Here is a 70,577-nt window from a genome sequence, read left to right as displayed (position 1 = left end):
ATTACTCATCCAGCGAATATATCTATTAGCAATTTGCATTAGGACTGTGCAGCTGTTATTTTTCCACTTGTTTAAGGTACTAATGCCCTAATGCTTTTTTGACAGTTACCTGTAGGAAGGTGTAAAGTTTTCAAAACATAGTTGCCTATATTTTCACGGACAAATATAAGAGTTTTAGGAACATGGTGGAAATAAACATATGTGAGATCAGGCTTTCCAAGTTTTTGAATACGTTGACAATGTAATGTTATACAACTGTCCTATTCACCAAACTTTAAAGAATCCATCACCAGCTTTGCAGACCTTTGGCATACTAGCTGTTTTGGCAGTGAGTGGGTCATAGGGTGGCGAGGGGAAGCAGGGAAAGAAAGAGTCCCTCTCAGTCCAACAGTGCTGTCACTGACAAGGTTTTGTCTGGGACCACTGACTACTCATACTGGGGCACATACATGCATACCACTCCAGGACACTCCGGAGATAGGTAAATACCCCACTATGTGCAGAAGTATTGCCCATGCCAGAACATGTGTGACACTAGTGAGATATTCCCATGTGCAATCATAATAGTCTTTTTATCATGCTGTGTAAAAAGTGTAGTGAAACATTACCGGTGATGTTGCTCATATCAACCAATCAGATCTTTGCTTTTGCTTTCTTTAGCTGGTCATACAAGGGCTGATAAAAGTTGTCGACAGACCTAGTCATCAGTTTATTGGCCGTGTGTAGGGCCCTCCGACGGGCTTCCCCTATTGATATCTGGCTGAAAGTAGGATCGCGGCCGCATCTATTCGTTAATCAGACTGATATCTCCCACTTCAATGTGAGCATATCAGGGAGAGATCCGCTCGTTTGGTGAAATCGCTAAACGAGCAGATCTCTACGTGTATGGCCATCTTAACTGTTATAATCTAATTGCTGATTGGTTGCTCTGGGCAAAATCACAGCAATGCATTACTCCCCCTAGTACTGCAAGGTGTATGTTTAGCTCTGTATTGTGCAGCTTTGTGTAAAGAGTGATGCTGTCCATGGTACTGAAGTAACTCATCCCTATACTGTGACCTTTGGGGCTGAACTACCACTCACACAAGCACAAGATGTTTTAATAGGGATTGCAGTGGAACACTATAAAAACACAGCACAATTATATGATTGTATGTGTACAGAAAATACATGTACATATTATGTTTACACCATATACATTGAAAGCCACTTGTACATAAAATTTACAAGGAAAACCGTTTTCTATATTTGTAACTACAAATAATACCCTATTAGGCATAGATGACAAATACTATTTTATAAATTCTGATATAGTAGAGTTTTAAGAATCTGACGATTTGAATCATGTTTAACATACAAGTGCAATATTAATATTGTATTCCCAATTCTCTAATGTTAACCTCTTTTATATTTGAATGTTTTAAAAATTACATTTATTTAGGGGCATATTTATCAAGGGTCGAATTTCGAAATTGAAAAAACTTCAAAATTCAAAAAGACCAACCGAAATTAAGTCGAAGGTTTTTTTGGTTGAATAGGTCCGTATTCTACCAAATTCAAATCATACGAAGGAATAGTGTATTTGATCTAATTCGATTCAAAGTTTTTCCACAAAAAAACTTTGATTTTTTCAAAGTCCATCAATTGACTCCAAATAGGTTCTAGGAGGTCCCCCATAGGCTTAAACAGCAATTCAGCAGGTTTTAGATGGAGAATGGTCGAAGTCAAATTTTTAAAAGAGACAGTACATAATAAATTTCGATATTCGAATAGAATTTGGACTATTCCCTATTCGCACAAAAAATAGCTCGAAATTCTAATTTTTTATTTTTTAATCCTACATATTATACAGAAATGTTGGTATAAGGAATAACATATACAGTGTAAACGATATGTATGGATGTATATTTTTATCGTGCTACTTAGCTATATAACTTATAACTTAGAGGGGGGGTTACATTATGCACAATGGTTATCCTAGAACAGCCTACATATAACTGGACTATTTAGTATATCAGATAACCATACCTAGAGGAATTTAGCACCATCTGCTGTTTGAGGTTGATATTACAACAAATTAACACCCCAATAAATGTTTTCTGGCTCAGCTGGAATTCTAGTAAACACAAAACCAGATTAAGACTAAATGGGCCATACACAGGGTAGTGCTTCCACTTTATACCACCATAAACTACAGTGCCCCATCTCCCTCCACAGAAGCATGGCCCAAGGTCTACGGCATACCTCCCAACTGTCCCTTTTTTAGAGGGACAGTCCCTCTTTTGACAGCTCATCCCGCAGTCCCTCGTTTGTACTGGAAAGCCCCTATTTTCTCTGCACTGAACAGCCAGAAAAAGAAACAAAGTTTCTCACTTAATTGGCTTTTAGCGGAGAGCACAGAACAGCTAACAGGTGCAAATAAGATACTTTGTAACAATTTTGAGACACAAAAAAACCAGTTTAGATTAGGAGAAATATTTTGAAATTTTCATAACCTGCCAAATTTTGTAAAACGAACAAGGTAAGTAGGGGGTGTGGCCACAAAAAGGGGCGTGCTCAAAAATTCCTCTGCACTATATGCGAAAAAAAAATGTTGTCCCTCTTTTTACTTCCAAAATGTTTGGAGGTATGCTACGGGTGTAGTTGAGATATGCAGGCAGGGGGCTCCTCTAATATCTGAATGCAGTGATCAAATCAAAGAAATCAATTGCATAGCATCCAAATTCAGCGCCATTCATTCCATTCAGATGTGCCAGTATAATCACTAAATAAAATGGATGACAGCATATTAACCCCAGGCTTTCCAGTATAATCACTGTAGAAATGGCCAATGAGCACTACATTAACCCCAGACATGCCAGTAAGATTACTGCAAAATAGAGCTACCTGAACTACACTTGCACAAGCAGAATAGCAACCTCAACGTTTTCTACTTTCCTGCTGCTCCCACACTGCCTTTCATTCTCTTTCTCTCTGCCTGGCTTAAGAGAAGGAAACCCCCTGGGCGCAAAACCCCTCCCCCCCCTGTGTTGCCCCCCCCCCTGGCCTACCTGTCCCCCTGGGCAAATGCCCCTAACTTGTTACTCACCCCTCTGTGCAGGTCCTGTCCACGGATTTCACAGTCGCCATCTTCTCCCACGCGATCTTCTTCCTGCTTTGACTGGCGTCTTCTGGCGCATGCGCAGTAGGAACAGTTACCGGTACGGATCTACTGTGCATGCGCCGAATGTCACGAAGTAAAATCTGAAAACTTTGTGACATTCGATGCATGCGCAGTAGATCCGTGAAGGATGAAGACTCATCAGACTATATTATTTTACTCAAGGTTCCCAGTTTTTGGAGCAGTTGATAGGGGCTGTTTTGTACTAATCTGTATCTTGGTCAGACACCTTAAAGGGATGGCTCACCATTAAGCTAACTTTTATTATGTTATTGACTAACTAATTTCAAACAACTTTTCAGTTGGCATTAATTTTTTCTTTTTTATAGTTTTTGAATTATTTGCCTTTGTCTTCTGACTCTTTCTGGCTTTCAAATAAGGGCCACTGACCTCATCAGAAAAACAAATGCTCTGTAAGGCTACACATTTAATGCATATTGCTACTTTTTATTACTCAAATTTCTATTGAAGCCTCTCCTGTGCATAATTCAGTCCCTTATTTAAATCAGTGCATGGTTGCTAGAGTAATTTGGATCCCCACAACTGCTAAATAAAAAGCGAAATAACAAAAAAAACCACAAATAATAAAAAAACAAAACCAATTGCAAATTGTCTCAGAATATCACTCTCTACATCATACTAAAAGTTAACGTAAAGGTGAACAACCCCTTTAAAGGAGGCCCGTCACCCACAATATTCAAAAACCTATTTTATCACATTAGTCAAGCAAAATTAACTTTAATTACACTTTATGAATTATTTGAATCATTTTTCCTTCAGTCTGGGAATTCATAATTATAGCAAGCAGGTGGGAGCCATTTTGTTATTAAGGCAAGCTTTCCATCATCTCAGAATCTTGTTTGTGCACCAGAAAAGGGGAACTGATGTCCATCCCCATGCCCTGGCTACACAATTAAATGGTAATTTAATTAAACGGGGGGAATGTGGGGAGAACAGTGACATATAGGAAGTGCAGAATGGCAAGTGATTGTCTGCCCCGCCTCTATGCCTAAGGCATAGAGGAGGGGCAGACAATATTTAATTGAGAGCTGACATTTTTAAATGAGCTCAAAACATCTATGAATGCTTTATTAAAAAATAGAAATTGGACTTCATGTTTAATTTGAAAAGTACTTTTATTATACAGCTTTTTGTGTCTGGGTGAAAGGTCCACTTTAAGTCCATCTAAAACCTTCTTGGAAATACTGTTTGTTATAATATGGAATCTAATCCAGGAAACAATTGCCGTTCTGTGCTGTAATGTGCCTTTAGGAAAATTATAGGAGCAAAACAAGCATGAACAAGTTTAAACAAGTGAGTTACATTGAAAATAAGACTGCCTCCTCCTCATTCTTTAATTTATAGCTCTAGTTTCTATTTACAGATCCAAGGACTTTAGGTTGCTTCTCTGATGCTGTAGCTAAAGACTCATGCATCTTACTTCATCCTTGCTGCATGTGGCACCGGGCAAGTTAGAACGTTCCTCATCACTGGTGAATGAGATCAGAAATATAAATTTGGGCACTTACAGTATGTGCTGTGTATGGTGCGATACTGAATAGCAATTATATATTAATAAGGGTTATTTATATGACTTTCCACTGATAAATTAACTTCCCCTGCTGAATGAGCACTGCTGTAATAACCCATTACCCAGTGTACAATATAAAACAGGGAAATGTAGTCTCCAGGCTTTTTGGGTTCTGCTAAACTTCTGTAATGTTCTCACTAAGAGGGTATTTTAAAAATCACCTTGGAATGGCTATTGACCTCTTATTACACTGACATGGGAGAGTGTTGTGTTACTTAAGCACAGAAACAGACTGATAATACAGAATCATATCAGTGAAATGCAATTACAGATATAGGATCTATTTTCCAGGCTGCTTGCGACCTGGTGTTTTTCAGACAAAGGATCTTTCTGTAATTTGGATCACCATACTTTAGGTCTGCTAAAATCATTTAAACATTAAATAAACCCAATAGGATTAAGGATCTGGATAGGCTTCTCTGTTGCTACCGAACTGCCTGAAATAAAGACAGAGCTGTCAATCCAGCACTTCTATTGATCAAAATGCTGACATTCACCTGACATTCACGCAGTATCACCACTGTGCATGGACATGGACTGAAATTACAGCACTGCGCATCCACAGTTGTACTTTTGAAGCTGCCAAATACCCTCTGTCCCTGTAAACATGACATTGATGATGTCCTCTGCCGCTTACTGCACATGCTTGAGGGGAAAATTAGGGATAACCTGTAAAACCAGGGGAATTGGGTATTGTGATGGGAAAATATGGGCTGGGACCGTCCAAAATCAGGTAACTCCCATCAAATTTGGGGGAGGCTCTTGCTTTTGCCACTCTTACGATACAAGGCTTCATCCTCCCCAGGCCATCCCAATGTCTGTCTATATTTACTTTCTTTGGCCCTTCAGACAACGCAATCAGGTCCTGGTCCTCCCCTCCACGTCATCTGTCCTCCCCTCTTCACATCATGGAAACTCTTAATTGTGTATGGGTATCCTGGTGTTACCAATGTGAATGTGCACAGGCCTCCAGCTATCGGTAGTCTTAATGAGAATGGAACTCTAGTTACTGCATATTTCCTTGACTCTGTGTGTGGGCCTTCAGCTCTTGCCAATCTTGTAGCAGGCCTCTTGCCAAACTGACAGGGCGTGGGCCTTCAGTTTTTGTAGATTTGCATGACTATGCAAGGGCCTCCAGTTTTTGCCAGTCTTTATTTTGCATGAGTCCATTTTTGCAGATTTACTCAGTACAGTTTTTGTCAGTGTGACTGTTCAAATATCTCTGGCTATTGCCAAACAGACTAATCTATTGTTGTCACCAGTTTTAATTTGCATTGGCTTTCTAGTTAATCCCCATTTCCTTGACTGTAGGCCTGATTTGCCAACACGTAAACTCACATGCTTTTTTCAGGGAATCACCTTGATTTAAGCCCTCTCACCTTGTCACCCACATTAAAAGTTTGTTAGTAATTTGCACCTAAAACGTAAAGCTGGCCATACATACAGAGATCTGCTCATTTTGGTGGATCTCAGCCCATATGCCCACCTTGAGGTGGTGCGATATTGGGCTGATCCCTAGGGCCCAACGATAGGCTCACAATGAGATCAATGATAACATCAACTAACTGATGTAGTCCTCGATCTGACAGGGTTTTTAAACCCGGTTGAACGGCATCTGGCCGAATCAATTGAGGAAGCCCATCTGAGGGCTCCATACACTTCCCAATAAGAAAGCTGGCTTAATCTGTCGGCAGCTTTTATCTGCTTGTGTATGGGGGCCTTTACTGATTTCAGTAAAGGCCCCCTTTACTACTTATTTGAAACCAAGACACATCCCCTTGCAAGATAATCCAAAAACTTTTGCCAATGCCCCATATCCAGTGGGTATTGTAAAATCCCTTAGCGGCAACATTGCATTGAGTAATACCCAAGTGTAACAGTTGTGATTTGATGATCCGCCATGAATATCCAAGTGTTTTATAACCCCTGGTGCCCAGGAATTCTAAAGAAATTTTGTGTGAGAGTTATAGTTCTGCTTGGAGACAATTTGGTACCACTATACAGAGAGAGAATTCACACTGTATGTAGCAGTGCTCTGAAGAGCAGCAGAGAAGTGAAATACCCCTATGTCCATAGTGTGAGTTTGCAGTGTGCCTTCTGTGGGCAGGAATGTTTACTTTTTAGCACTGGCATAATCATTTGCAGCAGGAACATTGGAAAGTAATGCTTACGAAGAGAACAGTGATTTCATGTTGAGAGAACAGTGATTTCACGTAGAGAGAACAGTGATTTAACGTAGAGAGAACAGTGATTTCATGTAGAGAGAACAGCGATTTCATGTAGAGAGAACATCGATTTCATGTAGAGAGAACAGTGATTTCATGTAGAGAGAACAGTGATTTCAATAGAGAACAGTGAACAGAGAATAGAAATTCCATGTAGAGAGAACAGTAGAACATTGATTTCATGTAGAGCGAACAGTGATTTCATGTAGAGCAAACAGTGATTTCATGTAGAGCAAACAGTGATTTCATGTAGAGCAAACAGTGATTTCATGTAGAGCAAACAGTGATTTCATGTAGAGCGAACAGTGATTTCATGGAGAGAGAACAGTGATTTCATGGAGAGAGAACAGTGATTTCATGTAGAGTGAACAGTAGAACAGTGATTTCATGGAGAGAACAGTAGAACAGTAATTTCATGTAGAGAGAACAGTGATTTCATGTAGAGAGAACAGTGATTTCATGGAGAGAGAACAGTGATTTCATGGAGAGAGAACAGTGATTTCATGTAGAGAGAACAGTGATTTCATGGAGAGAGAGCAGTGATTTCAATTCATGGAGAGAGAACAGTGATTTCATGGAGAGAGAACAGTGATTTCATGGAGAGAGAACAGTGATTTCATGGAGAGAGAACAGTGATTTCATGGAGAGAGAACAGTGATTTCATGGAGAGAGAACAGTGATTTCATGGAGAGAGAACAGTGATTTCATGTAGAGAGAACAGTGATTTCATGTAGAGAGAACAGTGATTTCATGTAGAGAGAACAGTGATTTCATGGAGAGAGAACAGTGATTTCATGGAGAGAGAACAGTGATTTCATGGAGAGAGAACAGTGATTTCAATTCATGGAGAGAGAACAGTGATTTCATGGAGAGAGAACAGTGATTTCATGGAGAGAGAACAGTGATTTCATGGAGAGAGAACAGTGATTTCATGGAGAGAGAACAGTGATTTCAATTCATGGAGAGAGAACAGTGATTTCATGGAGAGAGAACAGTGATTTCAATTCATGGAGAGAGAACAGTGATTTCATGGAGAGAGAACAGTGATTTCATGGAGAGAGAACAGTGATTTCATGGAGAGAGAACAGTGATTTCAATTCATGGAGAGAGAACAGTGATTTCATGGAGAGAGAACAGTGATTTCATGAAGAGAGAGAACAGTGATTTCATGTAGAGAGAACAGTGATTTCATGGAGAGAGAACAGTGATTTCATGGAGAGAGAACAGTGATTTCATGGAGAGCGAACAGTAGAACAGTAATTTCATGTAGAGAGAACAGTGATTTCATGTAGAGAGAACAGTGATTTCATGGAGAGAGAACAGTGATTTCAATTCATGGAGAGAGAACAGTGATTTCATGGAGAGAGAACAGTGATTTCATGTAGAGCGAACAGTAGAACAGTGATTTAATGTAGAGCGAACAGTAGAACAGTGATTTCATGTAGAGCGAACAGTAGAACAGTGATTTCATGTAGAGCGAACAGTAGAACAGTGATTTCATGTAGAGCGAACAGTAGAACAGTGATTTCATGTAGAGCGAACAGTAGAACAGTGATTTAATGTAGAGCGAACAGTAGAACAGTGATTTAATGTAGAGCGAACAGTAGAACAGTGATTTCATGTAGAGCGAACAGTAGAACAGTGATTTCATGTAGAGCGAACAGTAGAACAGTGATTTCATGTAGAGCGAACAGTAGAACAGTGATTTCATGTAGAGCGAACAGTAGAACAGTGATTTCATGTAGAGCGAACAGTGATTTCATGGAGAGAGAACAGTGATTTCATGGAGAGAGAACAGTGATTTCATGGAGAGAGAACAGTGATTTCATGGAGAGAGAACAGTGATTTCATGGAGAGAGAACAGTGATTTCATGGAGAGAGAACAGTGATTTCATGTAGAGCGAACAGTGATTTCATGGAGAGAGAACAGTGATTTCATGTAGAGCGAACAGTAGAACAGTGATTTCATGGAGAGAACAGTAGAACAGTAATTTCATGTAGAGAGAACAGTGATTTCATGTAGAGAGAACAGTGATTTCATAGAGAGAGAACAGTGATTTCATGGAGAGAGAACAGTGATTTCATGGAGAGAGAACAGTGATTTCATGGAGAGAGAACAGTGATTTCATGGAGAGAGAACAGTGATTTCATGTAGAGAGAACAGTGATTTCATAGAGAGAGAACAGTGTTTTCATTGAGAGAGAACAGTAATTTCATGTAGAGAGAACAGTGATTTCATGAAGAGAGAACAGTGATTTCATGGAGAGAGAACAGTGATTTCAATTCATGGAGAGAGAACAGTGATTTCATGGAGAGAGAACAGTGATTTCATGTAGAGCGAACAGTAGAACAGTGATTTAATGTAGAGCGAACAGTAGAACAGTGATTTAATGTAGAGCAAACAGTAGAACAGTGATTTAATGTAGAGCGAACAGTAGAACAGTGATTTAATGTAGAGCGAACAGTAGAACAGTGATTTCATGTAGAGCGAACAGTAGAACAGTGATTTAATGTAGAGCGAACAGTAGAACAGTGATTTCATGAAGAGCGAACAGTAGAACAGTGATTTAATGTAGAGCGAACAGTAGAACAGTGATTTAATGTAGAGCGAACAGTAGAACAGTGATTTAATGTAGAGCGAACAGTAGAACAGTGATTTTATGTAGAGTGAACAGTAGAACAGTGATTTAATGTAGAGCGAACAGTAGAACAGTGATTTAATGTAGAGCGAACAGTAGAACAGTGATTTAATGTAGAGTGAACAGTAGAACAGTGATTTCATGGAGAGAGAACAGTAGAACAGTGATTTCATGGAGAGAGAACAGTGATTTCATGTAGAGAGAACAGTAGAACAGTGATTTCATGTAGAGAGAACAGTAGAACAGTGATTTCAGTGCTATAACCTTGTATTAAACAGAATATAAAATACATGTCTCCTCTGCACACTCCACATAGACGCCATGCGCTGTTGCGCCACTAGGTGGCAGTAGTCAGTATGAAATGCGGCTATAGAAGCCCCGAAACAGGAAGTGCTTTCACTAGCAGATTTGAGCCTGGAAAGTGTTGGTGCGGCTCGTGTGTTGTTTCAGGGATAGAAACAACTGAACGGTTCCAATGTGAAAGCTCCCGTAGCTGCCGCTTAGTACTCGGCCATGGTGCGGCACGGAGCGCTACCGACTGAGGAAAGTATCGGCCCCGGTGAGACGTCCCCTCTTTCCACAGCCCCTGTTACATTACAGCAGGATTCCTCGCAATGGCAACATCATCCCGACGGGACTCCCAAAGCCTCTCCCATGTCCCAAGATCCAGACGCCGACGACACCGCCGCCCTGTGCATCAGAGTGAGGGCCCTGGAAGCTGAGCTGGACACCTGCCGCCAGGAGCTCCGGGAAATCCAGAGAAGACTGAGCCACAGCGAGAGACTGCACCGGAGCACCGACACTCGCAACCAGGAGCTCCAGAGACAGGCGGGTGACTGACACGTACAGCTGCCAATAGTATTGTCTCACATACCACGTGATACCTCTGTTATATCAGCAGCTGCCAGGACCTGATAGGGAACTGAAGTGTGGAACACAGACCGGGACCAGAGAATATCTATAGGGAGATACAATAAAGGGGCTATTTTTAAAGATATTAATTTTTAGCACCATGTAAAAGCAACACCCTGTATTACTTATAATTGCCTACAAAATTAGTTGTTTTTTTTTTTTTTTACTCATCCTATATGTCTCCTTTAAAAGAATAACCAATGCTGTGGTTATTCTCGTGATCTAAACAGAATGGAAATCCTAGGGATCTGCTTCTCTTCTTGTAAAATGCACAGTGTTGCATGCCGTATTAATGAAGTTTTATACTTACCTCCAGATGTGCCCATATCTTGTTCATGCAGGGGGGAAGACATTTGATTGCAAGCAGTCTGTCCAAGCTGCCTCCCAATCACCATACTTGCACAGGTCATCTGCTTAAATTGGACTACACAAGTATGATATATGTATGATAAGGTGGACTGATTAGCCAAACAAATTGGCGACTTTGCACCCTTCCTTCCACCCTGCATGAATTGCCACAGATCTATGGGTGCTATTTTGAGAGCAGCAGCCACCCCATGATTAAAGAGCTGCCTACATTTGACAGAACTGTGATATCAAATGTGAGCTGCAGTCACACCCCAGAAAGAAGTGTTCTCTCTATGAGCACTAGGGGTGCACTCTTGCGCTTCTGTCTGGGTTCTTTGTCCATTATATTAGATTACATTATGTTATATTCCTTACATATGTATGCTCTAATGTGTAGGAACTGCATATTCTTTGGAAAAAAAAACCAGTTTGTATAACTTTGCATGTAGTTGGGAGCTCTTTAAGAATAAAGGTGTTGTTCTACCATATGTCCCCATAAAGATTTTCCATGGTTTTTGCAGGTAGAGGAACTAAGTAGAGAAATCCATGAAGGAAAAAGAGCAGATCAGACAGACCAGGAAGTACAGACAGATGACTGTTATGCTTGGGCACAATCTGGTCAGTATCTGCATCTTTAACCATAAACAAGAGATGCATTTTTTTGTTATGTGTATGGAATTGTTATGTGCCGGCCGACCCAATACCCGTGGGTTCGGGTTGACCATGCGCTGCTCCTCGCTTCAAATGCTGGCATCTGAATTCCGGGTTCCGGTCTTATAGTCTCGCGTCTGGACCCCAGAAGCACTGGTGTGGGCGGCAGCAGGGCGGGTTAGGGTCGGGTGCGGGTCAGGGAAACCCTGACCCGCACATCACTAGTATGGAACCTTTGTTCTATTTTAAATTACATTTATATAGGTCCCTGGTAAGGCCTCATCTGGAGTATGCAGTGCAGTTTTGGACTCAAGTCCTTAAAAGGGATAGAAATGAGCTGGAGAGAGTGCAGAGACTAAGTGCAACTAAATTGGTTAGAAGGAGGGAAGACTTAAATTATGAGGGGAGACTGTCAAGGTTGGGGTTGTTTTCTCTGGGAAAAAAGGCGCTTGCGAGGGGACATGATTACACTTTACAAGGACATTATAGACAAATGGCAGGGGACCTTTTTACCCATAAAGTGGATCACCGTACCAGAGGCCTCCCCTTCAGACTAGAAGAAAAGAACTTTCATTTGAAGCAACGTAGGGGGTTCTTCACAGTCAGGACAGTGAGGTGGTGGAATGCACTGCCGGGTGATGTTGTGATGCTGATTCAGTTAATGCCTTTAAGAATGGCTTGGATGATTTTTTGGACAGACATAATATCAAAGGCTATTGTGATACTAAGCTCTATAGTTAGTATAGATATGGGTATATAGAATGTATGTGAAAGTAGGGAGGGGTGTGTGTATGGATGCTGGGTTTTCATTTGGAGGGGTTGAACTTTATAGACTTTGTCTTTTTTCAACCCTATGTAACTTTATTTCCACATGGGAGCAGCCATACTGTCATATTCCTAGAAACTTTGCAGTTGGTCTTCAGTATTTATATTTTATAGTTTTTGCGTTAAATGCCTTGCTCTTTTGCCTTCTTTCCACTTTCAAATGGGGTCTCTTACCCCATCTAAAAAACAAATGCTCTGTAAGGCTACACATTAATTGTTATTGATTCTTTTTATTACTCATCATTCTATTCAGCCCTCTCCTATTCATATTCCAGTCTCTTATTCAAATCAATCCATGGTTACCAGGGTAATTTGGACCCTAGCAACCAGATTGCTAAAATGGCAAACTGGAGAGCTGAAGAATAAAAAGCGAAATAACTCAAAAACTACAAATAATAAAAATTGAAAACCAAAAGCAAATCGTCAGAATATCTATCTCTGCATCATACTAAAAGTTAATGTAAAGGAGAACAACCCCTTAAAGCACTCATAGGGCCGGTTAGTGAGTATCACTTATGTATTATAATGGATAATGTACCCCCTACTGTAAATGATAAGGATATTAGAAGTTACTGACGGGGTTGTTCTGTGACCATATAAAGGCACAAGGCTGCAGGCTGAGTTATACAGGGAACTCGGAGTATCATCATGTATTATAAGGGATAATGTACCCCCTACTGTAAATGATAAGGATATTAGAAGTCACTGAGGGGTCCAGTAACCATATAAAGGCACAAGGCTGCAGGCTAAGTTATACAGGGAACTCGGAGTATCACTCATGTATTATAAGGGATAATGTACCCCCTACTGTAAATGATAAGTATATTAGGAGTCACTGAGGGGTTGTTCTGTGACTATATAAAGGCACAAGGCTGCAGGCTGAGTTATACAGGGAACTCTGGTATCACTCATGTATTATAAGGGATAATGTACCCCCTACTGTAAATGATAAGGATATTAGAAGTCACTGAGGGGTCCAGTAACCATATAAAGGCACAAGGCTGCAGGCTAAGTTATACAGGGAACTCGGAGTATCACTCATGTATTATAAGGGATAATGTACCCCCTACTGTAAATGATAAGTATATTAGGAGTCACTGAGGGGTTGTTCTGTGACCATATAAAGGCACAAGGCTGCAGGCTGAGTTATACAGGGAACTCTGGTATCACTCATGTATTATAAGGGATAATGTCTGCTGAGAAATAGAAACTACAAAGATTATGATGCTGCCAAGATTTGACTTTTTTATTTTATAATAAATATTTAACTGATGCTGCGGCTGCCCACTGTAGCACAATTGACAAACTTATCAAAACAAGGGACACATCTCTCTCTGCATCTATGTATAAAAAGGTGTCTATATATAGAGAATATATATAGATATATCTCAAACAAGCCTAACTGCTAGTTGATCCATCTGATCCACTTTTGCATAAATGTCCTGATTGGAAAAAGATTCACATCCAGAAAATGCGTGGGGGGGGCGCCACAGTAGCTGGGCCTAGGGGGGCAAGGAGGGTAAATCCGGCCCTGGGGCCGGTAGCCATAAGAAGCATCAAATAGTATGTTTTCTCTGGGTTTTATTTGCCCTTTAATTGTCTGTATACTGTGTAGTTATTCTGAATACTGAAACACTCTGGTGGTAAAATGTTTTTTCAGTTTACTCAAGTAATTTCTTTTAGACAGATTTGAGAATATATTTTATGCGTGATGGATTTGAAAGCCTGTGATGTATGTTTTGTCAACAAATGCTAAATGTTAATTATTGTATTTTCTAGATTATTACTATGCTTCCAATGGTAATGATTATAGTGGACTTGCACCAGGAGTGTCAGATCAGATCAGTGTGACAGAAGACAGCCATTTTTCACAAGTTGAAGCAGGAGCAAGCAGCAGTCAGTGTGTGGGAGAAGTTCAAGAAGAAACTGACTACGCGCAGCATGCTGAGGTAATGCACCGCTAGGATACATAGAACTGTTGCAGTCTGAAAGAGTACAGTGGTCTCAGCTGGGGAACTGACTGAGCTGTTGCAATATGTGGATTGGGGAAGGGGTCTTAAAAAGACTTTGCTCTAAAGGTGGCCATACACGGGCAGATGAAGCTGCCTATATTGGTCCTTCGGAAGGGTCTTCCTGATCGATATCTGGCCACTATATCGACCGGGAAAGTTTAATTTTTCTGCCAACCGAATCGTCGGAACCCATTGCTCCTCGTTGTAATCCGATCGTTCGGCTCTAGGGCCGAATGTTCGGCTTACCCCGATTTAGCCCTGCCGTTGTTGGGCATATCGGTGAAAGATCCACTTGTTTGTCGATAAAAGGAGAAGAAGAAGACATAATGGACCACACGCCAATGGTTGATGCAGTTAAAAAGTTTTTTATTTAGCAAGAAAACATCTCAAAAGAGCCTTCCGTGTTTTGTGCCTTGTGGGCACTTGGTCATAGACTCTTTTGAGATGTTTCTTTCTTAACTAAAAAACATTTTAACTGCATCAAGCATTGGAGTTTGGTCCGGTGTGCCAGCCTACTACTACAACTACATCATATAGGAATATGTACAGTAGTGAATATACCGATGACTTCACAAATGTCAACGTTGATGACCAGTTATTAAATTTTTAAAGACTAATAGAGCCTGCACTCCAGTTGGGGGAAACAATACTATTCTATGCAAAAAATGCTACCAGCTGGCGCTATGCCACCCATACCGGGAGGGAGCGGCCATGTTTAATCACACATATGATCTTAATTATAGAGCCTCTCAGCTTGTGCACTATAAGCATGTGCATGATAAGCAAAATGCGACCCTAACCTTCAGTTGCACGCTTATGTCACAGCATTGCCATCCACACCGGGAGCTCCCTCTTAGTGCAGGTGGCATAGTACTTGCTACCAGCACTTTTTGCAAAAAATAGTATTGTTTCCATCCAACAGGAGTGCAGCCATGTAAGCCTTTGCATGTGGCTATCCATGTTTGTACAGCAAATGTGAGTAAAACTGATCTGTTTTGTATTTGAATAATAATTTTTTCTCTTCTATTAGGAAGAGCAGGAATGCTCACTGGCGGAGAGCCTGAGAGCGACTGCAGAAGCTGCCGTGACACAGACCGGATTTGTATATGATGAAAGCACAGGGATGTATTTTGATCACAGCACTGGATTTTATTATGATTCGGTATGTTTATTTGGAGCCTTTGTTTCTTTATTTTATAGGAGACATGTAGGATAAATTAACCCCCCCCCCTAATTTTGTAGTCAATAATGAATACTATATGGTGCTGGTTTTACTTTTTGAAGTAAATTAATATTGTCCTTAAAAATGAACCCTTTACTGGAGCTCCCTATAGATGTTCACTGGTCCCTGTCAGTGTTTCAAAAGAGGGGTTGGTATGTCCTAACAGTCCCTGCCAGAAACACAGTAGGAGGGGGACAGCCAATCACAGCCCTGCAGTCACACAAGCAAAAACAGGCTTCAGTGCAGCCGGCTCCCCTGCAGAGCCTATGAAAGGAGGCAGCAGGAAGTGAAAGAGTTGGGCTGGACTAGTAGGATTTTTGAAGACATTTTCAATAAAGTAACACAACTTTTTCAAGCACATTTTTTCTATCTCTAAGAGTTAAATGCCCTGGCACATTCTTGTGTTTTTACATAAAATGTCTCCTTTAACACAATTTGCTTAGGCTGTTGCTTTTTATAACTGAAGTTATTCTGTATCATATGAAGGAGTCCCAGCTATACTATGATTCTACCACTGGTATATATTACTACTGTGATGTGGAAAGTGGCCGCTACCTATTTCATTCCCGAGTGGATCTTCAGCCTTTCACTGATACAAACCCTCAGCCAACCAAAGATAAAAGAAGTAAGAAGAAGAGGCGAGATCCAGACAGCGTGGAAAAGGTCTGTAAATACAACTTTTTACTTTTATTTTCTCAGTGGGTTAGAACCCTTCCACCAAAAATAATGCTCTACTAAGCAATCTTGAAATTGAGCCATTTTCCTATGAAGCAATTTTAATATGTTTAAATACCTGGGCATGTCATGACAGGTATAAATGGCTGCTGGGTCTGTGGCCCAGGGTAAATTTAGTGTATAAACAGCTTCTCCAATGGGACTTGCTGTGCTCCTACGTGAACAACACAGCTGTATATGGTGATAAGAGAGTTGGGGTCCTGTGTGTATCCTTCTATAGTTTGGGAATATTTTATAAAGGTTTGTATACAAACTCCACTGTTAACTTCTTATTGCTTCATTCCAAGGCAGTTCTTTCACCATGGCTCTTTTTACTGAAATGTGAAAAACTGTAAGACTTGCATCAAAACAAGACACTTTTTTTTTTTTTTTTTTAAACTAAAAATCGACGTGTCGTCAGCTTTTTTTTTTTATTTACTTATTTAAAGTTTTTTTTAAATGTTTTGGTCAGCTTATCAAGGTTACAGTATAAATTTCAGGCTTAATATATACATTCTAATCCCTGCAGGACACTTTTTTTTTTAAAAACAAAAAAAAACAAAAAAAAAAAAGAGGATTAGTTATATAGGTCTAACTTGAATTGCCTGAATCTTGGAGTTGTTAATATGATATAAATTGAGGCTTGACATTAAAGAGTACTTAAGTTTTTTAGTTTGTCAGTAATGGGATGATACACTAATATGAAGGGCAGGTTGTACAGCAACTGGCAAAATTCCCTTGGATAGCTCTTTGCTCATTTATTGTTGGATTGAGCAAGCTACACTGTAAATGTGTCCTGAAAACTGGAATAGGAAACCAGCAGTATAAATTACATTTAGTTCTTATTGGCTAAAAGTGGCAGAACGGCATGTCTAACCCACTGTATTCAGTGGGTTACAGTTCAGTGTAAAAATAAAAACTGGGTAAATAGATAGGCTGTGCAAAATAAAAAAATGTTTCTAATATAATTAGTTAGCCAAAACTGTAATTTGTAAGGGCTAGTGTTTAGATGCCTTAACATGACATAACAGAACACTACTTTTCAGCTCTCTAACTCTGAGTTAGTCAGTAACTTGAAGCGGGGCCACATGGGACATAGCTGTTCAGGGAGTTTGCAATTGATCCTTAGCATTCAGCTCAGATTCAAAAGCAAACCGTTATGACCCATGTGCCCCCCCCATCAAGTCACTGATTGGTTACTGCCTGGTAACCAATCAGTGGTAAGCAAGAGAGCTGCAAAGCAGGAAGTAGTGTTCTGGCTATTATGTTAGACATCCAGTCACTCCAGCCTTTATACATTACATTTTTGCTTACTAACTATATTAGAACAGTTTTTATTTTGCACAGCCTATCTATTTACCCAGTTTTTATTTTTACACGGAACAATTCCTTTAAATAAAGCTACAGGATCGGATTGTAGTGCTTGCAGCCGAGCATCCTATTCTCTTCATTGTCAGGTTGACTAATAATCTTGTCTTTAGGTGCACGATTTGGCTGACACCATGGCTAGCTTGAAGATTTCCACTTTGGGATACACACCATATCACAAAGGTAGAGTTGAGAAGAACGTGCCAGTTTAGGTAGAAATCGCATTCATTATCTTGTCAGTTTTAAACATACCGGTTGGCATCTCTGTACATTCTACCATACAGTCAGATCACATTGCATGTACCATGGGGTGTAAATGGTTGTACTACTCACACCTATACTAACCTGCTACTTTAAGATTTACTTATTCTCATCTTTAATAAGTAAGCATGACCTTTGTAGACAAATGTTTAGCTTTGTGTTTGGTTGAGTCTTTCCTCCTTGGCCTTTCTTTCTTTTTTTTTTATGTGCGTTGGTGCTAAATTGATAATTCTGTATTCAATCAGTTGTTACCACAGATGATAAATCTTCTGCCTAAAGTAATTATGCAGCTTATTCCCTAACTTATTCCCTATATTGACCCAAAATAGAGTTGAGCTGTGCATTCCATCTATGGATGGAGGACGTCCGTGTGGATAGATTTCTGTGTGAACCATGAGACCCGTACTGCCTAATTTTATTATTGTAGTTTGATATTGGGATCTGATAGAATTCAGGTGTCCCAACATTTTTTCCTAGGAGCCACATTTAAAGGGATTCTGTCATGATTTTTTTAATGTCGTTTTTATTTCTAAATTACATTGTTTACACTGCAAATAATTCACTCTACAATATAAAATTTCATTCCTGAACCAGCAATTGTATTTTTTTTAGTTGTAATAGTGGTGTGTAGGAGCCATCTCAGGTCATTTTGCCTGGTCATGTGCTTTCAGAAAGAGCCAGCACTTCAGGATGGAACTGCTTTCTGACAGTCTGTTGTTTGTCCTACTCAATGTAACTGAATGTGTCACAGTGGGACCTGGATTTTACTATTGAATGTTGTGCTTAGATCTACCAGGGAGCTGTTATCTTGTGTCAGGGAGCTGTTGTTTCTCCTACTCAATGTAACTGAATGTGTCGCAGTGGGACCTGGATTTTACTATTGAATGTTGTGCTTAGATCTACCAGGGAGCTGTTATCTTGTGTCAGGGAGCTGCTATCTGGTTACCTTCCCATTGTTCTTTTGTTAGGCTGCTGGGGGGGAGAGGTGATATCACTCCAACTTGCAGTACAGCAGTAAAGAGTGACTGAAGTTTATCAGAGCACAAGTCACATGACTGGGAGCAGCTGGGAAACTGACAATATGTCTAGCCCCATGTCAGACTTCAAAATTAAGTATAAAAAAGGTTTGCTCTTTTGAAAAACTGATTTCGGTGCAGAATTCTGCTGGAGCAGCGCTATGATGCATTTTGAAAACAACTTTTTTTTCCTATAATAGTATCCCTTTTAAATGTAGGGGGAGCCACAGACATATAAGCATTAAAAAATTCCTGGGTGTTGTAAAATAAGGGCTGTGATTGGCTGTTTGGTATGACATCCTGCATGTAGCACTGTATGACTGTACATGTGTCTTTATACCTCCATAGGAATCGACATCAAAGTGAGTGGCAAGCAACTTGTTTTTAGATAGCTCTAAGTAGCATTAATAACACACAGCACACTTCTAATGGAAACAATTATGATACATTTGTGCCAACAAGTTTCTCCAGAAAGCTGCAAGTCATCTGTGCAAGTCTTAGAATTTTTCCTGAGCAGTGTACCAGTCTAAATATTTTCAGTAAAGGGTCTATATATGTTGAGTCAGAATCTAGGCCTTGTATAGGGGAAAGTACTTGCTCTATGTTATCTATAAGGATCATTTTCAATGGTTTATATTCAGTTTTGATCAATATTGACCCCTTTATGTAACCTTTGAGCTATATCTTCTCTGGAATGCAAATATTTGTTACTAACCATAAAGATGCTCAGGATTCCATTTTCCATGAGCTGAAGTGGTGTTTGTACAGGGACCTGCATAAAATGTTCCTAAAGTCCTCAGCTACTCGTGAGATCAGCCTTTAATGCTTTATCTTTTCTTTAGCATACATCTGCATGTATCATGAGACACGGTAGTTGGAAAACAACACTAGGATTTATGTTATAACATGGATGCCCTATACAGGTATAGGATCTGTTATCCAGAAACACGTTATCCAGAAAGCTCATCTCAAATAGACTCCATTTTCATTAAAATTTTCAAACATATTTCCTTTTCCTCTGTAATAACAAAACAGTACCTTGTACTTGTTCACAATCAAAATATAATGAATAAATCCTTATGGCCAGGAAAACAATCCTGTTGGGTTTATTTTAAAGGGGAACTATCACGAAAATAAAATTTTTATTTAAGCTTCATCATACTGAAGTGAGAAACTTTCTATATGCAATCAATTCAAAATTCTGCATTGTTTCTGAAATAATCAAAATAAGTTTATGATCACTACCCTTCTCTTATCAGCAGTTTCTCTTCATTCTGTCTTCATGCAGCAGTTGGGTGTTGGATGAATGATCCCATATATATTTTAGGGGGGGTTCCTTTCCTAGCAGATGTATTAGAGCTCACTCAAATAACTGATTCCAGTACAAACAAAATCCAACAAAATAGCTGCCTTTTGCACAAATTCTGCATGTAGAGAGACAGGATTTCTGGTGATTTTAATAGAGTGAGCTCTAATACATCTTCTAGGCAAAAGGAGCCCCCCTATGAGATATATTGGATCTTCATCTGACACCCAACTTCTGCAAGAAGACAGAATGAAGAGAAACAGATGCCAAGAGAGGAATAGTGAAGATAAACTTGATTATTTCAGAAACAGAACAGAGTTTTCAGTTGCTTGTATTTAGAAAGTTTCTTACTTCAGTATGATGAAGCTTGTATTAAATTTTTATTTTCGTGAAAGTTCCCCTTTAATGTTTAAATGATTCTTATGTGGGCGGCCTGTGCTTACTGTTGGAATATGAGAGAATTCAAATACACTCGCAATACTTTACACAGCTTGCAGCCCACCGTTTCTTTTGATCCTGTGACCCAGTGTGATATACCAAATAGTAGCGAAGAACCTACGGTACCTCCAAACTTTTTATTGTGTGGAATACAGCCAAACGTTTCAGGAGCCTCACACACTTGAAACATGCACTTAACCACTGGGGAAGGGAAAATGAGGCTCCTGAAAGGTTTGATTGTATTCTGCACAATAAAAAGTTTGGAGGTACCGTAGGTACATCACTTGCAATTAGCATTGCGTCTTCAACTTGTTTTTCGCTACTATTTGCCTACTGTTGGAACAGTCACACGTGTTGCTATTAAAGGGACACTAAACCCAACCATAAAGGAGTCTCACTGCGCCCCCAAGTTCTCTAATAGTTGAGAAAAAACTTAATTACACATGGAAACCAATTCACTTCAATCTTCCATTAGAAGGTGGATTGTGGGAGAGGCTTTACTCTGCAGCAGACCCTGTAACCCTCTACTTCCTCTATAGTTATGTGCCGGACATGGAGACAGATTTACAGAGGTCAGTTGGGATTCTCATTGTAGGATTATTTTGCATTTAATGCAGTTGTGAGAGCTGAGGGAAGTTTTATTGAGCAATATTGCTTTAAGAATACTCCTTTCTGGATTAAACTCCCAGATACCTTAATTGCTATATGTTAAAGGACAAGGTCGGTTAAACTAAAGAAGAAGCTAGAAATGTTGTACATTATGTTTTGAGCTTCTGTACCAGCCCCAGGCAACCCCACCCCTTTAGCAGTAAAGATCTGTGTCTCCAAAGATGCCCTAGTAGCTCCCCATCTTCTTTTCTGCTGAATAACTGCACTTGCTCCATGGTGCTGTCAGTTACTGAGCTTAGGGACCGGCTCAAAATATAGAATATAAATGTCACAATATAAGGCTGATTAGTTATTAATACAGATAATTACTACATGGCAGCACAAAAACCAGTGCAATTAGCATCAGAATTTAATAATCAGCCCTGTAGCATCAGCTTATATTACAGACAAACCTCATTTTCTGCTTGATAATTAGTGACAACCCCTAAGCTTAGCTTCTCAGCAGCTACTCTGAGCCCACTGAGCATGTGAGAGTCGCAGACATTTTCCAAGATGGTGACCCCCTGTGACAAGTTTGAAGTCCTGTATCATTGCTGCTATTGACAAGCTGAAACTTTAGGCTGGTGCAATAAGTGCAGTATATAAAACATGGCATTTTTAGCCCTATTCATTTTTAGGGTTTAGATCTCCTTTAAAGTATGCTGAAACAACTGAGTAAAGTGTGGTTGAGAAGTGCAGCAGAGTTTAGTGTCCCTTTAAGCTTATTCACACACACCCACCCACATTATTCATGACCTCCTTTTTCTCATTTGCACATGTAAAGATTCATTTCTTAACATAAAGCAATTGTTTGATCAACTGTCAGTTTGATCACATATGCCAAAAATAGAACGAACAGCAGTATGAGCTGATTTCTCAAGATACTACTATGTTGTCACATTTCCTTTAAGGCTACAGAGAAAATGGAAGGTGACCCAGTAAGTCCCCCTGAAAGGGAAGAATTTGCTGCTCAGAGAAAGAAAGCTAGGATGGACAGTATAATAGAACGGTACGAAAGAGAGAGCTCATCCTCAGATGAGAGTGAACCAGAGGAGGGAGAAATCACTGACTCTGACAATGAGAAGACTTCCAGTGATGACGACATGTCAAGTGGACTTAGTGTAACGTCCAACACCTCAGAGCCTGAAGGTGACCTCATTTTGCTGTATTTATGCGATTGCAGGCAGAAATATGATTCTTTGCCTATATATGTATGAGATATTTATTAAACTGCTTAATAGTAAAATAATTAACCAGCCTGTTAAAAATTCCTGTTTTTTTTCAGTAGTTTAATAAATATTTTATACGTTATATATTTACCCCCCCAAAACCCTTTACGCCTGTTGTTTGTGTAACTAGGAGCCCAGGGTTAGAACTTGGACATAGAATTGGACCCCAGAGTACATGTTGCAACAGAACTTTATACAATCTAAACCAGGGGGTTCCCAACCTTTTTTTACCCGTGAGACACATTCAAATGTAAAAAGAGTTGAGGAGCAACACAAGCATGAAAAAGTCCCTTGGGATGCAAAATAAGGGCTGTGATTGGCTATTTGGTATCCCCTATGTGGAATGGCAGCCTATAGAAGGCTCTACTTGGCACCATAATTAGTTTTTATGCAATTAAAAATTGCCTCCAAGCCTGGAATTCAAAAATCAGCACCTGCTTTGAGGACACTGAGAGCAACATCAAAGGGGTTGGAGAGCAACATGTTGCTCACGAGCTACTGGTTGGGGATCACTGATCTAAACCATTCTTTTCTTAAGGATTAAAGAAAGGCAAATTCACCCAGAGGGGACATTGTTAGACACCCTCCAATACAGTTTCTGCCTGGGGCACAGTTGTAGTAGAATAAAGTCAAAGGGACTTTTAGTTTTCTTGAAAACGTTTCACCACTCATCTGATTTTATTAGATACTGTATATCATGACCTGGATAAATGAGAATCTTCATAGACATACAGTACTAGTAGGAATGCGAGGAAGAAGCGCGAGTCAAAGGGCCCCTGGAAATTCATATCTACCCTCTTTCATGTGGAATTTGTATAAAGAGAACTCAATCAAATGTCACTGGCATTGGACCGCTGTGCCATGATTAATATGTTTCTACTGGAACTTGTTCTTCTTGATGAAGGTCATTTCAATGTTAAGGATTTTCAGGGTTTTTGCTGGAGGTGTGGTTGTTGTTTCAACTTACTCACTTCTAGATGGCCAAGCTTAAAAGGGGACCTGTCACACAGACATAAAAAGCTGTACAATAAAAGCCCTTTTCAAATTAAACATGAAAGGCAAATTCTTTTTTTATCAAAACACCCATACCTGTTAGTTAAGGTACTTAAAAATCTTTGCTGTCAATCATATATTGCTCCCCCCACCTCTATGGCTCTATCCCACGACAGTATCCCTTTAGTAACGGTGTCCACAAAATGGCGGCTGCATGCTTGATGTGATTGTGTAATTCCAAGACTGGAGGAAACAAGATTCAAATAATTTATATATTGTAAGTACATTTTATTTTGCCTGACAAACACAAAAGAAATTTGGAATTATTTTTTAAGGTGACGGGTTCCCTTTAACTTAACTTTTATTATGTTGTAGACCGATATTCTTATATATATTTTTTTTGTGGTATTTGAATTATCTAGTTTTTGGATTATAAGACTAAAGAATGGAATTTTGACAGCTATCTGGTTGCTAAGGCCAATTTACCCTAGCAACCCGTGGCTAAACACTATAACAATAAAATTGTAGCCTTACAGAGCAATAGTCTTGGCTGCCATTTGAGAGCTGTAAAGATGCAGAATAGGAAGAAAAATTATTCATAAAAAATGGGAAAAAAGGTGCTAAAAAAATAGGCCATACTTTGATATGCTAAAAGTGAACAACCCCTTTAATATTAGCAGAAGCACATTGTATTTAAACTCCCTGATGCATCGGCTGTAAACAAACCCTCAGGGGGTTATTTATCAAAGGTCAAGTTGTTTTTTCCATGAAAAATTCGAGTTTACTAGGATATTTTTAAAAACGCAAAAAACAGTTTTTCCGAGATTTATTATACCCCAAAGCTGGAAATAGCTCAAATCTGAAAATACAGCATCTAAAACCTGTCGAGGTCATGTAGAAGTCAATGGCAGAGCTCCCTTGAACCATTTGAAGATGTTATCCTTCACTATGTTCTATATTTATTTTGGTGGGTTTCGCTTGAAAACTTGATCTCCGAAAACTCAATCACTAACGTTATTCGAATTTTTCATCCTGACTGCATTGATTAGAGTTATTTTACATTCCAACTGTGGCAAATAACCCCCTGTGCATGTTAAGAAGAAGATTTATTGATCCATGGCAATTTAAAGTGATGGTTACCTCCAGGTAAAACCCTTTGTTCCAGCTTGGAAAATAACTTTCTCTACGTATACATTTAGCATTGGGGACCACTGATTTGCACAGGTGATGTTGCTTATCAGTTAGGCACATTCTGATGCATTGCCACAGGTATTCACTTTGATAAACTGGTCAAAACATTCAATAAATAGATTAGGAATCCCTCTAAGTATCTTATTTCTGTACCACATAATGTTAGGGTATTCCACATGTAGATTTGAGACTTTATATGAGACTTTATAGACTGCATATACCATCTTTGCCTCCCTGTAGACACTACAGCCTGCGCGGGTATACAGCAATGGCTGAATAGGGGGCCCTAGGCAGTGTTATCGTTTTAGGCCCAAACCTTTGTACTACTGCCCTTTTTGACAAATACATTTTGTTTAGCTACATGGTGCAGTATAACTCATATGCTGGACACTGTTCATATTTCTGGGGCCACACTGTGCACACTGTACTGATGGAGCCCTATATAGAAGTTAAGTAAGCCTTGTTCAAAGTCTGATTTGAAACTGTCATCCTTTTCTGTCTTGTTTTCTTTTTGCTCTATCCACATGTCTGCCATGTTCTTCCGCCTATCTGCATGTTATATTTTAATACCTAATTGCTATCTCCTGTCTCTTGCCTTCTGTTTCCCACCCTAAAATGAAAACAAAATCTGGCAGATTTATGCATGCTTCTAACTACAGGCTCGTGCACTGAAATCACACACATATATATATTAAGTTTCTGCGCTTTAGCTTTGGTCCTATTTTACTGATTGTGTGTTGCCCAAGAACAGTATTTAATCCATTTTTGTAACCTTTATAGACCAAGAAAGAATTTGGCCTCCATGTATAAGAGTAACTGTTGTCCGATCACCAGTGCTTCAGACAGGAACCCTGTTTATCATCACAGCCGATAAAACTGCCACCATTGGAAGGTAATTGGCCAAGGCGAAACTTGCACAGTATACGAAGATAAAATGTCTCTAAACATGTCATCATGGGCCAATAGATGTCCTCTTGCACAATCCCTGGGATTAAAAAAATAATCTTTGTGTTAATGTGTCACTTCTTTGTATACAATGATTTTATTACTTCTGAAGAGCTACTTACATAAACCTTCTCTGCCCTTTTTTAGGTTTAAAGGAACAGTAACATTAAAAAATGAAAGTGTTTTAAAGTAATAAAAATATAAAGCAATGTTGCCGTGCACAGTTCAGAAACACTAATATTGTTTATATAAATAAGATACTGTGTAGCCATGGGGGCAGTCATTCAAAGGAGAAATGGCTCAGGTTACACAGCAGATAACAGATAAGCTCTGTAGAACATAATGGTGTTGTCTTTATCCACTATTTAACCTGTGCCATATAGACTTTTTTCAATTTCCACCATTGCCACTCAACAGCTTGTTTATATGAACTATAGTAGTGTTTCTGAAGCAAACACACCAGTTTTAACAGTGCAGGGCAACAGTACATGATATTTTCATTTCATTTTTTGGTGTTACTGTTCCTTTTAAAACAACCTGAGTTACAGAAGCACAATTAGGTTTCCTTTAAAGGAATTTTCCTGAACTTTGCTAAAATAATAGTCAATTATTAATTTTATTTTATTTTATTTTTTTTTAAAGAGAAAAGGATTTGGGGCATACAATCCGGATTCCAGAGCTTGGCATCAGTAAAGTAAGTGTATGACTTTTTTATTCACTGAAATGTGTTTGATTTTACTTTCCAATCTTGGTTCATTACAGCTGGGGCAGATATTCGTCAGAGCAGCCAAAACTGTTGGTCTTGAGTTTGGATTCAAGTACAGATATGTGGCACACTAGGGGGGTTGCTTACTAAAACTAAATTTCTCATATTTTTATTAAACCAAGCTCAACCAAACTCCCATCGACGATTTTATCTTATTTATCAAGAAAATAACTCCAAAAAGATGGGTTGGGAAAAAACTCAATATAAATTAGCTAAAACCCGAATCGTGTGAATTTTTTAGATTTGATGCACAATAATTTTTTTTTCTTTGGGTTATCACCCGAAAACCCCAAATTTTTCGGATTATGAGTTGAAACCCAGCAAAGACCATGATATCTTCAAAATGTAAAAGGGACATCTCCTATTGATTTCTACATGACCTCGGCAGGTTTGAGATGGTTAATATTTGCATTCTGACTTTTTGCAGCTTCAGAGTATAGTAAATCTGGAAAAACATGAGTTTTTATTTTGACGAAAAATTTTAGTTTTTGCCCCAAAGACCCGACCAGAAAAAAAATCGTGGTTTAGTAAATAACCCCCCTAGGTGTACGATCACATTTGAATCCAAAATGTAGGAATTTGCTTTTCATTTAAGTATGGCAAAGTGTGGATCCAACTGATTTAAAGGAGAATTAAAGTCCCCTGAACCCTGCTGTGGAACTCTGTCTCTATCTTCATGCAGGGGTTGAGAGTCTAATTTTGAATGACACCCCAATATAGCCTTTAGGGTGCATTTCTTTTGCCTGAAAGATGTATTCAAGCAGAAATCCTGTCTCATGCAGAATTTGTGCCAGTCCGTTTTTTTGTTCTTGTTTGTGCTGGAATCCTTTATTTGAGTGAACTCAAATACATCCTCTAATGGATTCCCCCTAAAAGATATGACTGCATGCAGAAAGAATAAAGAGAAAAGGAGTCCAAAGTAGGGAGTTGTTGGTGATCTGTACAGCTGATGATGAATTGAATGTTCTGCTGCCAATTAAGTTGCTCTGTGCCAACAACTCCACTGTGTCAGTAAATCAAAATAGTAAAGGAAGGAGAACTCCAGCAGACTCTCTGCAAAACTTTTATTCCAGGTTGTGGTTACACAAAAATAGAAATCGAAAGAGAGAAATGGATACTGAGTAAAGGATAGTGAACTCTATTGTCAGAATTTTTAATTGATTGTATTTAGAAGATTTCTTATTTCAGTATAATGAAGTTTATATAACATTTTAGTGATAGTTCCCCTTTAAATAGAATTCAGAAACAGACTCTAAATTGCTGGCAGGGAATTGGTTAAAAGTTAAAAAGAGTCATTTGCAACTCTAATCATTCAAAATCTCCTCAGATAAAATGGATTTGAACCGAATCCACTTCATTAAAACCACTGTATGCTAAACCTACTTTTTCCCATTCTCTTTCCTTAGTTTCATGCTGAAGTGTACTTTGATCATGATTTACAAAGCTACGTACTTGTCGATCAAGGCAGCCAAAATGGAACAGTCATTAATGGCAACCACATACTGCAGGTAAGCACACAGGTGAATACTGATCAAAGTGTACCGACCGTTTGTTACAGCTCTATTCACTTGTAAAGGATTTTCAGCGTTCTCTTGTGGTGCACTGTCCTTGGCTGTGGCACACGATTATGATTGCCTTGAGACTTCTGCTTTGGGACGATTTGGGACCCTCCATTGCAAAAGTGTCCAGACCCTAGTTGTGGAAGCCTAATGCTATGGGTGTTGATTTGCATTAGTGGCTTCTGGTCATCTTAAAATAGAAGGCAGAATGGTTTGTACAAAATACAGGGAAGTGCTGCAAGAGATCCCATGCCAGGCTACTAAATCCTGGGAGAAAGTTCCTCTCTGCAGGGCAGTGATCCTAAATGCCCAGAATTAGCCTAAAAGTCATTTAATAAGGAGGCACTTCTCAGAGCTAAAGGCATAGCCCTTGTAAAAGATCTAGGCTTTTTGAATATATTGAATTACATAAACTAATATTGGCTTTTATTCGTGTCACCGAATTATAAACGTTTTTGGCTAATGCCCTACGAAAGGTAAAATAGCTAAAGTAACAAAGGCTATAACGGAGAACTAGCTGCAATTTTGTTTCTTTATTAGCACAACATGCTTCAAGCCTAATCAGTCCTTGAAAAAAGGTCTATTATTGATGTGCTCTATAGACCCGAAACCTGCTCAGTTATTTCCCATAATGCCCTGCTGAACAGCCTTTTTCCTTTGTCACAGCCTAAAGAAGTCAGCCAGCCTTGTGTGCTGCAACATGGCGATGAAGTAAAGTTTGGGGAGACTGTGCTTTCTTTCCATGTGCACCCAGGCAGTGAAACATGTGATGGATGTGAGCCAGGGCAGGTCAGAGCCCACCTCCGTCTGAATAAGAAAGAAGAGCATTTTGGTAAGAGCATTCCTTCCTCAGATGCATTTGTTCTGGCAATGCATTGTAGAACCACACCTCACTCCAGTGGTTTAAATGATTAAATGCAAACTATGCCCTTGAACATTGCAGCCTGTATTTAAAACACTGTTTCTTATAAATTAAAAATATTGATTTTTCAATTTAAGTGCCCCCTAGTCAATATAATTGTAACTTTGAACCCTGGGGTATTTTTTTTTTTTTACCACTGCACCTAAATCTTTGTTCCATCTTTCAGGGGTTTGATGGGCTGTGAATGTGAAAAAGATATTTTCCAAGAAAGATCGTAATTAGGGATGGGCGAATTTTTTCGCCTCATTTCGCCGAAAAAATGACACCCATAGACTTGTGTGGTGGTGTGTGTCAAAAACAAAATACGCACGTCAAAACAAAAATCTTTTTTATCGCTCATAGACTTTAATGGGCGTCTGCGACATTTCACCGGCGGCGAATTTTTGACGAAACGGGTCAAATTCGGATTGGTTGGTGTTAACCCCCACTTCTATGAGAGATATCCAGCGTGAATGTTTACTGGAGTTTAAGTGATCCCTTTTTCCCATGTTGGTGTTGAAGGATTAAAAGGGTAATTTCATCTCACTTGTTAGAGCCACACAAAAAATGTGCCTACTGCACTATATTATTCCTTATTTATTTGCCCACAGCCCACAGATCTTTTTGTTCAAATTGGAAAAGGACAGCTAAGAGACTGTTACGGATTTATATCGTATCAGGGATTCAGTAAAACACAGGATATCATAATATTTTGTGATGTTGGGGAGAAGAGATTTTACCCGAGTTCTCATTTCTATCCTTGCATTAATTCTGAGCACAGATGGGTTTTGGACTTGGTTAGGTGTTGGTTGGACTGGGGAAGTACATTCCTCCTTTGCTCCTGAGGTTTCCCTGTCTTGGAACCATAATGTCGCACAGAAGTAGCGTATAGAGTGAGATGACTTGGGTATGGAATGGATGTGGGTCATAAAATGGCAAAATCTTTACGTTTTTGCAGGTTAACGTTTTGCAAGTAAGGGTCGGATGCGTGTTGAGTTATTCCTGACCCACGAATCACTAACTTATAGCTCCAAGTAAACCTTTATTTGGAATTTTACAATACTGACAACTGGAACCTGCTCTGAGACTGTCTCTGTGTTTTAACAGCTGGTCCAGTACTGACCAAGGAGGGCAAAGAACTGCTACGGAAACAGGGGCTTAAGAAAATCAGAGCAAAATATGGATTACAAGTAAGTGATTGAGACAAATAATACATCTGAAGGGTTTGTTCCTTTTGTTATTGTTTTGCAAGGGTCTGTGCTATGAAGTAATTCGATTAAATAAGAATGCACCCTATTTATTTGTATTTGGTTTTACCTTATAAAAATGAGTGGTTGCTGTTACACTTGATATATGGAAACAATAGGAATACTGCTTCCTTATTGCGGCTTTCCTTCACATCTACAATGGTGTTCTTTGCTCTGTCTTCAGACTTTACCTTCTGTTCTGCGTTCTGCTACCAATGAGACAAGCAGGAGCTGTGGCCTAAAGGTCACCTGTTGTCACCTTGTATTTCAGAGGACATGGGGAGCTAAACCTGCAACAATCAGAACCATAATCCCTACGTTTAGCCTCAGCCTGTACAAATAAATGCAAAGCGTTCGGTCTAGAACAAATAAATATATTTATTGGTTAGTGCCCCATGAATGTATGCAGTAATTCTTTATGCAAATATTGTTGCTTTGCTTTAAAGTAAAGCAAACTGAGATCTGACATGTCTCTGTCTTTATTCTGCAAATGAAGCAGTGTTGTTACAGAGATCCTGCTTCATCTAGGAGCCACAAGTTTTGAGTGCCGCAGAAGGCATAGACCCTTACAGACATTTATTTAAAGATACAGTATCTTGTTGAAAAATAATTTATTTTTCTTGACCACAGCAAACTGTACTGGATGCTGACATTGATCTAGAGATGTTGACTGTAGAAGAAACATGCTGCTATTATAGCCATTGGGCAAGCATACTGACTATAATCCTTTACTACTTTCTCATTATTAGGTATAGCACAATGCAGCAATCTGCATTGGATTCATTCCCAGTTCTCATCATGGCATCAATGTGTATTAAATTACAATGTACAATTAAATTAAGACTTTCACAACCACTAGCAGCAGTCGGGGAAAACCAGCAAGATATAATGCATATTGGAACTGCCCTTTTCATACAGTGATCTGACTTTTCCTTGCATCTAACTCTTCCCCAGAGTGCTGATTATGAAGACAAGGTTCTAACAAACCCAAAATACAAGGACAGAGCAGGAAGACGGAGACAAGTGGTGGGTAGTGAAGGCACTTTCCACAAAGAGGAGGCTCCAGCATCTGTACATGTGTAAGATTTGCTCTTCACCTTCTTTAAAGTTTCAAGTTGCCATTATTTAGATTTCACTCCATCTCACTGCTCCGTTTCCTTAGTAGCAAAGAGTTCTAGTTTTACTCTCAAAATATACTTTTTAAGTTTTGGAATCCGTAAAATTTTTTTGTTCTTCAGCGCTCCAGTTTGGGATTCTGTCCGTGATCTGGTTGCTAGAGTCCCATTTAAACTAGCAACCAGAATGTGCTTGAATGGCAGACTGGAAATACATAGTAGAGGTTCTGAAAAAAAAAAAAAAAAATAGCCTCAAGCCTGAAAACAACTCTCTGCGGCTTGCCAGGCAAAATAGAAAAACAAAAAAAGTACACAAAAATGCAGAACTAAAAGACCAATTACATATTGTTTAAGAATATCAATGTCTACATTATACTGAATGTTAACGTAAAGGTGATATTGCCACACATTCTAAACTTATTATTATCTTACCTACCAGTCTAATTTGGTCATCCATCTGAGGGGAAGGGAGGAGGAGCTGCTGCCCTTCTCATTTCTACATCTATTGATGTCCATCCATCCTCTCGGGCACATAAGATTTTCAGTTGAGCAGTGAGGCATCAAAATTCAATACTCTTAACTGCCCAAATCTGCCCATGTGAGGTCACCATAATTATCAGCAAAAATAAAATGGAAAAAATACTTTACTGGCTATGGTCCTTTTCTTCCCCTCATTACCTAAATTGTTATGACCAGGTACTCCCGGACTGTAATTTAAGTTTTTATACAGTTGGACTTTTCCTTAAACTTTTTAAACAGCAGAACAGTAAATTCTACATTCCGGGTTGCTAAAAAATGGAGCAAACTTTGCATTTCCTTTAAATTAGATGTGTGGTTAGTTTATGAAGTTCACTCCCATCTTTGATATAATGAGATGTTATTATGGATCGCAGCAAGAGACATTCTAGTTGCAGTTCTTGATGTGCAGCATTTAGGCCTAGCTTTACACATTTTATATAAAAGAAGATATTTGCTGGATATTTTACATTTTGAAATAACTTTTTTTTTTGTACAGTGAGATTAATGACAGCAACAAGGGCAGGAAAATGCTGGAAAAGATGGGATGGAAAAAGGGAGAAGGCCTTGGCAAGACAAGCGATGGCATAAGGGATCCGGTAGGTTCCTAATATCACTGTATAATCGATTCTAAGCCATGTTAAAAACATTCCTTTATAGGTATCTGTTATTAGTGATACTGAATGCAAAGGGGGGGGGTTGTGGGAGCACTCCAAGGCTAAGTAAAAATATATATATAAATCCAGCGGAAGTGTTACTGATCTGGCCAAATTAACTACAAACCTAGAGAAAAAGAAAGGGGGTTGATCAATGCACATTCCCTGGTCCCCTGTCTCATAAGCAATCTAGCACATATGCAAGTGCTTGTATTTACAAAAACAGGGGTTATTAGTTACAAAGTTATGATCATTAAATTGGTAAGTCACCATAAAAGAGAGCGATTGCCTAGACCACAACTTCTGTTCCACTGGCTTAATCCTCCAGCACTTGCGGCTTTAAAAAGAGAGAGACTGCCCAGACCAACACCCGTTTTTTAAAAAGCCTGGGACCACAATTTAAAGGGACGGGTGTGGGGGTGCTACAACCAGTGCAGCCATCAGGGGGGGACAGGGGGGAGAGTTGTAGGGGGCCCCGAGGGTAAAGGGGGCCTGGCCACGCCACACTTACTTGATTAGCGGCCCCCCATCTTTCTGAGAGCTGCTGACTTCGGGAAGGCATGGACGTTTAAGGGGCCACCAATTTTTTTTCTCATGTGGGGTCCTAGCCATCAATATTTTTTAATGGGGATGGGGGGGCCCTGGCCACAAATGTTTTTTTATGGGGGGCCCTGACCACCAATATCTTTTTATTAACATGTGGGAACCCTAGACACCAATATTTTTTTTTACTGTGTGGTGCGGACCTGTAGGTGGGGCTTGCGGTGGGTGCAGCCCAGGGGGCCTAGGAAATTGTCGTATGGGGCCCTGTGATTTCTGATGGCGGTCCTGGCTACAACCACATGGAAGCTTGGCCTGCAGCATAACTGCTACAATACAAAAAAGGGGGTTGTGGGAGCACTCCAAGGATAAGTAAAATACAATGGAGTGCTAATTATCTGGCCAAATTAACTACAACCATAGCGAAAAAGAAGGGGATTGATCAATGCTCAAATATAATGTGACCGGAGGTAAATAGTTAGGGACCATTACATGGGGTTTACCTTGACGTGGTATGGTGACTTGACAATTTTATGCTCATAACTTTGTAACTAATAACTCCCGTTTTTGTAAATACAAGCACTTGCATAGATACTGGATTCAGTTCAGCCAGGCACTTTGATTTGGTAAATAGTGCTGTAAAAAGCCAAATCCTGGATTCTGTATGTATCTTAAACAGTTCAAGGGACCGGCCAAAAGACCAGCTTAGCTGCACATTGTGTGGTACCTGCGTCTCATGTACATAAATACAGCAGCACACTAAGTTGTGATATACCTCTGGTCACTACCCATTTGCTTCCTCCTTTAGGCCCAAAGTGTTGGACTGCACATGAGTTATACTCTAGACAACACCTGGTTCAAAGCAGCAATTTCCACTGACTTTGAGTGGAGGGGATTTTCTTGCATTGAGTCCCCTTTCCATAGAGTGAAAAAAAGCTGTGTGTGCCAGCCTCTGGGTATGACCATTGTATGTGTGGGTGTTACTCCTTACTGTACAAGAGCTGAGGGTTTGAAACCCTGAAAAATTCTCATCTGCGATGATATCCCTGTTCTCTTCTTTAGTTCCCAGTGCAGGGTAGGGTGATCTGAACACACAAAGGGACAAGCCTTGTGCAGCTACAGACTTATGTCTTGTCTCCAGATGAGTGCACTGGCATTTGAGCTGGTCTTTAAGTGCTCTCTAACCGGATGAAAATGTTCATGTAGTTGTTAAGTAGCCTATCGAGATGGGGAAAAAAACAGGAAAAGTTCTTGCTTTTGGAAAACTGGTATCATTTTGACATGTTATTTCTGTTTAATCATAACTACCAGATTCAGCTTCAGCTTCGCAAAAAGAAGGCAGGTTTGGGTTCCCAGAATCCCACATCGATTGAAGATAACCAGCCTCCAACACAAAACCAGAAGAACTGGGAAAAAGCCAGGGAGAGATATGCAGAAGCCTTCCCCGATGCTAAAACCAAAAACGAGACCAAGAGCTCTGTGACTTGGATAAAGGGCTCTGCACAATAATGACCTCCATACCAACGTTACCAGGAAATTGCTGTGAAGAGGCATTGCCTTGGTTTTTTTTTTTTTTTTTAGATCTGGGGAGATGGGTATGCAATGTATTGCTGTATACTCAACCTCCCTTTAAGTTAATGGTGTTCTAAGTTTTGTAGAGGAAGTACTAAAATCTGCTCTAAGTCTGGATGTTAATGCCCCTAGGGGAAAAGGTCCAGTATATACTTGGGATGTTTAATGCAGCTTCTGTTACTTATCTGTAACCCCCCCTAGGAACACGCATTAAACCAGTTACGGTACTTAGGTTTGGCAGCTAAGGAGTCTAAGGAACAACCTCAAGTGCAGTTTATCTTTAGTTAGGCCTCCATTTCTCACTGTCCGATAGCAGATTCTGGGAAGTGCAGTTTAGAAGCTGAATGCTATTTATTTGATGTTTAGGATTACATTTACCTATTCAAATGTGACTAATTTAATCACAGACCCCCCCGTCAGTAGTGATGTGCAGGATCTGCAGGACAGGTGGGTTTGGGCTGGCATGCGTACATCTTGTGGGTTGGACCAAATGTTACCATCTGCCTACTTGCCATGCCCCTTCAACATCTAACGGTGGCCATACAGGCAGACATTGCTCGTTTGGCAACCTCTCCCAATGAGTGGATCTCGCCCCCAGATATGCCCACCTAGAGGTGGATGATAGGCTGATCACAACTCAGAGAATACAAGCGGTCAAACTGATGACCGCATCAATGAGCTGATGCAATCCTCTATCAGACTGGATTTTTAAATCTGCCCAATCAGCATCTGGACGATTTTTGGCCAGATATCGATTGGGGAAGCTCGTTGGAGGGCCCCATACACTGCCCTATCAGCTTGGCCCTTATATCAGCCCGTGCATGGCCACCTTAATATAGGTGAGTCGGGCCGATAAATACTGATGGTTCGGCAGTCAGAACAGCTTGGTGGATTATAAGGCTGGGGTGGGTTAGGGTTGACTTGCACATTACTACTTTCCAGGCGAATGTAGCAGTTTCAAGGCTAATTGATCTTGCCAAATGTATATGTAATATCTCTTCCACTACTTTGATACACAAACACTACATTACACAATAGTACACATGGCATTTAGGCATCACAAAAACCATATCAATTTGTACACCATACCATGCTCCAAAAGATGTCTGTAAAGTTCCTCTATCTAAACCAGAACCCATAAGGCAGGGATTTCAGATGTACGGGTTTGCCACCCATAGATGTCTCAACACCAGTTGGCATGGCTTGTTAACTACGTGGTGAATAGACAAGTGAGAGCTGTGCCATAGAGGGAGAATTTAAGGAATTTGCAGGAATCACATAGTTGCCTTAGATTACAGGTCATAGCAAAATATCACAATAACAGGTTTCTTCTGTGAAGAAATGTACAAAGATTGATTATTCTTTTTTTGTGGAAATAGAATTTTTTTTTAGCAATCTGTTTATATAATAAATATTTTAATTAAAAAAAAATGGATGTGGTTATATATGAACAAATGTTTTACTTAAAGGATAAGTAAACCTTACATATAAGTGAAGGTAAAATTGATGAGGGTGCTATTCTAGGTGGCACTGTTATAAAAAAATTCATCCATATTAACAGTACATGTATCCTTTAATATTTTGGAATTAAAAATAAATAATGGACATACATTGCAAAAGCGCTTAGAATAGCACTATCATCAATTCTACATTTACTTATTTTTGAGGTTTACTTATCCTTTAAGGAATTTTGATTGCACATAGGGGGCTGTATATATAACAATTTAGCCCAATAGGGTTTCATTTAAGATGATTAGGTGCCTCCGATTCTAAGGTAAGTCTCTGAAAAAACCTATCCCCAGGAAGCCTCTCTTGATTAGTGCTTCTGAACTAGGGATGCAACAAATCCGCAATTTTTGGATTCAGCCAAATCCAGATTCTTTCATGAAAAATTAAACAACCTTAATTTGCATATGCAAACTAAGGTATGAAAGGGATGAGAACTGTGCACTGCACATGGTGGGGTGAAGCTCTCTTGTTTGCAAATCCATCTGGAAAAGGCCAAATCCTGGATTCCGAACATATCTTTAACAGCTGCACATTGAGTGGTACCTGCATCTCATGCACATAAATGCTGCTGGAACACTGGGTTATGGCATGCCCAATAGGAATGTTTTGCATGCTCAAAGTGCTATAAATACATCAGACTCCAGCTATGGGTTAATATGGCCATGGGTATGCAGCCTTCATTATATAGACTAATGCAGAGTGTATGCATTCAGGGGTGGTTGTCCTACTGTAGCACCAGTGCATGTTCTTTTTGAAATAGTGTAGCAGAAGTCCATTCTTTCAGATGTGTAAAGGTCCCCATAGACACAAAGATCGTTCGTTGGTGAACAATCTATTTCAGATCAATCCGACCAATCCGTCAAATTATCATGAGGTTAGTGGGAATCGAACGATCGTACATCTTATGATTTTTCAGAAAATTGATCGGCCAGGTTAAAAAATGTATCTGTCCCAGTGCAATCTATCTGTGTTTGCAGGGCCAAGCAGGCAGCTACCCTCAGTTTTGCTGGCAATATCGCTTGAAATGGTCTTTTTAGTTGATGGACAAATCGTACATTTAAACGATCATTTCGAGATAATCGTGGTCTCACGATAACGAAAAGATCTTTTAAAAACCTTTACATCTATGGCCAGCTTAAATGTGCTGGTTTCTGCTACACTGTTTCAAGAGAACCCACCAGTGCAAAGACTATAAAGACAGCCACACTTGAGCCAAGACTGCATGCAAATCCAAATGTCCGCTACAGTGACTGAAGTAGAAACAACGGATAGTGATGAGAAAAGGATGCCCAAGAACTGGCGTGTGTAGCATGTAAAAATGATGTTCTTAAGCTGGCCATAGACGCACAGATCCTATCGTACGAATCGAGGATTCGTACGATTTTCGGATCGTGTGTGGAGAGTCCCGACATCTTTTGTCCAGCAGAGATTGGTCGATCGGACAGGTTTGATTTTGACCCGACCGATCCTGCCGGAGCCCATTGCGCCATACGGCCGAACGTTCAGATTACCCCCGATATAGCCATGCTCGTTAATGGCATATTGGGGAAAGATCCGCTCGTTTGGCGATGTCGCCAAACGAGCAGATCTTTGCGTCTATGGCCACCTTTAGTTGGAAACACTTTGGCGTTCCAAACTGTACTAACTTAGAAATAGGAGCTTAACTGTACAATGAAGGCCCCCCCCCCCCGAAACATTGATATATCAAACTGTCAGGAAGCAGCATCCACCCAAAAACAACTCGTCAGGCGCTTGACTGGATGGATTTGTGCACAATGTCAAGTGTCGGCTAGAATGCTGGAAAGTTTCTGGTCATTGGAGTAGTAGAAACACTTTTCTGGAAGTGAATTGCACTTCACCATCTGGCAGACAATAATAGCTGCCTCTAAAGTTTGTATAACTGCCTCATTTTGTACCGGTAATATTGTAGATGGCCAGCATTAGAGGCTTACCAACCACTATCCTGCAAAATAGTTTCCATTTATTTTTATGATTAAGATTGCCACATGGTGCTTGAGAACTGCCATTAATTGTATCACTAAGAATGTCAATGATTTTAGCCCATAGGCATAATTATCTCCATGTTTTGATGAAACAATTGCTTCCCTGTATTAAGGCTAGGGTCACACAGGGCCAAAATCAGCCCCTACCGCAGGCAGTATCCTCCCTGTTTGCATCTGGAACCATTAAGGGGCAGATTTATTAAGGTTCAAATTGAAAATTCAAATTTTTTTTTTCTATGGTCAAAACTTTCTAATTGTGAATTATCCAAACTCGATTCAAGTTTTATCACACTCTTGCCCTTTAAGAACTTGAATTAGACTATTAACCACCTAAAACCTGCCGCGTTTATGTATAAGTCAATGGGAGAGGTCCAGGGGCCAATTTGGACGTTGGTAGTATTCATGACATTCAGGCTCTTCAGTGAAAAAAAAAATTTAAATTGAGTTGTTGAATTCGATTCGTGTTTTCAGGTCGGGAATTTTTGTCTGAGTTTTAGATATTCAAATTTTTTCTTATAAATAACCCCCATGTCGAATTTTGAGTATAATCAAATTTAATAGAGTTTAAAAAAAAAAAAAAACAAATTAATTTGAAATTCAACCTTTAATAAAAGTGCCTTTTAGTGTCAGCTTCGGCACAAACAATTGGCGGTTTTTGGCAAAGAAATTCAAAACTTTTGCATTTATTCACACTACCAGCTTTCCTTTGCTAGCCCTTATCGCTCTGTCCACAATAGATGTGAAATATAATTACTAGTGTGCAGTTTAGGGAAGCTGCCATGTTGATAAAGTTACTGTGCCATTGCTATGCTGATCGTACACAAGGAAACGTATATTAATCCTGCCAAAGTAATACAAGTCCATTTAAGAGCAAACAATTTATGTATAATTTATTTACAAAGTGTAATTACATTTATACAAATACGAGATCTTTTTACAAGAAATGATATTAATGGTTCTGGTCAGTTGGGGATTTGATGAAGGTTCCCAGTTGCTTCGTATTTACGTCCTGTAGTTGCTGCAGTTGCCGTTGCCCCCGCCGTAGCAGATACTCTATGTGCATAACGTCTGTCTTTGGGATCTTTGCATTTTTTTGGAATTCATCTCTGATTCGGGGTACAAACCCAGGTTTCTCTTTCCCAGCTTGTAAAAACTGTCGGTAAAGACTCAGAATTTGCTTTTGTAATTTACTGTGTCTTACCATTGTGCCTCACCACATCCGAGTTATCCAATGGCAGAAACAAGTCCGGTCACAGGTTTCCTTGCAAATGGCTCATTCGTCAACAAGGGTCGAGCTGCATTGCCTTTAGCAGATGATCTGTGTCTAAATCTTCAGGCATTTTGGACAAAGGGAACCTCTACAGGAGAACAAGAGAGAATTCAGTGTTTGATCATCCCACTATAGCGATGTATAAGTATGGGACAGACTATAAAAGCCAATAAACCTCTTCAAATTGTAGTTTACCCACTACCAGTATTTACAGTCAGCCTATAAATAGACTTAGTACTGCTCTGTCATAAAAGCACTCACTCACTGTAGCTTGGTCGCCAAACAAGCAGATCTTTGCCTCATTTTGCCTAGTTGATTCAATGGTTTGGTTGCCCAGCTGATACTCTAATCATATGGGGACCTATGGAAATCATATATCTGCCAGTTAGCAGTTGGGCAGGCTGATTGGGAGGCCCCATACATGGGCCAATAAGTTTATGACTCGGGCACGAGGGTAGGTTTTATTGTCCAGTGTATAGTGTATGGCAGGATAAGCTAAGCCAGCTATAAAAGTACTGCTGAAGCTTTGTGCAATTGTTGTAATCACATGACATCCCAAATAATCCATCAATATACACGTGTAATGGATATTTGGGGACTGGACATGTTGGAAGATCTTATCTGCAACTGTATATAGCACTGACATGTACCCACATCATCTCTTCAATGATTGCTATTCTGATAGGAGTGGTTCACCTTTAAGTTAACTTTTAATATGTAATAGAATGGCTAATTCTAAGTAACTTTCTAGTTGGCCTTCAGGTTTTTTTTTTTTTTTTTTATAGTTTTTGAATTATTTGCCTTCTTCTACTGACTCTTTCCAGATTAGCCTCCTGTCCTGCCTGCACCTGAAATTATTGTGTTGCCGAGTGCAAGCTTCTGTGTGAGATTTCTGTGCTAGAATGTAAACCTGAAACTACATGTCTCTGCACCTGGGCTGACAGTTGTTCCGGGTGCAGGTTAAGCAGAAGGCATATGCCAGTCTACAGATCTTAGATTTAAAATGTGTTGAGTAAAACTTATGCTGCTTCTTTTATTGCAACTGGCATTCCCCCCCCCCCCCCACACAGTGTCAGAAAGATGGCTGGCAAAAAACTTTTCCTTCCTGCTGCCTTAGATAAGGCACCAGCGTCAGACTTGCTTCGATTACAAGAAGGCCAATATTTGACAATTTATCTTTATTAGGGTTGCCTTGTCATTTAAGGGCTGAGACTAATGATGTGCGGGCGGACCCGATACCCACGGGTTTGACTCGACCTTGCACTGCTCCTCGCGGTTGCAGGGTTGAGCTCTTGCCACCTTCAAATGCTGGCATCCGACTTCTGGTTTTATAGTCTCGCGTCTGCTCGCCCCGCCCCTTTTGTGAGGTCATTGGCTGGGCGGGTCTATAAAAGGACCCTGGAAGCGCGGGCGGGCGGCAGCAGGGCAGGTTAGGGTCGGGGAAACCCTGACCCGCACATCACGTCTTCTTCGGGCGACTAATCTCCCCAAAAAAAGTTTGCCGGCTAGAATCTAAATTGACGGCAGGGTGGCACTCGAATCACGCTTTCCGACGTTGCCTGGCGAGAAAACTTTGGGCAACTTTGAAAAACGATGTGATTTAGATTCTAGCCGGCACAAAGGTTTTCGGGGATATTAGTCGCCTGAAGAAGAGTCGATTAGTCGCCGGGCAACTAAATCTCCCCGTGTGTTTCTGCCCTAAGAGTGCCCTTTTAGGTTATAATCATAATGAGGTTAAATATAAGGAAGCACTGCTCCAACAACCAGAGCAGAAGGGTGTTTGCCCCATTTCTCACCCCAATGGGCATAGTCTCCTCCACTACCCACAATGCTTTGCATGCAGTGACTAACAAACCTGTAATGAAGAACAGCAGACACGTGCAAGGCATTGTGGGACATGGAGTTTGACCCGAGACAAATTATTGCAGAATGATTGCAACTTTAGTACCACAGGCTGGTTGATCTACGCAAAGTAAAACAATATGGCGGCTCCCAACCTCTGACACGTGGTGCTGCCTGTGCGCATAGAAATAAAGTGTTAGTGCGGAGACTGCAGGGTTCACTAACGTGCGTAGGAATCCGCGCAGCCGGCGCATTGATACTGTAGGAGGATATAACCAGTAGGAAGCAGTATGGCAACAACTACCCCACCTTCTCATGCCTCCATAGCACAATCTATAGCACAATCACTAGCACAATCACAGGCCCGAGGGAATTAGAGCTTTATCTTCATGTCAACAAGCGGTGGCCGGCGCGGAGCGAGATCGGGCGAATGGCCGCACTTACTAAACGAGCGCACTGACCAAGGACAATGGCAAGAAGGGAGAACGCAATGATACACTAACATTACACACTGTCTGTGCTTGTAACTCCCCCCACTCACGGCTTTTATACTAACGAGCCTGGCCCAAAACAAACTATTTCATAAAGAATTTCGGCCAAAGTCATGCGGCAGACACTGACCTTCCATCTTCGTCTTCCACGCTGCTCCGGTAACACCCACTTCCGCCGCTAGAACTGACGTCATGCGCTACGTCGCTGGCAGGAAGTGCTGCCTCCCATTACAAAAAAAAACGTGCGCTGTATAGTTGAGGCGACTGTGCAGCTAAATTACAAATACAAAGGCGCAGTTTTAACATAAGAACTGTAACAAGTGCAGGCTCCCACTTCTTCCACATACCTCCCAACATTTTGGAAACACAAAGAGGGAGAATTTTTGACCGCGCCCATTTGTGTGACCACACCTCTAATTACCTAATTAAAGTTTGCACACATTTCCGTGGTTTTTATGTGTTATTACCGTTTTGCCAATAAAGGTGAATTTCCCTTTCAGTTGTGTAAGTTCTTATCTTATCTAAACAGTTACAAAAGTATGTTAAGTAAGTATTCTGGGCTGTCTGCCAAGAGCCAATTAAGTTAGACACTTTGTATCTTTTTCTGGCAGTTCAGTGCAGGAGATCAAAGAGAAACTCGGGACATATTAGTAACAAACCTGGGACTGAGAGCTGAGCTGTAAGAAGTGGTACTACTTTAAGATAAGCAGGTCTCTTGGGGAAACTGACTTGCAGCTTAAAGGACAATTCACCTTCATTAGCAAAACTGTAATAACTAAGGTTGCCTTTTCACCGGTTGGGAGTTCTGTGATGCAAAAAGGGGATGGAGCCAAGCAAAGTGCTGTAATAAGAGGGTGGAGCCAAGCAACGTGCCATCGACATTGATCAATGGCCAGAAGGCTGAAAAAACTGTAAGTTCTAAGCAAATTGAGGGCGGGCCAAGGGTTTTTTAAGGGTATTAAGAATTTACTGGCAACTACATTGCCAGTAAATTTGTAATACCTGCCCCAGCCTTGGCAGGTGTTTTACCGGCTATGCCGGGTGGCAACCCTAGTAATGACACATAAAAACCACAGAAATGTGCTCAGACATTCATCACCTGACACATTTTGTAAAATGAATATGATAACTAGAGGGTGTGGTCAAAAATTTGCGCTACAATTCTTGTGGCAAATCTTTTTGTCCGTCTTTCTAATTCTAAAATGTTGGGAGGTATGCTAACCCCAACCCATACCTGATCCCTCAAAGGTTCCCTCGGTTGGGAGCTGCTAGCACTCCCCTCCAATAGCTGCCAAAGTGCAAGTGCAGCAAGCTGTGTCCAGCAAGAGGAGGGGTGGGTTTTGGAGGAGCTGGAGCTCTGAGCTTGGGTAGGGGCCCCCAGTCTGACACTGGAAGTGCCAGTAACACCACAATATATAAGCTAAATTAAAGCATACAGATCATAGGCTCTGTTTAAAGCCTTGGATACAATGTTTGTAAAGTGTGTTTCCAAAATTTCTTTCTTCTTTGGCGCTGTAACAATCTTGCCACCCAATGCATAGTTGTAATACAATTATCTAGGCATTTCTTGAACATTCTGAGGGACCCAGTTTACCCCCCCCCCACACACACACCATCAGCAAATTGTCAATATAGTGCCACCATTTGAGGCAATCATTCTGAAACAATTACAGCTGTGTATGCAAAATTTACTCATTAATTCATGAAAATGTTGGCGCATGTGGAAGAGACAATGGATCCCAACGAGGTCCCCTGTAATTGGAGATAAAAAGAGTCCTAAAATAGAAAACAGCTAGTGACTAGAGACCCATATAGAAATTGCATTGTAATGTTTATTCTTATATGTGTATATTATATATTGAAGAACTTCATCCGAACAACAAATGGATGACATACAAAATTAGGGCACAGCATTTCCGCATTGAAGTAAAGTACTTCTTTAACTCTTGTCCTGATGAAGCCTCTTCCTCCATTAGAAAGAAATGTTCCCACACCAGGTTTCATTCATTTAATGATACTAAAGGTGGTTATAGACTTCAATTGAAATGTAATCACAACTGCCCATACACATAAGCAAGGAATTAGCAGCTTCATTCTTAGCGGTGGGTTACTGCAGTTGAAAATATTTGCTTTAGGTGTTTAAATTGGGGCAGCGGCTATACTTGCCCATGCTGGGGTCCTGTAGGCTTCCCATAGGAAACAGACAAATTACATATTCCATTAAATCTGTTTAAATAACAAAGATTTATGAGAGCAATAACAGAATCTTTTTAGCTGTGTAGGATGGAGACTAGCTTTAATAAATGGAATGAAGTGCTAAATAGATAATATATACAGCAGAGGCATTACTGGGAAAAGCACTGGAACTAACTGTACTGTAAGTAATCAGATGTACATTGGGAACGATATCTGCAATGCAATACATACCACTATTACCATCTTTATCGGTATTTACTGAAAAAACTCATATTCTCAGGGGAAAGGGATGAAAGCTCATCAATATTTATTTCATTCAAGCAGCATTCCTGCAAACCTTGGGGGAGGTCAGTGTTAGAATCCAATGTTCTTTTAAAAATATAAGATTGGATTGGCTGCCAACTGGGGAAAGAACTGTTAGGGAGCAAGTCGGCAAGATTACAGGACTCTCCACATCATCACACTCCCCTCCAGCAGTGAGTGCAGATCATTACCCTGGCTGCATAACATGCTCTGAGCTTCCAAACAGTGCACCAAAAATATTCATTTAAAGCAGATTTCAGAAAACAAAACACAAAATTCACAAAGAATGAAAGAAGGAACACAATTTCTTAAATATTGAATACAGTTTATGTTTTCCTTTATTCTCAAGTGGATCCACATATTTGTGCCTTTTTTGAGTGTCTAAATCCCTTTTTTTATGGTTGAGACAAACAGACAAACAGCCTTCATTTCTTTGCATTCAGAGTTGGTGTTTGCTGATGTGGACACAAACCCACAGCAACCCATTATGAATAGAAGCATCCAGAATTGAGAAAATAGATGGAGAGGATGAAAGAATAGTGGGGCACATAAGGAGATAAATATACTTACCTAGTAAACAAGAACCCAAATCTCAAAGCAGAATTTTCCTGTTTGAACATAGTATGATCGTTTTCTTGAATGGAGACTTCAGCAAATAGACCTTTCTAGACTAGGGGTATTTCTGTTACCACATTGATTCTACAGGAATAAGAATAATTGTTCTTTCTTAATTCAAGCCAGGCTGGTAAATTTCATTTCAGGCAAGAGGATTGTTTTCCTAGCTAATATTATACAACTCAAAATTTGTGTTTTGAGGTTTGGCACTACCATAATGCATGTACACATTGTAAGTATACAATATGATCTTGTACAATAGGGAATTTCTCTATATTCAAATGTACAGTGGTATCAAATGAGGTGTAAAGTACATTATTTCCCAAACTTTTGAAAAACCGCACTGAAGACATGCAAATATGAGCAACTCACCTACACGTTGTTTATTCCTAAGCATTTACATGCCCACTCAGATAAACCAAAGCATTGACGGCATTTTGCATTTTCATTTGAATTTTTGTCATTTCACCTTATTGGCTGAAGTCCTTGAAGATGTTCTCATATATTTTTACATGATTTTTCTTGACTCACAGCAAATCAAGTCATTAGTCTGCCTGTCACTGGCTGTGTGCCAGTAGCTGTTGACATATATGGGAATAGCTGGGATTAACCTTCAGATGGAAATTTACTCAAAAATACATCTGGATTTGGGTTACAGTTGACAGCTAAGGGATATTCCCAGGATTACTTTTTGTAGCTATCATTACTGAGACAAAGCAGCACCATTATAAATACTAGATGTGACATAACCCTTAGGATAATAATACAGTGTAATAGTAATACAGTATAATGTAATACAATAGTAATGAGATTGCTACAGTGTGATGCAGGTTAGAGTCAGATTTGGGCTGTTAGGTTTAGGGCCCCCAAAAGGAAGACTAATGCACAAGGTAAGAGGTAGTGAATGGTGTGTAATTGTATGAGAGGAAGGAGAAATTAAAGGGCTAAGGGCACAATGAGCTGAAGGGATCCTTGCTAGGATAGTTTATCAGTTTTTACATTAGTTATCACATAATACAGTTATTAGCTTAGTAATTAGGTTTAAAGATTTACTCTGCAGGCCTCTTAAGCAAGTTATCAAGTCAAATTACCAGCAGCATACTAGTCAGTTGTAATAATGCAAAAAAGTTATTTATTTAGCCCAAAAACACATACCAAACGGGCAACATTTCGGGCCCTCAAGACCCTTTATCAAGCCCTTTAAGGCTTCATTTTTCACATCATTACAACTGACTTAGAGCTGCTGGTAATTTGACTTGATACATTTATGATCCCATGACAGGTGTGGATATTCCAGTTCAACAACAGACACCACTGCTTGGATGTCAATTTTTGGATGTTTGAGCTCTCCATTCCTGTTACTCTTAAGCAAGTTATGTCCAGGATGAAAGGCCAATGAATGGGCAGTAGCATGACATGGCATTACTGCTCACATGTATAACCATGTGCTAATTCAGCCCATTGTGAGTGTGTAAAAGTGAAAGTATGAGTATGTATGTCTGTCCTGAGTGCCAGATTTACTTTTTATTATTATTTATTACCATGAGTGCCAACATATTGAGCAGCGCTATGTTAACCACTGCAATATCTGGGACCCTGTTCTTTAAGTGGTTTTTATAAAAGTTTTTAGAACGTGTCATTGTTTGTATTGCTTGAGTCCGAGCATAAACATCATAACAAATCAACAAGTGCCAAAAGGATGAAATAGTTTATAATGCATCTTTTAAGAAACAGAATTACTTTTTGCTGTTTCATAAGAAAAGAGGAAAAATAACACTAAATTGCTGCATGTTGTACCTGTAATGTACCAGAAGGTGTCACTCCATACTTTTCATCAATACAATGCTTTCCCATCTCAAAATACAATGATGACATTAAGAAAGTTGAAGTTGTTTCAAGGGAGAACATTTAGAAAAAGGCAAGGTAGTTTACACAGGAAATATCTGAATAATATATCTATTTTTATGTGGATTTGTTTTTAGGTGAACAAATATGGCTTGTTAAATAATGTTGGTATATCTCATCTATAAAGCAGGCAAAGCCGGACAGGTACATTAGGCAACCTGACCAGCTGCATCTCCCGCACCCCCCAGTGCGAACGCCAGTGCACTTACGTTCACATGAACCAGCGTGAACATACGTGGTACACGCAATTGGACTACAGTGGACATATGCACAAACTAGGGGTAGGCAACAGAGTAAGTATGTGCCCAGGGTCAGACTGGGCCGGCGAGACACCGGGAAAAAACCCGGAGAGCCCCGGCCCTCATGAGCCCCTGTCGGCCCAGACCCGCTCCCAGTTCAGCTGGCCCCATAAAAAGTACAAATAGCAGGCCGGTGTGGCGATGTCCGCGCATGCACACATACGTTGAGCATCACGCGCACCGCAGGGGGCCCTGGAGGTTTAAAGCCCAGTGGTCCCCCAATGGTCCAGTCTGACCCTGTATATGCCTGGCAACCTCCCAGCTTTGCTCCCAAGGCACATGCCTCTTCTACCTTCCTCTAGTTCCAGCCCTGCTGGAGCTACTGCTACCTCCGAACCAGACAATAACTCAGAGGTTCCCAAAGTGTCCTACATCAATCACCACAGAGCAATTGCACCAAAAGAATTGGGCAGACATATCACTCTCATGCTAAATGTCAGATATGATGCAAACTGGAAGACATAAAAGATTTTCAGCAAAATTGTGATCCCTTCACATTAAAGTGCAAGAGCGACTGTGTTAATTTTGTTACATCTGCTCTAATTGCATCGGATGCGACCTAGTAACTGCAATGACACTGAAAACACAGGGAAAACACTGTGGGTAAAAACATGGCGAATGCATCTGAAATTGCATAATGTGCACCTTGAAACGTTAAAAGGATGGGTCACCTTTAAGTTAACTATTAGTATATTAAAGAATGGCCAATTATAAGCAACTTCTCAATTGGTCTTCATTATTTATTTTTTCTATATATAATAATTATTTAGCTCAGGGCTAGGCATACCGTTTCGTTTTAGGCAGTAGAGCAGGATAATTAGCAAAGTTGGTTGAAGGGCATGTAATCACATTAAAGGGGTAGTTAGGTTAACTTTTAGCATGTTATAGAATGGCTAATTCTAAGTAACATTTCAATTTGTTTCATTTTTCCTTTGCTATAGTATTTTATTTGCCAGCTCTTTCCAGCTTTCAAATGGGGGTCACTGACCCTATCTAAAAACAAATGCTCTGTAAGGCTACACATTTATTATTATTGCTACCTTTTATCTCTTTTGCCTCTCCTATTCATATTCCAGCCTCTTATTCAAATCAATGCATGGTTGCTAAGGTAATTTGGACCCTAGCAACCAGATTGTTGAAATTGAAAACTGGAGAGCTGCTGAATAAAATGCTAAATAACTCAAAAACCACAAATAAAAAAATGCTAATTGTCTCAGAATATCACTCTCGACACTAAGGGGCCGATTCATCAAGCTCGAGTGAAGGATTCGAAGTAAAAAAACTTCGAATTTCGAAGTGTTTTTTGGGGTATTTCGACCATCGAATGGGCTACTTCGACCTTCGACTACGACTACGACTTTGAATCGAAGGATTCGAACTAAAAATCGTTCGACTATTCGACCATTTGATAGTCGAAGTACTGTCTCTTTAAAAAAAACTTCGACCCCCTAGTTCGGCAGCTAAAAGCTACCGAAGTCAATGTTAGCCTATGGGGAAGGTCCCCATAGGCTTGCCTAAGTTTTTTTGATCGAAGGATATTCCTTCTATCGTTGGATTTAAATCCTTCGATTCGAAGGATTTAATCGTTCGATCGAAGGAATAATGCGCTAAATCCTTCAACTTCGATATTCAAAGTCGAAGGATTTCAATTCCTAGTCGAATATCGAGGGTTAATTAACCCTCGATATTCGACCCTTGATGAATCGGCCCCTAAAAGTTAACTCAACAACCCCTTTAAGTAATTTATCCCTATTGTTTGTGAATATAGTTCTCTCTCTCTAAGGGTAGAGAAACATGCTCAGATTCGGGGAGATTAGTCGCCCGGCGACAAATCTCCTCTTTCTCGGGGTGACTAATCTCCCCGAACTGCCTACCCCTGCCTTCCCGCCGGCTATAATGTAAATCGCCGTCGGGATGGCACTTGGAGCACTTTGTTTTCGGAAATCAGAAGTGGAAACTTTGGGTGACTTCAGAAAACGAAGCGTTTCAAGTGCCATCCCACAAGCGATTTACATTCTAGCTGGCAGGAAGTCAGGGGAAGGCAGTTCAGGGAGATTAGTCATCGCGAAGAAGCGGAGATTTGTCGCCAGGCGACTAATCTCCCCAAATCTGAGCGTGTGTCTCTGCCCTAATGCTATTCTTTGTTGTCTGAGGATCTACTTCCATGAAAGGATTTCTTCCATGGCAATGTGGGCTGGTGAGACACCAACACAGACAGGGAAATGGGCCTGCCCTGTGGATACACCTGTGAATCTAAGAGATTACCATTGAAATGAATGAAAAGTATTTTGTTACCCACCCACCAGGTGACAAAATGAATTGCCCAATAAAATCCCAGTTTCTTCTGAAGAAATTTGTTTGTCTGCTGTTAAAACTCAACTGAGAAAAGCTGTCTTATATGTACTAAAACAATAGGTTTTGAAGTCGCTCTTATTTAATTTGTGGCTTTCGTGTTGTTATGTCTTATCTCCTTTGCCAGTGACAATACAGCCTTATCAGAAACGCTCAGAGCACGAAGCTCAAATAAAATTAAAACCTGATGGCAGGATAGAATCCAATATTGAGATATCACAAGAGAAAAATGATAGTTTCTATGCCATTTATTGAAAAGGTAAAATAAAATAGCAGACTAGGAAATTGGACAGGCCAGAAATAGATGGTATCAGAGGGTGATTAGTGGCAGATATGTTCATAGAGTCAAAGGAAAAGTTGGAAAAACACTGCTAAATGCGCACTCCTTCTGCAACTAGTCCGATCCTGAGTCAGAATTGCCAGATACCAAAGGCAAACTAAATGCTAAAAACGAATCACGAGAAATTCTGTGTATATATATATATATATATATATATATATATATATATATATATATATATATATATATATATATATATATATATATATATAAAAATAATTATGAAGAAGACCAGCACTCAGTTTCCAAAACTCAATAATTTATTGTAGTGTCACAGTGTCAACGTTTCGGCCCACTTTGGGGCCTTTGCGAAACGTTGGAGGCACTGTGACACTACAATAAATTATTGAGTTTTGGAAACGGAGTGCTGGTCCTCTTCTTAATTATTTACATATCATTTTGGCCAAGCACCCGGAAAACGATATATATTGTGAAGGAGTGCGGGTATTATCTGCATTATCGTTTTATATATATATATACTAACTACTTACCAGCCGAGAAGTCCAGCAGCCCTATAACAATAATGACTAAATGAACAGTAGTTATCTCCAAGTCCGGTTGTAATACAGGCAACCTGTAATAAAATTAAAATGAGAATTTTCTGTGTAGGTTATAACCCCAGCATATTGAGACTTGTTGCATGTTGCCCCATCAGTAGAGGAAGTTTTCATCTGGGCAGAATTAAGCTCAACTTGTCCTTTCATAAAGGGAAAACACTTTTTGTATTAACTGAAACCCAGTGTAAGGTTTATTGCTTTGTAAAGCACTGCATACTTTTGCAACACCCAACCTGTTGCTCTCTAACCCATTTGATTTAGGGCTTATGAAAACAAGCACAAATGCAAATTTCTAAAAAATGTTTAAACACTTTTACAAAGTTTCTTGCATCTATAGAAGCTCTGTATAAGTCTCTTTTACAACTGCAAGTGCAGGTGTGATGAAATGGAGGCACGATTGTGCTTATATGAAAGCTATTTGTTAAAATTGTGTTCAAACCCATGTAAAGGTGGCCATAGACGTAACAATTACGATCTTTCTTGAAAAGGATCTTTCAAAGACAGATTTTGCGTTTCAATACACACGTGTAGAGCTGAAGCCTCAGATATACAGACAGAAACAATAGAATTCTACCTGTATGTGACGATTCAGCACTAACAATGGGCGATGTTTGGGTCCCTTGAAAGGCACCCAAAAATTTTCTGTCTAGCCCGATAGACGAGCCGACCATTATCCAAGTCTTCTGCCGATATCGGTTGGCTCGTTTCCCACCATACATGCACCTAATATCATACAAAAATTTATGGCCACCTTAACTGAGTGGTAGAATCTACTGTGGCTCTCACACACCCTGTAAATAATTAAAGTAGCGATACCTGGTGCACTAAGTTAGTGGATCGACCACCTCACATACAATGCTCCATAGAAAAATTCCAAAGGCGCACAGGATCAATGAAAGCAAGCTGCCTTGCGTGTTTATTGGAAAGTGAAACGTCAAAAGGGGCGTGACCCCGAAACGTTGCACTTCGCAATAAACATGCAAGGCAGCTTGCTTGAAGCATCTCTTGGGTGCAGCCGTGCCCTGGCAATAATGTTTTTAATAATAATTCATTAATTCTGCATTGATCCAAATAATTCATAGGAAGAACATAAGAAAAGTACAGGTATTGATTACGTTTGAGTACCGTAAATGCTTAAAGAGAGACTGACACCAAAAAAAGAACCTTGTTTTACAAATGTCATAACTGTTGTCTTTGCATCAACATGACCCTTATGTAACTTTCAGGGGCCTATTTATTAAACCTCGATTTTTTCATTTTGAGATTTTAAAGGGGAAAACTCATATTTTTAGAGGAAAAAAAGACTTTTTAGAGATTTATTATATTCCAAAGCTGCTAAAAATCTGAAAATACTCCAGCTAAAACCTGTCGAGGTCATGAAGAAGTCAATTTTCAGATATCCCTGAAGATGTTTTTTGGCATTGGGATCTGCACTGGTTTTCGTCCAATAATACAATCAATACGAGTTGTAGCGTAGACAATTCGAAAATGTTGCATGATTCGACTTGATTCACGATTTTGTCGCAACATGTTTTCACGCCGACTTTTTGTAGCTGATTCTTTGATAAATTAGTTAAATTCGTAGATGGGAGTTAGATAAATGCGAGTAAATACCGCCCTTAATATACATTGATATTTTGAAAAGTAGTAGAAACTATTCCAAACAGGCATTGTAGGATACTTTCCAAGTTCCCTAATCGTTCATTTTATTTAAGAGACATAAATGAATCTGTGTTCTTGCCAAGAATAGTTTTCCATTCCTACATTTTTTCCCACCCAATATCACCTTAATAGACAAGGCTGCCAGCGAACAATTTAAGCAACATGTAGTAACTTGTAAACCGGAGATATATTAATAAATGTTCCTCTTAAGGGACCCAGCAAACCTGTTGCTATGATATCCTCTTTGGAACTATGGTTATCCAGCTTCCCATAAGGAATTGCAGATAAAAGATAATAGCACAAGTTAATTGTTTCTTTTTGCAGTTCCGTAAATGCTAAAGCTGATGAAATTTATATACGTTAGGAGCATGCAGTTGCTGGGGTCTGTAGGTTCTGCTACCCCATCCTATTACATGCTCAAAGTAGCTCCATGTACACCAGGTCTTCTAGTGTCACTTTTAGGATTTGTAGGCATCCATCTCCCACACAAGTTCGGCATACCGTAACTAATATGTCCCAATGGGACTCCACACAGCCTATTTTAAAATGGATACCGTTGCTTTAATTCAAGCCCCCGAAAAAAAAAACATATCAACTAAAACATACTGCAGATTTACTGCAACTGGCTGAGCCACCAAACTCTTGCAATATATTATACTATACAGAAGCTGAATGAGATTCTAAATTCTAAATAAATTCTAAAGTGGTGCTACTGGTGCTCCTGTAATATAGGTATGGGATTCATTATCCAGAAACCTGTTAGGAAGAAAGCTCCGAATCACGGAAAGGCCGCCTCCATTTTAATTAAATAATTAAGATCTTTAAAAATGATTTTATTTTTCCTCTGTAATAATAAAACAGTACCTTGTACTTGATTACAAATACAACATAAATTATCCTTATTGGAGGCAAAACAATCCTATTCGGTTTATTTAATGTTAACATTTTTTTTTTTTGACGGGATGCTTCATCTTTATATAAACTTTTAGTGTGTTATTTGGCTAATTCTAAACAACTTTTAAATTGGTCTTCATTATTTATTATAGTTTTTTTTCTGACTCTTTCCAGCTTTCAAATGTGGGTCACTAACCTCATCTAAAAAACAAATATTCTGTAAGGCTACACCAGGCATGTCCAAAGTCAGGCCCACGGGCCAAGTGCAGCCCTTTTTCAGATTTACACCGGCCCTCAGCCTCCATCATGAAATAATAATAATGCGGCCCCCCAGCACAGTGCAATCAGGAATCGCGTAGCCGTAGCAGTAATATTTAGGCACATTAGTGAAATGATCTGCCACTTGGTATATACTGCTGCCTGTGTGCTGAAGGTGTTAGCAATTGACACGTAACGGCACGTAGTGACGCATACTTTTTTAGGGCTGAAGGTGCAATAAACGTAGTGATGTGCCAGTACAGTAAACTAAAGATGTATGCCAGAGCGGTGCGTCTCTACGTGCCAGTACGTGTCTATTGCTAACACCTTCAGCACACAGGCAGCAGTATAGACCAAGTGGCAGATCATTTCACTAATGTGGCCAAATATTACGGCTACACAATTTCTTGTTTAAATGAGGCACAGACGCCTCTAAAGCTGGCCACAGACGCAAAGATCCGATCGTACGAATCAACGTACGATCGGACTTCCCCATCTCCAGACCTGCCACTAACCATTCAGATAAAGTAGTAAAAGAACAGCTCAGCCGATGTTCTGCCCCTGACAGCAATCGTACAAAAGTTATGTTCGACAAAAGCTGGTGACAGTCTCCCACTGAAAATCGTACGATCAGCAATACACGCAGAGATATTATCGGCAGCCGACAGAAATCTTTTAACCTGTCCGATCGACCAAACGACTGATCTCCGCCGGACGAAAAATACAGGCACTTTCCACACACAGTCTGAAAATCGTACGAATCTTCGATTTGTATGATCAGATCTTTGCGTCTATGGCCAGCTTTACACATTTTCACCTCACAAAATCTGGCCCTCATTGCAAAAAGTTTGGACACCCCTGGGCTACACATTTATTGTTATTACTACGTTTTATCATTCATCTTTCTATTTAGTCCCTCTCCTATTCATAGGAGTAATTTGGCTATATAGAGGAAACAGTACACAAAGCAGCAATCAAAAACTGGTAAAAATGTAATGTTGAACCCCATGTGCTTGTTTTATATTCAACTGATCTCTAGCTGATTAAGCTGACCATGTGGACCAGCCTACAAAGCAGTTGATAGCAACATATTTCTTCAATCAAACAGGAAAATGGATCAACTAATGACCTGAGTCAGTGGGTGAAACGGGTTATTGGTTAGCTCTGTACTGTACCCCTTCCCTTGTGCCAAAAATCCAACTACAATTTTGCAGATTTGTGTTTCTCAAAATGGTACTACTCTCAATCTTAATACAATAACAATGCAATTTTTTATTCTTATTGATGTGAATTGTTTTTCTATTTTGCATCCGGTGCATCCCTAATTACAACTCTCCCATGCATGCACATTACGTCACTTCTGTAATGCACATGTGCCGATAAGGCACACTAAGGTTCGGTGCCTAGAGTAAAGTCCTGCATTGCGTCAGGTATCTGCAGAATACCCGCAAGGTATTCTGGGGTTTTGGCAGACATTTCTGATTGCCTAGGCATGCGTTTGTGGGAATTGTCTTACCCTATCTAGCAGAATATGCTCCAGCATGACGTCACTTTAGGCCAGTGGCATAACTACTCATCGGCAGGGCCTGGTATAGGATGAGCACCTGGGCCCCCCTGTCGGGCCCTCCCCCCTATGAATCGCGTGTGCTGTAAAATCTCCCCCTACCCAACCACCCATGATATCCATTATCGTGGCTCCTGTGGGCCCCAAGAGGGTGTAGGCCCAGGTGCCATCGCACCCCTGCACCCCTGGTAGTTACGCCACTGCTTTAGGTAAATATCGACGTTACTTCCAGTTTCACGGGTGCTGGGTCAGTTTCAAGGGTGCTGGGTCAGGGGGTCAAGTGAGTAATTTGCAGGCTGGGTCGGGTAGCAGAGCATAGTGGGGGGTGGGTGTGGGTCGGGCACAGGTCTGCCTGATCGGACCCATGCAATGACACCAGCTGAACTTTTTTTCTTTTGGCCACAATTGCATTTGATTAGCGAAGTAGAATTACATGGACACAAATAAATCTGGAATTATGTGAAAAACATGTCCAATTTGGCATTGCGCTACAATAAGCAAAGAGCCCTTATAGTTTTTTGAAAATCAAGGAAAACATAACATTTTACAAAATTACATTATGAAACTGTATTGTATAGATCCAGTAAATGGCTAAAATATCTATATACGTAAAGGTTGCTTTTCAAGTAGAAATGATTAATGTCAGTGGTACAATGACATTGTTCTTAATTTATTCATTATTTAAAATTAGCTTTGGTATCCTATTTAAATGCAGCAGACTTCCTTTCATAGGAAAGTAGTTGGTGATAGTATGTTCCTGGGGATTTGGGAAAGCCTGATATGATTTCTATTAGCCAAACGCAGAATTGAATTTCCTAATAGTCTCCTTTATCTTTTTTCCAGGTATCTAGAAATCCCAATGCACTGTTTAATAGCTCAAGGTTTCAGAAGCCATTTGACAAGCGAGCTAAAGAAATCCCGTTTGTAATTTCTCTTTTGAAATCCATGTCTAAATAGTGGTCTTATCTCCGACTGATAAATGCCAACCAAAAAAGCCAAGCCCTATATCTGATCTGATATGATGCCAGCTCCACGCAATTACAGCCTTGGGACTTTGGAACGGTACAGTTAAATGTGAGATAAATATAATGAAGACTTCTGGGAGTATTGGGCATGACGTTAAGCTTTTGTCTGCATTAATCTAGGGCGCATCTGTATAAATGACTAAAAATAATTGCAGTGATCATTGGAGGCTTATTGTCGCTAAGGTTCTTCAGTCCTGCAGGGCCTGTAGGTAACTAGGATTCTCTGATGAGGTAAGAGTATTGCAATGCATTAGAATGTGCACTGGCCCCTGGAATTAATAGGAGAGGGGCACCAGTACAAACATACAGCATCCTGGGAACTATTGATTTTATTATAGGTGCTAGACCCAGGGACTCTAACTGCTGTTGGACTATATTGCCAAAAGTATGTGGACACCTTACAGTCAAACATTTACTCTTCTGGGACACCTTTCCGTTAGATGCTGGAACATTGTAGGTGGAATTTGCATCTATTCCTACATAAGAGATTGGCTGATCAGACCTAGCTCACAATTTCATGCATCCTAGTTGGGATGAGGTCAGGAATCTATTCAGACCAGTCAAATTCTTCCCCTCAGTGTAACTCTATGGACAGCAGGGATACTATTTACATGTTGTTCATGTCAAGGGTAGGACTCTTGCTGAATTATTGGAGAAAGGCTTTCTAGGCTAAGCTACAACTCTCATAATATCCACACATGCATTTCCTTTATTTACTAGATATTTATGGGACAATATCCCATCACATACCAAGTTCACATGGATATGCTCAAACCACTTGTGTCTGCCCCAAAACACCACAATATCTCTAAGGTATTTTACTTTATATCCCTCAGTCCTACCCACTTGAGTCCCTGCACTCTGGTAAGTACCGCCTGGGAGATACCCCACACTATATTCTCTTTGGTGGAGCACAAATCTGCTCTTACTAGCTCACACTGTCTATGTCACAAGTCCTAGAGCAGGGGTCCCTAAACTTTTCTACCTGTGAGCCACATTCAATTGTGAAAAGAGTTGGGGAGCAACACAAGCATGACAAATGCTCATGGGGTGCCAAAAAAAGGCTGTTATACTGGTTTGAAATATTTTATTTGGTTTTCACAATAAACCATAAAAATCAACATGATAACAAATGGTATGCAGAATAAGAAGTTTAAGGGCTGTTATTGACTATTTAGTAGGTCCTATATGGACTGGTAGCCTACAGGAGGCACTATTTGGCAGTGCACCTGGTTTTTATGCAACTAAAACTTGCCACATTCAAAAATAAGCACCTGCTTTAAGGCTACTGAGAGCAACATCCAAGGGGTTAGTAAGCAAGCCACTGATTGGAGATCAATATCCTAGAGTGTGCTACAACAATAGCTACCTGCCAATATCTAAAGTGTCCATTTTGCCTGACTTCACCAAGGTATCAGGACTACTTTAGGGTCCTGGCTTCTCATAACTAAGGTCTCCTGTCTCAGGCTCTTCAGCATATTTGTACCCCAAACCAGTTTAAGACCAAAAAGAACTTGCCCTTTTAGAGGAACATGAACTTCCTATACTTCCCCTGGGCCAGATATGAACACCTCCCTACCACATAGCATTTGTTATTCTTCCTTACAGCATTAACTCATTAACTTCCCCTACGGCAAGAAGCACAGCCTTGTCAAAAATGGTATTGAACGTTGTAGTGGCATCTGTGTCAGCAATTATATCTGTGGCTTAAATAGCCAATAATTAGAAGGGGTGTCCACAAACTTTTGGCCATATAGTATATATGAAATGCCCAGCAGCACTCTGTGGCCTAGAAAGTGTAACCTACATTGTTGCTTTACTGTTAGGGCTCTTACACAGGGCGACTTTTTAAATGCATTTATTCAGAATGCTCATGATCTGGGGTTTTCCGTAATTTGGACCTTAATACCTTCTACTAGAAAATCACGTAAACTTTAAATACACCCATTAGGCTGGTTTAACTTCCAATAAAGATTAATTATATCTTAGTTTGGATCAAGTACAAGGTACTGTTTTATTATTACAGAGAAAAAGTAAATACTTTTTAAACATTTTTGATTATGTGGATAACCTTTCCATAATTCTGAGTTTCTGGGTTACCAGATAATGGATCCCATACCTCTTTAAATGTATTTTAAAAGCAGCTAAGTGCATTTTTGCCAGTTTAAGGGCTCTTACAGACAAGCGTTTTTAGTTGCGCTCCCTTGCGTTACGGTTTCATGCGTTCAGCCGCAGGAGTAGATGCACAGAATTCTTTTCAATGGGGCTGTACTCACACAGACCAATGTAAGCGGTGAACGCAGGAAAAATGCAACATGATGCGTCCCTACCTATGTTTGGCGCTTACATGCATCCGTGTAAGTACAGCCCCATTAAAAAGAATTCAGTGCGTCTACTCCTGCGCTCCCCTGTGGCTGAACGCATGAAATCGGAACACAGAGGAGTGCAGCTAAAAACTCTTGTCTGTAAGAGCCATAAGAGCCCTTAAACACAACCCTCTATTCGATCGGTTTCTGAACATACATCAAGCGCAAGAAAATTCAGCATGTGGTAAAATGGGAATGGGAAAAATCAACTTTGATGCTCATGAGTACAACCAGGCAGAATATAATGGCATCAATTTGAGGAGCTAATGCTTTTAGGTGCGCTCCTGTATCAAGCAGCCCTTAGTAAGTGATAGCTGAAAATACTTTGCAATATATACCAGTTCTTCACAAATTGGTTATGTATGTTAAATATGTAGTGCTTTTAGATGCTTGTTATTGTTTGCAGTTGCATCAAACTGTGATATGGTTGCACCTATTTCATTTACTTCCAAATATTCGCTAGGTTTGTTATCACAGGTTTGCAAAACTGAAACCACTTTTCTAATTGCAAATTCTGAGTAACCCATAAGACCTTCATTTGATCATACTACTGTATATTTTTAATGGAAGAGATAGCGACACAAGGGGTAAATTCAGACAGGTATTCACCTGTATTTTATCCACTGTAGGGTTTTCCTCTGAGACCAGAGAAGACTGGCAGGTCCACTGGCCGCTTGGATATCTAAAAACAAATCGGATCTGCCACTATCAGGCTAAATTCGCCCAGTATATTCAACTACTTTACTCACTGTCTGCTTGGGACTGTTCTTTTCATTCCCTAATTACTTTTTTCTGGAAAGTGAGCTCACTCCCAGCCTCACTCCTTTCTCACAAGTGAATTTATTTTAGTACCAGTAGTGTGACCACAGCCACATCTGCTCCAAAAGAGAATTCTGGTTCAGACATACCTTCCCTCTAGAGTTTTTTCAGTTAATACAGGGGGGATCATTTATAAACACTGAGCAAATTTGCTTGCATTGTTTGCCCAGTAAGTATAAATGAGCCCCAGTATGTCACAGTATGTGAATGCTGCAAGTACTTCTGTCTCTATCTTCTGTTGGTCTTTGTATATTGAATGATACAGGGAGTTGTTATTCGGTTAAATTGTATGCACTGAATTATATACCACCCCCCCTCGTATGCTGTCTGTATACAGCTGAGATGTAGGCAGAAACATGTACATCCTCTCATTATACTCCTGGGGAATATTCTTTCCTAGTTACATTAGTTCTATAACCATGAGCATGATTCAATGCTATTAATGTATATCTTTCCTGTATACATATGTCTGTCCTGATAGCAATGCTGCACTTACCTGTATTGTTTATTACAGTGGAATTGTTAAGGCTTTTACAGGTATGGGATCCCTTATCCAGAGACCCATTATGCTGAAAGCTCCAAATCACGGGAAGCCAATCTCCCACAGAATCCATTTTAAGCAAATAATCCAATTCTTTTTTTTAAATTATTTCTTTTTTTCTCTGCAATAATAAAACAGTGTCTTGTAGTTGACCTCAGCTAAGCTGCATAAATCCATATTTTTACCAAAACTATCCTATTGTGTTTGTTTCACGTTTTAATGAAATTAAAAGTGATCCAAATGACATAAAAATCCCTTATCGGGAAAAGACAGGTGCCAAGCCTTCCAGATAATAAATATACCCGTATCGCAATATAGATCAATGCTTATGATTTTCCTCTAGTCGATGTGCTTGGGTTAATGCTAAATTCTTTATTATGTCTCCCCATGATGTTCTAATCAATGTTCTCTGTATCTCAGGAAAACACAATTAACCAGCAAAATGAAATGCACAATTATACACAAATTTGTTATTCACTGCGTGTAGAATTCTCTAAAACACAGCAGCCCTGATTAAGGAACCATTTGTTTAAATAAAAGTTGTGTACGGAAATCTGCTACCCTTTATTACCCACTGACTGATAGGGAAAGAACAATTATAAGGTAGAAAACAAAGTAAGAATAATAGAGGGTGAATGAAGTCTCTTACGTCAGCAGTAGGGTTTCGTGTAGAGAAATGATTAGTTTGGAAAGCTTAAGTAGAAGTCATTTTGAGATCATTTCAACAAATCTCTGCCTTCATAGCATGTCACTGAAACATTACTGAATATCTTAAGCTATTTATACTGTGATATACAGCAATAAAAACACAAATGGATAAGCGATATATATATGGAAATTTCACAGTGACGTAAGCTTTGTTGTCATGGAATTGAAGAGCAATTTCCATTATTTTTTTTCTATCCAAGTACGATATCCTTCAGATATAGCCTATAAATGAACATTTCATAATAAAACTATTCTGCTGAAAGGAGCCACAAAATGCAAATTGGAGCAATTTTGCCATTGATCCAATGTGCACATTTGTGGATATTAAAGAGACATACAACTAAGCCTATAGCTTAAAGCAGGTATAGCTGTGAGGTATGTAGTTCAAATGAAATGTCAAATGATGTGTTGCTTTCCTGCAGGGAATTAACATTTCCCAGCTGTTAGATCAAATTCTACACAATTCCAATGATTGCAATGATATCTCTATAGTATAACATATTTTTTTCTCTGTGGGGGTTATATATCAAAGTTCGCATTTATCTCAATATTTTCTGCTACATACTCTGATCAAATCCACTCGGGTTTTTTACACTTATTTATTATTACATTTTCCAGAAAATTTGCTTTGCGGGAAATAATCAGATTTTCACAATTTTTTACGCACATCAAAAAATCATTAGGACTTCTCCCATTGATTTAAATACAACCTCGACAGGTCTGAGATGCTGGGTTTGCAGATTCAGACTGTTCCATCCTGATTTTTGGATTGGTCACCCTTAGTTATACAGGAGCTAGACTCCATTTCCTGGAGTCTAGCTCAATGACCCCTAAATATCCCAAGTTTGACCTCTAGATTGCACTGTGTTATAATATATAAGCTAAGCACACATGTGCTCAGGGTTCATTTTATTAATCCCCTTACCTGAGCAGGCAGGAAGGGTGAAGTGGAACCTAGACTAGGTCAGGTCTAGTAAAGATAGACTACTCACATTATTAGGCCACTCTTGGGGGCAAATTTACTAAAGGGCGAAGTGACTAATGCTGACGAAAATTCGTCTAACGGCCGATGGCGTAAATTCGCTAGCGAAGGAGATAGACTCTAGCGGTACTTCACTCCCTAACACCTGCCAAATTTGCGCTCTGGCAAATGGGCGTAACTACGCAAATTCACTAAGATGCGGATTTTACTGAACGTTACCTCTTGCTCCAGACTTGCCTTCCCCACCTTAGATCAGGCGAAGTGCAATAGAGTTGATAAGACTTCCTCAAAATTTAGTTGAAACATTTTCTAAGTCCCAAAAAATGCTGGCATCTTTTCCTTTTTCCTGCAAAAGAGCGTAAATTTTTTTTGGGGTAACCCGCTTCCCCCCTACATTTCCTAACATATGGCACATAAACTATACACTGGGCTTATGTGTAAGGCAATATAACAACTTTATTTTATTATTAAGGTTTCCTGGGCTTGTGTAGTGTAATGTATTTGCTGCAACATATACGTCCATTCAACTTTAACTTCCCAACGTAAAAAGCTCATAGTTGGAATAACGGTGCCACTCATTTTACAATAGACTTACACTTACTTTAAGCTATATTTGTTACTAAAAGAAGTAATTTTTCTGTCAATAATTTGAACCATGCCTACGTTTTTTTCAGCCGGTTCTTTAATTTTTAGGATAGCACACGTAGGAGTTGTCTACCTACTGGTTATGAACCACCCAGGCATATGGTTAGTCCTGGTCCAGGACAGCACTTAAATAGGATCATGTTTGGCATCCTTACATGGACTCTTGAACATAAATCCTGTGTTAACCTATTGGATCTTATAATCAAGATCTGCTGAAATTGCAAACTGGAGAGCTGCTGAATAAAAAGCTAAATAACTCAAATACCACTTATAATAAAAAAATGAAAACCAATTGCAAATTGTCTCTGAATATCACTCTCTATATCATTTAAAGATGAACAACCCCTTTAATTATCCTTTGCAGATATACTTTGTTCAGGACCTAATAGATATAGAGGCATCTATAAAACTGACTGCATTCCTTGTACCTTGTTTTGTACCCAATGCTAGTAGCTCAGCTATTTTAGCAATTGTAAACATATAACTGGATTACAATTATGCATAACAAATTTTACAATGATCACGGTCTGTAATTACTTACATAAACATCATTTAAATGATTCTCCATCAACTCTGTTGGAACTACAAAGTAAATGTTTCAAATGCCCCATGAAGACAAGGCCGGCTGCATTTTGCTGAGGTGATGAAGTGTTCATACATACAGAACAAGGAATAACAAGATACTGGTCCCATAGCTGTGACGTCTTTTGAACGTCAGAGATTTTTAAATAGAGCTGAACAAAGGTCTATACTTTTCAAATGGGGGGGGGCAACTGTTTACAAGGAAATGTTTTGGTTCCTTAATTATTCTTTGGAGCCTCTTTACTAAAAATAAATAATGATTTGGCATGATAATGACAGATGAAATATTTGTTCACATATTTAGGTTTATGGTACACACGGCCAGTCCACCCTACTGAATGACTTGGATTATTTCCCTGTATAGTTAAGATCCCCATAGACGCAACGATTCCTTCCTTTATTGCAGATCTGATTGGTTAAGAAGTTACCAAACATAAGAAACATGATGCAGATATTGCTTCTTCTCACAGTTTCATAATTTATCTGTACCAGAAGGGTTTGTAAGTGTTATATTTGGATACAGAATGATCATTGAGACATATTCTTTTGCATAGAACTTCCAATCAGACTGCACAGAGAGGGCAAACAAATTATAACTAGGAAGTCTGACCTGATCAAGTGGGGTGCCATATACTGAAAATGAAGAAAAGAGAAAGAGAATTTTTTTTTCGAGATTTATTATACCTCAATGCTGCAAAAAGCCCAAATCCAAGTATCCTTCATCTCAGAACTGTTGAGGTCCTGTATAAGTCAATGGGAGAGGCACCTATCCCAATTCGAAGTTATCGTGGTCTGTGCTGGGTTTAGCCTGAAAATCCGACTTTTTCAGGGTTTTCGAGCAAAAACTCAATAAAAATTAAAACCCGAAAAATTAGTACAATTCAAGTTTTCTTTCGATTTTATCAGGGGTTTTTTTTATTAATAAATAAGCTAAAATCAGGCATGGGAGTTTGGTCATAGTTTTTTTAAATAAAATATGGGATAAATGTAGATTTTAGTAGATAACCCCCAAGTGTAGTGAACACTGAATGGACACATATAATTAGAATTGGTATATGTATGTAAATACTTCTCCCATTTGAAAGAAATGATACTGTATGAGACAGGTAATTTACAAAATCCCTAGCTGCATATGTTAGAGCACTAAGGGAGCAAAACTGTACCCCTTAGTTAACTTACAGCAGGAGTTATGTGCACAGCCTGCTCATTGCACCTTGTAGTGAATCCAGCACAATGTGCAAACAAGGCCGTACGCAGGCATAAAGGACATAGCTCCACTGCACCATTCCCTAAGTACCTCCCACAGAATGCCCCTCAAAAATGCAGTGCTTCTTTATTGTGATATGTCTGTTGTTATTTACCCCAGATGGGCCAACATTTGGAGTGAATTTGGAGACTCCCCAGTTCTACCTGAACCCCATTCCCTATCTAGGTTTCAGAGTGTAATTGTGGGCTGCTGACATGTCTGTGATGATCATCAGGTCCAGAATGGTGGACAGGCCACAAAGGCCCGGGCCTAGGGCAGCAGAGAGCTGGGGATGGCGACATCTGAACTGGGGACTGGGCGGGCGATTTTGACAGTTGTTTGAATCTCCTGCCCACCAGGCCCCAGTGTTGGCAAACACAGAGCTGTGAAGGTGAGGGAGGTGAACAGTGTGGCTGGTTAAGTGGAATGGTTTGGGTATGGGGATGTGGGTCAGGTGGGGAGGGTCGATGCAAGGGGGCAGGTGCATTGCGGGGCTGAGTGGCCTATGGGCGCACATTTTATAAATCCAGCCATGATAATCATTGCCACAAAAGGATTATAAAACATCAGAAGCCCACATGGAAGAATTTGGAAAGAGCTGTTTTGACAAATAACACATACAGAAGCACCTTCTTCCTTGCAACTTGGAACACTTTGGTGCTGTTGGTGTTGAAAACATAAAAATTCCCACAACCCTCAAATGGCAGGGCCTTGCTTGGAATTTCAGTTCTGTTATAGCTGGCATGCAAAGGTTCCCTATCCCTGCTTTAATTGACCACTTCAAATGCATTGGTTATCCATTAGCAGCGTTATCATAGACATCTGTCATCTGCCTAATTTGGCCATAGCAAAAAAAAGGGAAATGGGTTTATTAAAGGGCATTTAAGGCAAAAAAAAAACAACAATTTTTACTTTCTTTAATGAAAAAGAAACCTATCTCCAATTTACTTTAATTAAAAAATGTGTACTGTTTTTATAAGAAAACTGACTGTATGCAGTGAAATTCTCCCTTCATTTACTGCTGTGGATAGGAATTGTCAGATGGTCCCTAACTGCTGAGCAGGGAAACAATCATACTTATGAACAGCAGGGGGAGCCCCCGCCTTACTTCCCAGCCATGCAGAACTCAAGCAGCTTTGTTTATGATGATCCCTAAACAGCAGAGACCACACTGAGCATGTGCACAGTCTTAGTCTTGCAAAGATGTTTAACAAAGTTACAAGATGGTGACCCCCTGTAGCCAACTTTGAAAGCATAAATTATTTGTTTGATTAGGCTTGTGGTGCAGTAACTTTATGTTTATATTTAGTATATAAAATACAGCATTTCTAACATTAGTCTATTTTAGACTTTACATGACCTTTAACTCTCTATAGGATTAAATGCTAAAACAGGTGATCACCTTGAAATTATTATTCTCAAACAGATTCATAGATACCTTCATAAAGCCAGAGAAAGCCCTGCAACAGAAATATACTATAATATATGTTCTGGTCTCTATCTCTCTCTCTCTCTATATATACAGTATGTGTACGTATATATACACACACAGTTGCGGGGTCAGACTAGGCAAGCGGGACACTGGGGAAAAACCTCTGCTGGCCCAGACCCACTCCCCAATTGGGCGAAACAAAAAAAAAAAAGTGCAGTGCAATGCGCAAGATTTTCAAGCATGCACACAGGATTTCTTTTTTGCGGCATTTATGCTGGTTCTCACCCATGCGTGTGGTATGCCGGCTTGTAGTTGAGCAGAGTGGCTTTTGAAGCATTTTAAGCAGAGCAATGACATTTGTATGAACAGGCCAGTTCTTTGTTTGCCCTTTTAATGCAAAATTATAATTCAAGAAAGTAACATATTAAAAATAAAACAGACCGAATTATATACAGTTTCTGTATTTTGGTTACAGAAGAGGGCATGGAAAAGAAATATTAGCCTCCGACTAATGTGTTTGTAACCTGATTTCATTTTTTTTTACTGTTATTAAGGGAAATCAACTGGGATTTTTTGGAAATCAGTCAGTGGGAAAGCAGACCTCTTCCACACTATTCCCCTGTTGTTTCTCCAGTTGCCTGTCTAGTTGATTGTACTCGAATGTCACCCGGTTGATAAAATTCCCACTGGAAACCATGCGAACCACCGTATTATCACAGCCAATCTTCATCTGAGCTGCAAAGGTGGAAACAAGGAAACCGAGTCAGTTATCATTTCCTTGCAGCGGTTAGGCATTATAAGTGTGATTAAAGATTTTCAATAATATACACAGAATACATTTTGCTGCCTGTTCCAAAATAACATTTATACTTGGTCCTATTGATTTTAACTGACCAGCAACTTCAGAGTCGTGTGAAATACTGACATCAAGGTTAATTCTCTCATTTGGTCTATAACAAAGCTTTATAGATATAGAATGTATTTTATGTTACTTTTCTTCTAGTTTTTAGGCTTAAATTCTACATTGCACCTTTATAAACAGACTCCTATAAATAAGATTATAGGCACCAGGGATTTTATTAGAACACAGGTTTCACTGTAGTAGAAATCACAGCACTTCAGGTATGGGACCTATTACTCAGAATGCTTGGGACCTGGGGTTTGCAGTATAAGCGGTGGCGGAACAGGGGGTGCGAGCGGGCTCTAGTTACGTTACTGCGTATAAGGGATCTTTCTGTAATTTAGCTCTCTATACATTAAGGGGGTTATTTGAATTTATCTCATATTTTTATTAAATCAAGCTCAACCAAACTCCCAGCCACGATTTTATCTCGAAAAAGTCGGGTAGGGAAAAAACTCAATAAAATTGAGCGAAAACCCAAATCATGCGATTTCCCGAAAACCCCAATTTTTTGGGATTATCGAACGCAACCCAGTGCAGATCACATTAACTTCAAATTGTAAAAGGGACATCTCCCATTGACTTCTACATGACCTCGGCAGGTTTGAGATGGCGGATTTTCGGATTCTGATGTTTTACAGTGTCAGGGTATAATAAATCTCGAGAAATTTGAGGTTTTTTTCTTCTAAAAATTCTAACTTTTGTCTAAAAAGACCTCAATCAGAAAATAAAAATCGAAGTTTAGTTTATAACCCTCTTAGTCTACTTAAAATAGTTTTGCCTCTTATTAGGATTAATCATATCTTAGTTTGGACCAAGTACAAGCTACTGTTTTATTATTGCAGAGAAAAAGGCAATCGTTTTTAAAAATTTGGATTATTTGGATTAAATGCAATCTATGGGAGATGGCCTTTCCGTAATTTAGAGCTTTCTGGATAACTGATCTTATAGCTGAAAGTACTGTGTGAATGGGAGCCAAATATGGCAGCTGCAACAAGTCAGACACTAGAGTAATGTGTAGCTAAATAAGTGCCATTTATTAGGCTACATTTAAAATCAGCAGTTAAATGGTATAGAATAATAAGTGTATCTATTTAGTGTGTCTGGACAAGGAGTATTTTAAGTGGAAATATGTTTACTGTATAATTTACTTGCCACACCAATTGATAGGTTGTTAGGTCATTTGGTCATAAATGGTCGAGGAGGAAGGGATCTATTAAACTGAAAAATCTCATTGGCTGGGGCTAATCAGTGGAGTGTATGGAAGATCTTTATCCAGTCTAGAACTGGATGGAACAATGCAATTTGGTCAACTGTGGATGGATGTGTTGCTTGGCCCAAGCCTATCTATTAGAAAAAGGAACATATATGCCCCTGACTCTAAAGTTCTTACAATTTCTCACTTATTAAAATCAGTTATAATAATATACTGGCATTGGTGCTGTAAGTGTTTATTTTAGGCCAGTTCTAATTGCCCTGTATTGGAAACAGTGATTAGCGCAAGGAAAATGTTGGAAGCAGTTTCCACAATACAGTTAATGCTCCCGAGTTCTCCCTTGTGTTGTATTAAGTCCCCATTGGATAGAACTCAAACAGTAATACACTGATTTTGCAACTGCTGAACTGCTAAAAAAACAGGTAGACAAAGATAATATGGATTACCCAATAGTCCTGTATTGTATGTCCACTTCATGAATTATCATACTACAGGTACGGGACCTGTTATCCAGAATGCTCAGGACCTAGGATTTTCTGGATAACAGATCTTTACAAAATTTGGATCTTTCTACTAGAAAATCATGTAAACACTAAATAAACCCAATAGGCTGGTTTTGCTTCCAATAAGGATTAATTATATCTTAGTTGGGATCAAGTACAAGATGCTGTTTTATTACTACAGAGAAAAAGGATTAAAATGGAGTCTACGGCAGATGGCATTTCTGTAATTTGGAGCTTTCTGGATAACAGGTTTCTGGATAATGTATCCCATACCTGTACTCTGTTGGGTGGATGTATCAAGTTTGATGTGAATTCTAGGCAGCACCAGATTCGGTTGAGCACCTTTTGCAGTTATATGACTGAAGGTGAACCTTTTTTATTCAAATCTATGCAGCACGTTTTTCTGTTCTCAAATTTAAATATGCAAATTAGCAGTTTGATATTTGGCTTAAGCTTTTGGAGGATTCGATATCCGCCATATTCCAATAATTAGGGATTTGGTGCATAAAATGAATAGATAAAATGTTATAAACGGATATTACATGTCTGGTTATGGAGCACATACCCTGTTCTCCAGAGATTAATTGAATAATGGGCCCTGTGCCAGTTAAGAATAAAACATGCTCACCTGAACCATGGAATGAGTGGCAGAGATCAGCGAGAGGAAACATCTTGGAAGGATCAAGACCAGCACCGCCTAAAAGTTCCACAAAATCCCCAGCATCACCACATCCTTTTGGTGGTGGCTTCTGTAACGAGATAGAGAGGAGTAATCTGTATGTACAGGTTTACATTTATACATATTTGAGCAAGAACTACAGAAACCATGGAAAATAGCCATTAGTCAACCCAAAACCTGTGGAACCCATGTGTTTATCCACAAGTAGGGCAATTTTGGGCTGACTTTAACCGTCTCTGATGTATTTCACCACTCAACCCCCGCTGCCACATTTCATTTATAAATGGTGACATTAAAGATGGGCTGTCAGAGCACAGGTATATAAGTAATTGCAGCATGTTGGGCCAGGGTGGGAAATGCAGAGTTGGCACAGGTCAACAATATATCCACTCACTCATCACTATAGCCATATGTTTGTTTTTTTCTTGAACAATGCCCTGTTTCCACAGATAAAAGACAATGATACAAGGGGGCAAATTCACTAAAGCGCAAATCGGCTAACGCTAGCGCAAATTCGCCAGCATGACGTCATTTCGTTACTTTGCCGATTTACTAATGGGCACTGGCGTAAATTTGCTAGCGAAGGGGACCTACTCTAGTGCTACTTCGCACCCTTACGCCAGGCGAAGTTGCGCTATGGCGAATGGGACATAACTATGCTAATTCACTAACTTGCGCATTTTACTGAACGTTACCTCTTGTGCCTGACTTGCCTTCGCCACCTGAGACCAGGCGAAGTGCAATAGAGTAGATAGGGCTTGCTTCAAAAAAAGTTTAAATTTTTTCTAAGTCCCAAAAACGCTGGCATCTTTTCCTTTTTAAGGGTGATAGGCTGAAAAAAATCGTACGTTTTTTTGGGGGTACCCTCTTTCCCCCTACATTTCCTAACATATGGCACCTAAACTATATTGTGGGCACATGTATAGGGCAAAATAACAACTCTATTGTATTTCATGAAGCTTTCCCTGGACTTGTGTAGTGTATTGTATTTGCTGCAACATATACGTCCATTGTATTTTAACTCGGTGCTGTATGCAAATTACGCATCGCTAGCGTAACTTCGCTTTGCTTGAAGAATTTTACTGAACGTTACCTCTTGCGCCAGACTTGCCTTCGCCACCGCAGACCAGGCAAAGTGCAATAGAGTAGACAGGACTTCCTCAAAAAAAAGTACCCAAAAAACGCTGGCGACTTTTCAGTTTTTCGGGGTGATAGGCTGCAAAAGAGCGTATTTTTTTTTTAGGGTACCCGGCTTCCCTCCTACATTTCCTAACATATGGCACATAAACTATACACTGGGCTCATGTGTAGGACAATATAACACCTCTATTTTATTTTATTAAGGTTCCCTGGGCTTGTGTAGTGAAATATATTTCTTGCAACATACACATCCATTTAAATTTTATTTCCCGCCATATGCAAATTAGCCAACGCTAGCGCAAATTCGCTTTGCTTGCAGAGTTAACGCTATCGAAAATTCGCCATCGTTGGGCGCCCTGGACGCAACTTCGCATTTTAGTGAATTAGCGTTGTCCTGGCTAATTTTCGCCTGGCGAAGTGTTGCGATGTGAGCGAAGCCGTCGCTGGCGAATTTTCGGAGGTTAGTGAATTTGCCCCTCAGATTCGATTACAGATGTTGCTTGCACAGCTGTATGGCTGTCATTATTAGCACCAGCTTTACCAAGTGGGAGCACATTTTGTACTGTATTGGTAAATCTATCCCAAATGTCCTCACACACAAAGGCAATTACACTGAAATCCTCGGTAAAAACCCTGCCTTGTGGGTAAAATCATGGCGAATTGCACCATAGCTATCCTACTGATTATAGAAACTAGGCAGTTTTATAGGATCATGTTCTCAAACACATACCCACCATGTTTTCTTACTTTTTAGTATTACAGTACGTAGAGAGTGATATTCCGAGACAATATGTTATCAGTTTTCATTTTTTATTATTTGTGGTTTTTGAGTTATTTAGCTTTTTATCCAACACCTCTCCAGTTTGCAATTTCAGCAATCTGTTTGTTAGGGTCCAAATTCCCCTAGCAACCATGCACCGATTTGAATAAGAGACTGGAATATGAATAGAAAGAGGAGTAAACAAAAGTAGCAATAACAAAACATTTGTAGCCTTGCAGAGCATTTGTTTTTAGATGGGGTCAGTGACCCCAATTTGAAACCTGGCAAGAGTCAAAAGTAGAAGGCAAACAGGGTCGGATAAAAAAAACCTGGTGGGCCCCGTCGGCCCAGACCCCAACCTGCTGGTACTCACTCAGGCCACTGATCTCCCTCCCCTGATGCGCTG

The 70,577-nt window shown here is 39.7% G+C and overlaps 2 protein-coding genes, 1 long non-coding RNA gene and 1 other non-coding gene across 5 annotated transcripts in view; 1 reads left to right on the top strand and 3 right to left on the bottom strand.

The window, feature by feature from the left end:
• Positions 1-10,022: 10,022 nt before the first annotated feature.
• On the top strand, positions 10,023-35,997 carry aggf1.L (angiogenic factor with G-patch and FHA domains 1 L homeolog). 2 transcript variants are annotated; one of them, XM_018265391.2, is made up of 14 exons: positions 10,023-10,443; positions 11,397-11,493; positions 14,131-14,300; positions 15,394-15,525; positions 16,072-16,248; positions 22,248-22,485; positions 25,530-25,641; positions 26,337-26,388; positions 27,867-27,968; positions 28,686-28,851; positions 30,028-30,110; positions 31,122-31,246; positions 32,298-32,397; positions 34,306-35,997. In XM_018265391.2, exons 1-14 carry the CDS (start codon positions 10,129-10,131, stop codon positions 34,501-34,503), a joined length of 2,067 nt encoding a protein of 688 aa, XP_018120880.1. In that variant the 5' UTR covers positions 10,023-10,128; the 3' UTR covers positions 34,504-35,997. The 2 variants fall into 2 exon arrangements, with proteins under 2 accessions (XP_018120880.1, XP_018120886.1); XM_018265397.2 differs by lacking the exon at positions 22,248-22,485 and adding an exon at positions 17,781-17,850.
• Positions 35,998-38,941: 2,944 nt separating this feature from the next.
• On the bottom strand, positions 38,942-42,151 carry LOC108717923. Its single transcript, XR_001935930.2, has 2 exons — positions 41,812-42,151; positions 38,942-39,436 (listed from the first exon to the last, which is right to left on the bottom strand). It is a non-coding gene; the product is annotated as an uncharacterized LOC108717923 (long non-coding RNA).
• Positions 41,381-41,514, bottom strand: LOC121396275. The gene has a single exon (XR_005962944.1). It is a non-coding gene; the product is annotated as a small nucleolar RNA SNORA47 (small nucleolar RNA).
• Positions 42,152-65,349: 23,198 nt separating the features above from the next.
• The window catches only part of crhbp.L (corticotropin releasing hormone binding protein L homeolog), an 18,777-nt gene continuing 13,549 nt past the window's right edge, over positions 65,350-70,577 (bottom strand). The window contains exons 6-7 of the mRNA XM_018265371.2: positions 68,221-68,341; positions 65,350-65,707 (exon numbers count right to left, since the gene is read on the bottom strand). Coding sequence (XP_018120860.1) covers positions 65,553-65,707; positions 68,221-68,341 — 276 coding nt within the window. The 3' untranslated portion in view covers positions 65,350-65,552. The remainder of the gene's footprint in view (positions 65,708-68,220; positions 68,342-70,577) is intronic.

The sequence above is a fragment of the Xenopus laevis genome, chromosome 1L (assembly GCF_017654675.1).
Source record: "Xenopus laevis strain J_2021 chromosome 1L, Xenopus_laevis_v10.1, whole genome shotgun sequence".
Taxonomy (NCBI): domain Eukaryota; kingdom Metazoa; phylum Chordata; class Amphibia; order Anura; family Pipidae; genus Xenopus; species Xenopus laevis.
Note: the sequence above shows the minus strand (reverse complement) of the source record. Positions and strands in the feature narration are given on the sequence as shown.

Bases quoted from the DNA above. Each gene is read 5' to 3' on its own strand.
- aggf1.L (XM_018265391.2), top strand. From the start codon at position 10,129: ATGGTGCGGCACGGAGCGCTACCGACTGAGGAAAGTATCGGCCCCGGT. The intron at 15,526-16,071 runs GTATGTTTATTT...TATCATATGAAG, and splicing joins CTGGATTTTATTATGATTCG to GAGTCCCAGCTATACTATGA. The intron at 25,642-26,336 runs GTAATTGGCCAA...TTTTTTTTAAAG, and splicing joins AAAACTGCCACCATTGGAAG to AGAAAAGGATTTGGGGCATA.